The sequence below is a fragment of the Chlorocebus sabaeus genome, chromosome X, assembly GCF_047675955.1.
Source record: "Chlorocebus sabaeus isolate Y175 chromosome X, mChlSab1.0.hap1, whole genome shotgun sequence".
NCBI lineage: Eukaryota > Metazoa > Chordata > Mammalia > Primates > Cercopithecidae > Chlorocebus > Chlorocebus sabaeus.
This window is the reverse complement of record NC_132933.1, coordinates 24,316,046-24,388,134: the sequence shown is the minus strand read 5'-3', so window position 1 is coordinate 24,388,134 and position 72,089 is coordinate 24,316,046. Positions and strand designations below refer to the sequence as shown.

The 72,089-nt window shown below is 39.0% G+C and overlaps 1 long non-coding RNA gene across 1 annotated transcript; it reads right to left on the bottom strand.

The window, feature by feature from the left end:
• Positions 1–13,978: 13,978 nt before the first annotated feature.
• LOC119620946 (uncharacterized) lies at positions 13,979–63,227 on the bottom strand. Its single transcript, XR_012091835.1, has 4 exons — positions 63,118–63,227; positions 62,181–62,310; positions 36,557–36,703; positions 13,979–14,424 (listed from the first exon to the last, which is right to left on the bottom strand). It is a non-coding gene; the product is annotated as an uncharacterized lncRNA (long non-coding RNA).
• Positions 63,228–72,089: the final 8,862 nt, after the last annotated feature.

The window sequence follows — 72,089 nt, the reverse complement described above, 5'->3', positions numbered from 1 at the left end:
TTCAGAGTGTCAGTTGTAGTATCTCCCGTTTCATTTCTTAGGTTATTTGGGTTTTCTCTCTTCTTTTCTTGGTTAATCTTGCCAATGATCTATGAATTTTATCTTTTCAAAGAACCAGCTTTTTTAAAAAACTCATTTATCTTTTGTATTTTGTGAATGTGTGTGTGTGTGTGTGTTTCAATTTCATTTAGTTCTGCTCTGATCTTGGTTATTTCCTTTCTTCTGCTGGGTTTCGATTTGGTTTGTTCTTGTTTCTCTAGTTCGTTGAGATGTGACCTTAGAGTGTCAGTTTGTACTCTTTCAGTCTTTTTGATGTAGGTGTTCAGGGCTATGAACTTTCCTCTTAGGGCTATGAACTTTTCCTCTTAGGGCTATGAACTTTCCTCTGGGATACGTTTGCTGTATCCCAGAGGTTTTGATAGATTGTGTCATTATTGTCATTCAGTTCAAACAATTTTTAAATTTGCATCTTGATTCTATTTTTAACCCCAAAGCTCATTCAGGAGTGGGTTATTTAATTTCCATGTATTTGCATGGTTTTGAAGGTGACTTTTTGAGTTGATTTCCAGGTTTATTCCACTGTGGTCTGAGAGAGTGTTTTATATAATTTCAATTTTCTTAAATTTATTGATGCTCATTTTATGGCCTAAATTGGAGAAAGTTCCATGTGCTGTTGAATAGAATGTGTATTCTGTGGTTGCTGGATGAAATGTTCTGTATATATCTGTTAAGTCCATTTGTTCCAAGGTATAGTTTAAATCCATTTTTTCTTTGTTGACTTTCTGTCTTGATGACCTGTCTAGTCCTGTCAATGGAGTACTGAAGTCCCCCAGTATTACTGTGTTGCTGCCTATCTCGTTTCTTAGGTCTATTAGTAATTGTTTTATAAATTTGGGAGCTCCAGTGTTAGGTGCATATATGTTTAGAATTGTGATATTTTCCTGTCGGACAAGGCCTTTTACCATTATATAATGTCCCTCTTTGTCTCTTTTAACTGCTGTTGCTTTAAAGTTTGTTTTACCTGATGTAAGAATAGCTACCCCGGCTCACTTTTGCTGTCCATTTTCATGATATGTTTTTTCTACCTCTTTACTTTAAGTTTATGTGCATCCTTATGTGTTAGGTGAGTATCCTGAAGGCAGCAGATGGTTGGCTGGTGAGTTCTTATCCATTCCGCAGTTCTATATCTTTTAAGTGGAGCATTTAGGCCATTTACATTCAATGTTAGTATTGAAATGTGAGGTACCGTTGCATTCATCGTACTCTTTGTTGCCTGTGTACTGTGTACTTTACTGCTTTTGCTTTTTAACTTGTATTTTTGTTTTATAGGTCTTGTGCAATTTATGTTTTAAAGAGGTTCTGTTTTGATGTGTCTCCAGGATTTGTTTCAAGATTTGGAGCCCCTTTTAGCAGTTCTTGTAGTGGTGGCTTGGTAGTGGTAAATTCTCTCAGCATTTGTTTGTCTGAAAAAGACTGTTCTTCCTTCATATATTATGCTTGGTTTCGCTGGATACAAAATTCTTGGCTGATACTTGTTTTGTTTGAGGAGTTTGAAGATAGGGCCCCAATCTCTTCCACCTTGTAGGGTTTCTGTTGAGACATCTGCTGTTAACCTGATAGGTTTCCTTTATAGGTTACCTGGTGCTTCTGTCTCACAGCTCTTAAGATTCTTTTCCTTGTCTTAACTTTAGATAACCTGACAATCTGCCTAGGCAAAGATCCTTCTGCAATGAATATTCCAGGTGTTCTTTGTGCTTCTTGTATTTGGATATCTAGGTCTCTAGCAAGGCTGGAGAAGTTTTCCTGGATTATTCCCGCAAATATGTTTTCCAAGCTTTTAGAATTGTCTTCTTTCTCAGGAACACCAATTATTCTTATGTTTAGTCATTTAACATAATTCTGCACTTTTTGGAGGTCGTCCTCCTTCTCCTCCCCCTCCTCTTCCTCCTCCTCCTCCTCCTTCTTCTTCTTCAGAGTGCAGTGGCACAATCTTAGCTCACTGCAACCTCTGCCTCCTGGGTTCAAGCAATTCTCCCGCCTCAGCCTCCTGAGTAGCTAGGAGTATAGGTGCATGCCACCACACCTGGCTAATTTTTTGTATTTTTAGTAGAGATGGAGTTTCACCTTGTTAGCCAGGATGGTCTCAATCTTCTGACCTCACAATTCACCTGCCTTAGCCTCCCAAAGTGCTGGGATTAGAGGCGTGAGCCACCGTGCCCAGACTGTTTATATTTTCTTGCTCTTTTTCCTTTGTCTTTGTTGGATTGGGTTAATTCAAAGACCTCGTCCTCTAGCTCTGAATTTCTTTATTCCACTTGCTTAATTCTATTGCTGAGACTTTCCATGGCATTTCACACTTCTAAAAGTGTATCCAAAAATTTCTGAATTTTTTATTTTTTATTTTTCTTTAAGCTATCTATTTCCTGGAATATTTCTGCCTTCACTTCCTGTGTCATTTTTTGGATTTTCTTGCACTGGGCTTTGCCTTTCTCTGACCCCTCCCTGATTAGCTTAATAATTAACCTCCTGAATTCTTTTTCAGGTAAATCAGGGATTTCTTCTTGGTTTGGATCCATTGCTGGTGAACTAGTGTGAATTTTTGGGGGTGTTGGAGTGTTGTTTTGTCACATTATCAGGGTTGGTTTTCTAGTTCCTTCTTATTTGGGTAGGCTTTGTCAGAGGGAACGTCTAGGGCTGAAGGCTGTTGTTCAGATTCTTTTGTCCCATGTGGTGTTCCCTTGATGTTGTACTCTCCCCCTTTTCCTATGGATGTGGCTTCCTTTGACCTGAACTGCAGTGATTGTTGTCTCTCTCTGCATCTAGTCACTCAGCCAGTCTACCCAGCTCTTGGCTGGTACTGGGGATTGTCTGCACAGAGTCCTTTAACACAAACCATCTATGGGTCTCTCAGCCGTGGATACCAGTACCTGTTCTGGTGGAGGTGGCCGGTGGGGGCAGGAGGAGGTGTGGGGGAGGGGAGTGAAATGGACTCCCTGAGGGCTCTTAGCTTTGGTAGTTTAATGCTCTATTTTTGTGCGGGTTGGCCTCCTGCTGGGAGGTGGTGCATTCCAGAGAGCATAGCTATGGTAGAATGGGAAGGAACTGGCAGTGTGTGGGGCCCTAGAACTCCCAAGATTATACGCCCTTTATCTTCTACCACCAGGGTGGGTAGAGAAGGACCATCATGTAGGGGCGGGGCTAGGCAGGTTTGAGCCCAGACTCTCCTTGCATGGGTCTTGCTGGGGCTGCTGTGGTGATGGAGGTGAGATTCCCAGGTCACTGGATTTGTGTACCTAGGAGGATTATGGCTGCCTCTGCTGAGTCATGCAGATTGTTGCAGAAGTGGGGGAAAACCAGCAGTCACAGACCTCACCCAGCTCCCATGCAAACCAAAAGGCCAGTCCCACTCCCACTGTGTCCCCCTTCCCCCTGCCACCAACAGCCCCCTTCTCACCCCGTTCAAATTGTTACAAAGTTCAGCTAGAGATTTGCTTCTCCTTGTGTAGTTTTAACCCCTGCTCCTCTCCCGTTGGGTCCCTGTAGTGCCAGGGAGGAATGGCCTGCTAGGGAACCCAGCGAGCTCCCAGGGCCTTTCTGCTGCTCCCTCTACCCCTGTATTTCACTCAGCTCTCTAAATTGACTCAGTTCCAGGTAAAGTCAGAAACTTCTCCCACAAACAGACCTTCAGCTATTCCAGTGAGAGTGTGTATTCAGAAGAGGAGGGTCTCCCTTTCCCACTTCTGTGGTTGGGGCACTCACAGTTTTGGCGGGGGGTCTCCCGGGTCCTGCAGAAGCAGTCTGCTTCCTCTATTTTACCTTTATTTTAAAATTCCTTCCATAGATAGATAGTTTATTTGAAAAACAATGGTCAATATGAGAACATTGCAGATCCTGGAAGCCATAGATAGAGGTTCCTAATGGAAGTACCTTTGGTTACGAGTCTGTTTTTTATGGTCTTTCAAGTTCAGTCTCTCACATGCACATCCCACAGTAGCCAGAATTAACCTGTCTCCTAAACATAACAAGAAGGACAAATGAAAGGAATAAAGACAAAGAATAAGATACTGTAGACTATTGCTAGTCAGTGTGTTTCTCGTCTGGAAGCTTGTTAATAAATGCAGAATCTCAGATCCCACCTAGAACAACTGAATCAGAACCTTCACTTTAACAAGATTTGCTGGTGATCTTTGTGCACATTGTAAGTTTGAGAAGTACTATTCTATAAATACATTAGAATAAAAAAGTGGGATGCAGCCATAAAAAAGAATGAGTTCATGTCCTTTGCAGGGATATGGACAAAGCTGGAAACCATCATTCTCAGCAAACTAATACAAGAACAGAAAACCAAACACCGTATGTTCTCACTCATAAGTGGGAGTTGAATAATGAAAACACATGGACACAGGGAGGGCAACATCACACACTGGGGCCTGACGGGAGGTGGGGGGCAGGGGGAGGGATAGCATTAGGACAAATACATAATGATGCAGGGCTTAAAACCTAGATGATGGAGCCAGGTGCAGTGGCTCACGCCTGTAATCCCACAACTTTGGGAGGCCGAGGTGGGTGGATCACGAGGTCAAGAGATTGAGACCATCCTGGCCAACATGGTGACACCCTGTCTCTACTAAAAATACAAAAATTAACTGGGCGTGGTGGCACGTACCTGTAGTCCCAGCTACTAGGGAAGCTGAGGCAGGAGAATCACTTGAACCCAGGAGGTGGAGGTTGCAGTGAGCCGAGATCGTACATGATGGGTTGACAGAGTGAAGCAAACCACCATGGCACATGTATACCTATGTAACAAACGTCCACGTTCTGCACATGTATCCCAGAACTTAAAGTAAAATTGTTTAAAAAATGGGAATAGAGAATTTTTAAGTATACTTATTTCCTCATCAGAATTGAAGGAATCAAAACTGGTAATTAGAACAGAAGAGACATCAGCTGATAAATGAATTCAAGAAATTTTTTTAGAAGTCAGAAAGTAGATGAAGGAATAGTCACTGATTTAACAAAGTGAAGAAGCTCAAGACCTAAAATGTGAACAAAGGGAGATTATAATTAAAAGATGCCTGAAAAGCAAAACCAGTCCACAGAACCCAGGACATGTTCTCATTATTCAACTCCCACTTATGAGTGAGAACATACGGTGTTTGGTTTTCTGTTCTTGTATTAGTTCGCTGAGAATGATGGTTTCCAGCTTTGTCCATATCCCTGCAAAGGACATGAACTCATTCTTTTTTATGGCTGCATCTCATTTTTTTATTCTAATGTATTTATAGAATAGTACTTCTCAAACTTTAATGTGCACAAAGATCACCAGCAAATCTTGTTAAAGTGAAGGTTCTGATTCAGTTGTTCTAGGTGGGATCTGAGATTCTGCATTTATTAACAAGCTTCCAGACAAGAAACACACTGACTAGCAATAGTCTACAGTATCTTATTCTTTGTCTTTATTTCTTTCATTTGTTCTTCTTGTTATGTTTAGGAGGCAGGTTAAGTCTTTTTGGCAGAGAGTAGGGATGGAGTCTTGGGGTAAGAAAAATGGGGGATTTATTAAATATTTTTACATGAAATAATCAGATTTAATTACCATACACACAGATACTACTCCCCATACTGACAGAACATTGTCAGCCAGAAACTACCTCATAAGCCAGAAGCCACTGGGTATTTATTGGCTGGAGAAACTAAACTGGGAGTCTTCAAAATCAGCAACAGCAAGCAAGATGACAGGTGAAGGTGAATTGCAAAGCAGAACATAAGATGATCTATTGAAATTCTGCATGTGGAACAGTCAGAAACCCATGCACATCTCTCCTCTCCACCATGGGCAGAAAGCCTTACAATTTGATTACTATCCCAGGGCAAAAAATTGAAATAGCCTTTTCTGGAAAAAAAAAGCTTGAAAAAAAAAAAAAAAAAAGCCTCCAAGAGTGACATTTTGGGTCCCCAGTGAATCATCTAAACACTCAATAGTGAACTTCTCCAGGTTGCATACCATGTGCGTGCCCAGAAATCTCCCAATCTCAGCATTTTATGCATCAAATATACATATGGACACCTAACCAATAATGACCAGATCACTAAGGAAAGCTCTCAATATAGGAGAAAAAGAAACTAAAGAGAAAGAAGAAAACAATTCAGGGAGTGGGAAAAAAAGTGGCAAAATATAGGAAAGCACTGCATCCATAAAATAGACATTAAATGTTATTTTTAAAAGCAGGAAAAAGTTTTTAAAAACCTTGGAAATTAGAAATTAATGCAATGTAATATAACTCATTTTATTATATAAAATTAAAATAATAAATATAACTTTAATATATTAAATAGAAAGTGAGAAAATAAAGCAAAAGAAAATTCTCAAAAAGTAGAATAATAATTATAAGCAGAGAAAAAACAGAAAAAAGAATATTAGTCAAATAGAATCCATCCAGGAGGTCTAATAATCAATTAATTAATTACAGCTTCTGAAATAGAAGAAAAAGTGAAGGAGACAAAATTATCAATAAATACAATAAGAGAATTACCCAGATTTGAATGACATGAGTCTAACATGAATCTACAGATTAACAGTGCTCAAAAAGGGTCCAACATAATGAAGGATAAAAGGCCCTATACCAAGGGACAGCACTGAAATATCAGAACATCTTTTTTAAAAGAGGGAAGATTCCAAAAACTTCCATAAAGGAAGAGGAGGGGTATTACACTGAAAAGAAAATAAGAATCAAAATGACATGGGACTTTTTTCTTCCAAACTTTTTGTTTTGAAAATTTTAAACTCACAGAATAGTCGAAAGACTAGCAAATGGAATATCAATATATCTATCATCCACCTAGATTCACCAATTGCTAGCATTCTGCTACATTTGCTTAATTTCAATAGATAACTAGGTAAGTATATTAGGCCACTGTTGCATTGTTATAAAAAAAAAAAAAAAAAAAAAAAAAAAAACTTGAGACTGGGCAATTTATAAAAAGAGGTTTAATCGGCTCATGGTCCTGGAGGCTGTATGGGAAGCATGGCACTGGCATCTGCTTGGCTTCTGGGAAGGTCCCAAGGAGCTTTTATTCATGGCAGAAGGCAAAGTGGGAACAGGTATTTCACATGGTGAAAGCAGGAACAAGAGAGCAAAAGTGTGGGGGCAGGGGTTAGGGGGTAGACGCTAGACACAAACAACGAGACCTCATGAAAACCCACTCAGTATTGCAAAAGCAGCACCAAGCCATGAGGAATTAAATCCCATGACCCAAACACCTACTACCATACCCCAACTCCAACACTGGATATTAAAATTTGACATGAGATTTGAGTGGGGACACATATTCAAACTATATCAGTAGGTATGTGGCTATAAGCTATTCTTATAATAAGCAGGAAGACTAAAAGATGAACAAATAAAAAATAATGACTCCAACAAATTTCAAGACATATTCAGTATAATAAATACTCAGTATATTCAGTATAATAAATACTCAGACATATTCAGTATAATAAATAAAGAGAGACCACAGAAAGTTTAAAAGCAGGGAAAGAAGTTAAAGATCTAGAATTTTTATTAGTCTTCTTTTGCTTGTTTGTTTTTTATGCAAACAGTGCTAAGTTGTTATCAGCTTACCATAATGAGTTACAAAATAGCACTTAAAATATCATGATAACCAAACAGCAAAACACATACAATGAATACAAAAAAATAAAGAGCAAGAAATCAAATCATACCACCAGAGAAAATCACCTTCACCAAAAGAAAGACAGGAAGATAGGAAAGAAGGAAGTAACAAAAACAACCAGAAAACAAATAACAAAATGGAAGGAGTAAGTCCTTACTTATCAATAATAACACTGAATGTAAATGGACTAAACTCTCTAATCAAAAGACATAGAGTAGCTGAATAAATGAAGATCCAGGACCCACTGACCTCTTGCCTACAAGAAACACACTTCACTTATAAAGATACACATATACTGAAAATAAAGAGATAGAAAAAGATATTCCATGTCAATGGAAATCAAAAAAAATAGCAGGAGTAGCAATACTTACATCAGACAAAACAGGTTTCAAGACAAAAACTAGATGAAGAGACAAAGAAAGTCATTACACAATGACAAAAGTGTCAATTCAGCAAGAAGATATAGCAATTGTAAATAATATGCACCCAACACTGGGTCACCCAGATATGAAAAGGAAATATTATTAGAGCTAAAGAGAGATAGAGACCCCAATATAATAATAGCTGGAGACATCAACACCCCATTTTCAGGTTGACCAGATCTTCCAGATAGAAAATCCACAAAGAAACATCAGGCTTAATCTGTACTATTGATTAAATGGACCTAACAAATATGTAAAGAACATCTTATCCAATAGCTGCATAAGACACATTGTTTTCCTCAGCACATGGATCATTTTCAAAGAACAAGTCTTAAAACATTTAAAAAATTGAAATATTGTCAGGTGTCTTCTCTGGCCAAAATAGAATAAAACTAGAAATCAATAACAGGAGGAATTGTGAAAACACAAATAAATAGAAAATAAACAATATGCTCCTGAATGACCACTGGATCACTGAAGAAATTATGAAGAAAACTGAAAAAATTCTTGAAACAAATGATAATAGAAACACAACATGCCAAAACCTATTACATACAACATAGCAGTACTAAGAGAGAAGTTTGCAGCTATAAGTGCCTACATTGAAAAAGACAAAAAACTCTAAATAAGCAACCTAACAATGCATCTTAAAGAAATAGAAAAGCGAGAGAAAACTAAGCTCAAAATAGTAGGAGGAAAGAAATAATAAATATAAGAGCAGAAACAAATGCAACTGAATGAATAAAACAGTAAAATATCAATGAAACAAAAAGTTGGTTTTCTGAAAAGTTACACAAACAAACGTTTAGGCAGATTAAGAAAAAAAGAGAGAAGATCCAAATAAATAAAATTAAAGATGAAAAAAAGAGGAATTACAACTGATATTGCAGAAATTCAAAGGATCATTAGTGGCTAGTATAAACAACTATAAGCCAACAAATTGAAAAATTTAGAAGAAATGGACAAATTGCTAGAAACAACCTACCAATATTGACTCAGGAAGAAATCTAAAACCTGAAAAAATGAATACCAAGTAACAAAATTGAAGTCAAAAAATGTTTTCCCAGTAAAGAAAAGCTCGGGATTCAATAGCTTCACTGCTGAATTCTACCAAACATTTAAAGAAGAACTAATATCAATCCTACACTAACTGTGCATACACACACACGTGCTCAAAATAAAGGGATGGAGGAAGATCTACCAAGCAAATGGAAAACAAAAAAAAGCAGGGGTTGCAATCCTAGTCTCTGATAAAACAGACTTTAAACCAACAAAGATCAAAACAGACAAAGAAGGTCACTACATCATGGTAAAGGGATCAATTCAACAAGAAGAGCTAACTATCCCAAATATATATGTACCCAATATGGGAGCACCCAGATTCACAAAGCAAGTCCTTAGAGACCTAAAAAGAGACTTAGACTCCCTCACAATAATAATGGGAGACTTTAACACCCCACTGTCAACATTAGACAGATCAATGGGACAGAAAGTTAACAAGGATATCCAGGAATTGAACTCAGCGCTGCACCAAATGGACATCTACAGAACTCTCCACCCCAAATCAACAGAATATACATTCTTCTCAGCACCACATCACACTTATTCCAAAATTGACCACGTCGTTGGAAGTAAAACACTCCTTAGCAAATGTAAAAGAACAGAAATTATAACAAACTGTCTCTCAGATCACAGGGCAATCAAACTAGAACTCAGGATTAAGAAACTCACTCAAAACCACTCAACTACATGGAAACTGAACAACCTGCTCCTTAATGACTACTGGGTACATAACGAAAGGAAGGCAGAAATAAAGATGTTCTTTGAAACCAATGAGAACAAAGATACAACATACCAGAATCTCTGGGACACATTTAAAGCAGTGTGTAGAGGGAAATTTATAGCACTAAATGCCCACAAGGGAAAGCAGGAAAGATCTAAAATTGACACTCTAACACCACAATTAAAAGAACTAGAGAAGCAAGAGCAAACACATTCAAAAGCTAGCAGAAGGCAAGAAATAACTAAGATCAGAGCAGAACTGAAGGAGATAGAGACACAAAAAACCCTCCAAAAAATCAGTGAATCCAGGAGCTGGTTTTTTGAAAAGATCAACAAAATTGATAGACCACTAGCAAGACTAATAAAGAAGAAAAGACAGAAGAATCAAATACACAAAATAAAAATTGATAAAGGGGATATCACCACTGATACCACAGAAATACAAACTACCATCAGACAATACTATAAACACCTCTATACAAATAAACTGGAAAATCTAGAAGAAATGGATAAATTCCTGGACACATACACCCTCCCAAGACTAAACCAGGAAGAAGTTGAATCCCTGAATAGATCAATAACAGGTTCTGAAATTGAGGCAATAATTAATAGTCTACCAACCAAAAAAAGTCCAGGACCAGACGAATTCACAGCCGAATTCTACCAGAGGTAAAAGGAGGAGCTGGTACCCTTCTTTCTGAAACTATTCCAATCATTAGAAAAAGAGGAAATCATCCCTATTTCATTTTATGAGGCCAACATCATCCTGATACCAAACCCTGGCAGACACACAACAAAAAAAGGGAATTTTAGACCAATATCCCTGATGAACATCGATGCAAAAATCCTCAGTAAAATACTAGCAAATTGAATCCAGCAGCACATCAAAAGCTTATCCACCATGATCAAGTTGGCTTCATCGCTGGAATGCAAGGCTGGTTCAACATATACAAATCAATAAACGTAATCCAGCATATAAACAGAACCAAAGACAAAAACCACATGATTATCTCAATAGACGCAGAAAAGTCCTTTGACAAAATTCAACAGCCCTTCATGCTAAAAACTCTCAATAAACTAGGTATTGATGGGATGTATCTCAAAATAGGAAGAGCTATTTATGACAGACCCACAGCCAATATCATACTGAATGTGCAAAAACTGGAAGCATTCCCTTTGAAAACTGGTACAAGACAGGGATGCCCTCTCTCACCACTCCTATTCAACATAGTGTTGGAAGTTCTGGCTAGGGCAATCAGGGAAGAGAAAGAAATAAAGGGTATTCAGTTAGGAAAAGAAGAAGTCAAATTGTCCCTGTTTGCAGATGACATGATTGTATATTTAGAAAACCCCATTGTCTCAACCCAAAATCTCCTTAAGCTGATAAGCAACTTCAGCAAAGTCTCAGGATACAAAATCAAGGTGCAAAAATCACAAGCATTACTATGCAACAATAACAGACAAACAGAGAGCCAAATCATGAGTGAACTCCCATTCGCAATTGCTTCAAAGAGAATAAAATACTAGGAATCCAACTTACAAGGGATGTAAAGGACCTCTTCAAGGAGAACTACAAACCACTGCTGAAGAAAATAAGAAAGGACACAAACAAATAGAAAAACATTCCATGCTCATGGATAGGGAGAAGAAATATTGTGAAAATGGCCATACTGCCCAAGGTAATTTATAGATTCAATGCCATCCCCATCAAGCTATCAATGACTTTCTTCACAGAATTGGAAAAAAACTACTTTCAAGTTCATATGGAACCAAAAAAGAACCTGCATTCCCAAGACAATCCTAAGCCAAAAGAACAAAGCTGGAGGCATCACACTACCTGACATGAAAATATACTACAAGGCTACAGTAACCAAAACAGCATGGTACTAGTACCAAAACACAGATATAGACCAATGGAACAGAATAGAGCCCCCGGAAATAATACCACACATCTACAATCATCTGATCTTTGAGAAACCTGACAGAAACATGAAACGGGGAAAGGATTCCCTATTTAATAAATGATGCTGGGAAAACTGGCTAGCCATATGTAGAAAGCTGAAACTGGATCCCTTCCTTACACCTTACACAAAAATTAATTCAAGATGGATTAAAGACTTAAATGTTAGACCTAAAACCATAAAATCCCTAAAAGAAAACATAGGCAATACCCTTCAGGACATAGGCATGGGCAAGGACTTCATGACTAAAACACCAAAAGCAATGGCAACAAAAACGAAAATTGACAAATGGGATCTAATTAAACTAAAGAGTTTCTGCACAGCAAAGGAAACTACCATCGGAGTGAACAGGCAACCTACACAGTGGGAGAAAGTTTTTGCAATCTACCCATCTGACAAAGGACTAATATCCAGAATCTACAAAGAGCTTAAACAAATTTACAAGAAAAAATCAAACAACCCCATCAAAAAGTGGGCAAAGGATATGAACAGATACTTTTCAAAAGAAGACATTCATACAGCCAACAGACACATGAAAAAATGCTCATCATCACTGGTCATCAGAGAAATGGAAATCAAAACCATAATGAGATACCATCTCACACCAGTTAGAATGGCGATCATTAAAAAGTCAGGAAACAACAGGTGCTGGAGAGGATGTGGAGAAATATGAACACTTTTATACTGTTGGTGGGACTGTAAGCTAGTTCAACCATTGTGGAAGACAGTGTGGTGATTCCTCAAGGATCTAGAACTAGAAATACCATTTGACCCAGTCATCCCATTACTGGGTATATACCAAAGGATTATAAATCATGCTGCTATAAAGACACATGCACACGTATGTTTATTGCAGCACTATCCACAACAGCAAAGACTTGGAATCAACCCAAATGTCCCTGAATGATAGACTGGATTAAAAAAATGTGGCACATATACACCATGGAATACTATGCAGTCATAAAAAAGGATGGGTTCATGTCCTTTGTAGGAACACGGATGAAGCTGGAAACCATCATTCTCAGCAAACAAAATTCTCAGCAAGGACAAAAAACCAGACACCACATGTTCTCACTCATAGGTGGGAATTGAACAATGAGAACACCTGGACACAGGAAGGGGAATATCACACACCAGGACCTGTCATGAGGTGAAGGGAGGGACGAGGGATAGCATTAGGAGATATATCTAATGTAAATGACAAGTCAATGGGTGCAGCACACCAACATGGCAATGTATACATATGTAACAAACCTGCACGTTGTGCGCATGTACCTTAGAAGTATAATAATAAAAAAAAAGAAAACTCCAAGGAGATATCATCTCACCCACATTAAAATTGCTTTTATCCAAAAGACAGGCAATAACAAATGCTGGTGAGAATGCGGAGAAAAGGGAACACCCATACACTGCTAGTGGGAATATAAATTAGTACAACCACCATGAAGAACAGTATGGAGGTTCCTCAGAAAACTAAAAATAGAGCTACCATATAAGCCAGCAATCCCACTGCTGGGTATATACCCAAAAGAGAGGAAATTAGTATATCAAAGAGATATCTGTACTCTCATGTTTATTGCAGCACTATTCTCAATAGCCAAGATTTCAAAGCAACTTAAGTGTCCATCAACAGAGAAATAAGGAAAATATGGTACATATACACAATGGAGTACTATTCAGCCATAAAAAAGAATGAGATCCTGTCATTTTCAACAACATGGATGAAACTAGAGTTATTATGTTAAGTGAAATAAGCCAGGCACAGAAAGACAAATATCACATGTTCTCACTTATTTGTGGGATTGAAAATTAAAACAATTGAAGTCGTCAAGATAGAGAGTAAAAGGATGGCTACCAAAGGCTAGGAAGGGTAATGGGGATGTGGGGCAGAAGTGGAGATGGTTAGTGGTACAAAAAAATAGAATGAATAAGACCTAGTATTTGCTAGCAGAACAGGGTGACTATAGTCAAAGTAACTTAACTGCACATTTTAAATAACTAAAAGTATAATTAAATTGTTTGTAACAAAAATGATAAGTGCTTGAGGGAATGAATACCCCATTTATTCTGTTGTAATTATTACACATTGCATGCCTATATCAAATATCTCATGTAACCCATAAATATATACACCTACTACATAAACATACCCACAACATTTTTTAAAATTTTAAAAAGAGAAGTCAATGAAGTTGAAAACAGAGAAACAATAAAGTCATTGAAACAAAGACCTAGTTCTTTTAAAAGATCAATAGAGTTGACACACCTCTAGAAAAACTGACAAGGTAAAAAAAGAAGACACAAATTATCTAACAGGCACAGTGGCTCATGCCAGTAATCTGAGCATTTTGGGAGGCCTGGGCAGGTGGATCACTTGAGCCCAGGAGTTTGACAGCCACTTGAACATGGCAAAACCCTGTCTCCACAGTAAGTACAAAAAATAGTTAACCAGGTATGGTGGCACCCACCTGTATCCCCAGCAACATGGGAGGCTGACGTGGGAGGATTGCTTGAGCCTGGGAAGTTGAGACTGCAGTGAGTCATGATTGCATCACTGTACTCCAGCCTGGGCGTTGAAGTGAGATCTTGTCTCAAAAAAAAAAAAAAAAAGACGAATTATCAATATAAGGAATAAAATGAGATTATCGCTATGGACCCCGCAGACATCAAAAGGGTAAAAAGGGAATAGTCCAAACATCTCTACATACATAAATTTGACAACATACATGATACGAACCAATTTCTCAAAAAAATATACTACCGCAATCTCACCCAATATAAAATATATCATTTCAATGGCATTATAACAAAATTAAATTCATAATTCTAAAACTTCACAAAAAGAAATCTTCAGGTCCAGATTGTTTCACGGGAGAATTATACCAAATATTTAAAGAAGAATTAACTCTAAGTCCACACAATATCTTCCAGACAATAGGAGTGAATACTTCTCAATTCCTTTTTTAAAGCTAATATTATCCTGATAAGAAAATCAGACAAAGACAGTACAGAAATGTACCAAACAATATCCCTCATGAATATAGATGCAAAAATCCCTAACAAAGTACTAGAAAAAAACAATTCAGCAACACATAAAAGTAATTAAACAACATGCTCAAGTAGGTTTTATACCATGGATGCTGAAGTGGTTTGAATGTCCCCATCAAAATTCATGTTGAAATTTAATTGCCACTGTGATGGTATTGGGAGGTGAGGCACAAAAGAGGTAAGTCATGAGGGCTTCACTCTCATAAATGCATTAATGTCATTATGACAATGAGATAGTTATATAGAAGTAAGCTCATAATAAATGAACAAGTTTAGCTCCTATTTTCTCTCTGTCTTGCATGCTCAATTCTGCCTTCCACTCTTCTACCATGGACTGACCCTCACCGGATGGCACACCATGTTCTTCTCAGCCTCCAGAATTGTAAGCCAAATAAATTTCTTTTTCTTTTTTATAAATTACTCAGTTTAAAGTATTCTGTTATAGCAGCAGAAAATAAATTAAGACAGAAAACTGGTACCAAGTAATGGAGCTATTGCTATTAAAAATGCCTGAAAATGTGGAAGCAGCTTTGGAACTGAATAATGGTTAGAGGCTAGAAGAATTTGGAGCAGCAGGCTAGAAAAAGTCTAAATTGGCATGAACAGAGCACTAAGTTTCTGGTGAGGGCTCCTAAGGGGAGAGCTACAGAGGAAGTCTAAATCGTCTTAGACATTATTTAAGTGGTCATGACTAGAATGCTGATAGAAATATGGACAACAAAGGCCATTCTGATGAGGTCACAGACTGATTTGAGAAACAAAATATTGGAAACTGAAGAAAAAGCCTTCCTTGTTATAAAGTAGCAAAGATCCTGGCTGAATTATGTCTGTGTCCTAGGACTTCATGAAATGCAGAACTTAAGAGCAATGAACTAGGATATCTAATGGAAGAAATATCTAAGCAGCAATGTATTCAGACTGTTGCATGGCTACTTTTAGCCACATACAGTGAGATGCGAAAGCCAAAGAATGACTTAAAGATGAAATTTATACTTAAAAAGATAAGCCAAACAGAAAGATAAGGAAAACTCACAGGCTGGCCATGTAAAGACTGAAAAAGCATACTCTGGAATATGAAGAATAGGCCAGGTGCAGTGGCCCACACCTGTTATCCCAGCACTTTGGGAGGCTAAAGCAGGTGGATTTCTTGAGCTCAGGAGTGTGAGACCAGCATGGGCAACACAGTAAAACCCTGTCTCCACAAAAAATTCACCAGGCATGGTGGCCTGCACCTGTGGTCCCAGCTACTCAGGAGGCTGAGGTGGGAGGATTGCTTAAGCCTGAGAGGCAGAGGTTGCAGTGAGCCAAGATTGCACCACTGTACTCCAGCCTGTGTGACAGAGCAAGACCCTGTCTAAAAAAATAAATAAATAAATAGTGCTAAGAATATAATACTAAGATTGTGACCAAACAATCATTTACGAAAGAGATTAGTATTGATAGAACAGAGCCAGGTGCTATTCATGAAAACAGTGGGAGAAAAAGACCCCAAAGGAATTTTAAAGGTTTTTGAGGCTGCCCCTCCCATCACAGGCCCAGAGCTATAGGAGGACAGAATGATTTCAGGGGACAGGTCCTGGGTGTCTTCCATGGGCTCACTGCCCAGAGCCTACTCAGGACTCTGCTCCCTGCATTCTGGTGCAGCACTCCTCAGCTGCTGCACTCATGATTCAATGGGTCCAGGTATGGCTTGAGCTGCTGCTCCAAAAGGTCTAAGTCATAAGCCTTGGCAGCTTATGACCACATGGTGTTAATTAACCACATGGTGTTAATTCTACAGATACACAGAATGCAAGATCTGTGGAAGAATGGCTTCCTCCACCTAGATTACAAAGGATGCCACAAAATGCCTGAAAGCCCAGGCAGAAACTGACTACAAAGGCAGAGCCACCATAGAGAACTTCCCACTAAGGCAATGCTTAGTGGAGCTGCAGGGGTAAGGCTTCCCTTAAGACTTCAGCACTATAGAGGTCCAAACATGCAATGCCAGCCTGGGAAAACTGCAGACATGAAACTTCTACCAATGAGAGCTGCTGGAGAGACTGGGTCCTGAAAAGCCATAGGGGCTGTATTGCCTGAGGCCTTCGGGGCCGAACTCCCACCTCAGTATATCCAGGAAGTGATACATGGAGTCAAAGCAGGTCATTATCCAGGTTTAACACTTAATGTTTCCGTGTTGGGTTTTGGACTTACTTAGGGCTTACTACTTCTTCTTCTTCTTCTTTTTTTTTTTTTTTTTTTTGCCTATTTCTCCCTTTTGGAATCAAAATGTCTATCCTATACCTGTCCCACATTGTCTTCTGGAAGTAGACAACTTGTTCTGATTTCACAGGTTCATAGCTGGAAGGAATTTGCCTCAGGATGAATCATACCTTGAGTCTCACCCATATCTGATTCAGATAAGACTTTGGACTTTTGATTTTTTGTGTCAGGTTTGAATCAGCCTAGCTGTGCTAAATCCAAAAATGGGGAAAGGTTTCAAAGAGGCTCAGTGGCCAATTAAATGCTTTCAAATTTATGGTTTATTGTGAGGCTTTCACACACCAATAATCATGCAAATATATTTCACACATAAAGGCAGTAATAAGAAAGAGGGAGAACAAACCATGGCGAGTAATTCAGAAGACCAGCACACTGACAGACCAACTGGGCAGCTCTGGATTTCCTTCAAAATGCTGACCAGTGGGGGAAGTCTCTGCTCTTCTAAGGCAGAGTTTTCAGCAGCCATTACCAAGAGGACTTGGAGTTCTCATGGGCAGAGTTTCTTTAGGCATCTTAGTCATGGTCAGTTTCTTTGTTTTTTATGGCCCTCCACAGGAGTATCCATGGTCATTATCTCAGCCTCACTTTCTTGTCAGGTCTGGAGTGCACCTGGTCACAGTAAGCGTTATCACCTCAGTTCATTATATATATATGTTTATCACTTTGAGGGGTTAGCAATTTCACTGTGGGCTGAGTCACTTTTTGTAAGCAACTCTATTTTGAGACATTTAGGAGAACAAAACATTATTATATATCAGGACATTTGAGTTGATGCTGAAAAAAGTTAAGACTTTTGGAACTATTGGGATAAAATGAATGTACTTTACTTGTGAGAAGAATATGAATTTGGAGGGCCAGGAGAGAATACTATGGTTTCAATGTGTCCCCCATAAGTTCATGTATTGGAAACTTAATTGCCACTGTAACAACATTAAGAGGTGGGGTCTTTAAAAGGTCATGGATTAATGCTGTTATCACAGGAGTGGGTTAGTTATCATAGGAACAGGCTCCTGGTTAAAAAAATAAATTTATCCCCCATCTTTTCTCTCTGTCTTTCCTGTGTGCTTCCTCATCATATGATATCTTCCACCATGAGATTACCCTCACTAGATGCCAACACCATGCTCTTGGACTTGCCAGCCTCCAGAACCATGAGTGAAATAAATCTCTTTTCTTTGTAAATTACCTAGCCGATAGTATTCTATTGTATCAACAAACAATGGATAAAGACAGATGCAAAGCCAGTACAATATTACAAAAATCAATTAATGTAATTTACCATATTAAAAGATTAAAGAAGAAATATTATATGAACATATTGATCAATGCAGGAAAAGTGTTTGAAAAAATTAATACCAATTCACTATAAACATTCTCAGAAAAATATAGAGAGGAACTTTCTCAACTTGATATAGAACATCTACATAAAGCCTAAAGTTAACATCATACTTCATGATGAAAGACTGGATAGTTTCCCCCTAAGATTAAGAACAAGGCAAGGATGTCCATTTCACCACTCTTACTCAACATAATGTTAGAAGATCTAGCCAGTTCAATAAAGAAAGTAAAGAACATAAAAGGCATACAGATGGAGAATAAATAAAACTACCCAGGTTTGAAGATGCCCACATAGAATATCCAAAGGAATCTATAAAAACCTCCAAAACAAGTAAATGAATTCAGCAAGGTTGGAGGACAGAAGATAATAATTAAAAAATTAATTGTATTTCTATATAACAGTAATGAAATGTGGGCACTGAAGTTCAAAATACAGTACCATTTAAATTACTTTTAAAATCCAATACTTAAGTGCAAATCTAACAAAACACATGCGGAACTTATACATTGAAAACTACATAATGCTAATGAAAGAAATAAAAAATAATCTAAATAAATGGAGATACATAACATGTTCTGGATTGGGAACTCAGCACAGTAAGGATGAGAATTCTCCCCAAGTTGATAAACAGATTTAATGTAATTTCTATCAACATCCCAGCAAGACTTTTGTAGATATAGACAATATTATTCTATCCGGTCCTTTACAGAAAAAGTTTGTGCATCCCTTCTCTACTGCAAGACAAGTAGGAGTCTAGTTGCTGCTCAGAAGTTTCTTTTTCTGTTCCTAGGCCCCTCTTTCACACAAACCCCAACTCAGTATATTTTATGTCCAGTACCATAAGATCTCCTCCCTCAGTCACAGAGAAAATTGAGGTCATCAAATAAGAATGTTTCAACTACATTTCCAATGTTTCATCCTTGCTTTTATGTATTTGCTCTTGTACATACTTCATTCTTTCTGGAATGTAAGTTCCATCCAGGCAGGGATTTTTGTCCTGGTTTCTCAAACTGCTACATCTTCAGTACCTAGAACAGTATCTGGCAGGGTACAGAGGCTCCATAAACCCTTGTTAAATGAATTATCTTCAATTTCCATAGAAAAGGTGCCATTTCTTCTATCTCGAGGCTAATCCTTCCACCTATTCTCTGGATCTCTTCTATTGCCACCTTTCCAGGGACCTCAACTCTTGAACAGATCCTTCTCATTCTTACATCTTCAACTTCATCCTTTCTCTTTAGAATACAAGTATGCTCATGTCTCTCTCAGTGTATATGCATAGATAAATAGCCAGCTGCCACCCAACTGCTCACCTCACATTCATAACCAAATTTCTTGAAAGACTTTTCTATACTCACAGTCTCCACTTCTTCTCCTCCATTAAATCCTCAGCCCACTACAGTTTGGCTTTAGCCCCCCACTACACCATTGAAATGGTTTCATTTCAAGCTAGCAATCTCTCCATGGTACAAATTCCTATAGAAAGTTCACAATCTTAATCTAAGTCTGTAGCATTCAACACAGTTAACCATTCCCTGCCTGAAAGTTTTCTTCTCCTCTTGCTTCCTGGACACCATACTCTGTTTTTCTTTCCATCTCCCTCTCCTTTTTCTTCTCTATCTCCCTTCTCTCATTCTTCTCCCTCCCCAAACCGGAGCGGAGTATCTGCTTGTTTTTTGTGTTACTCCTAGGGACCTTTGTCCTTGCTCTTTTTCTGTACTCTACATATTCCCCCTGCATAAAAGCTACATCTACTCTATATGCATACATACGTCTCAAGGATGGAAAACTGGCTGCTTGAAGATTCATATGGCCTGCAGCTGGGTTTTGTTTGGCTGGCTTACAAGATTTTTTTTTCTTTTCCCTGGTGCTACCTCCAACATTTATTTCTAACTTGAATGTCTGTGGGTAGGGCTTGTGCTCATCTCTTCCTTTTGTCTTAGGCCCGTATCAGCCCCCCAAAAATTATTAATTTATGTCACCTGTCTGGATCCTGTAGACATTCAGATTTTTAACTCCTAATACTGATGACTTCCAAGACTATACTAGTAGCAAAAACTACATTCCTGCACCCCAAATAATATATCCAATCTTCATTTGGATATCTGACAGGCACCTCACACTCAACATAGGTAAAACTGAGCTCAGGACTTCCCCATCAAGTCTTATCCTTCTGTGTTTCCCCTCTCAATGAATGGCACTTCCTGACACCAAAGTTCAATCCTGAGATTCACACTCACTCTCCATTAACCACTTCATCACTTACACGCAATTGATTACCAAATTGTGTAAATTCTACCCCCTAAATATCTCTCAAATGTATGCCTTCTTCCCTACTACTATATTTTTCACTCAAGGTCTTGTCATTTCTACCTGAATTATTGCAATAGCCTCTCCCTTTTTGACCCCTATAGCATTGACTCTCTACAACTCAGTTCACACCCTAGGTTCAAGCCCAGCAAGACCAGGAACTCTCTGATTCTCTACACCTCAGTGATTTGACATGTTCTCTCTGCTTGAAACACCTTCTTATCATCTTCATCTCAGAAAAGCCTATGCTGTCCTTTATGTTTCAACTCAGACATTTCCATCTCTAGAAGGTGTGCCTTTCCTAATACCTCACATCCTGTAAGAGAGGGGCCCTCATACCTCTCAACCGTCTCCTCACTAAACTCATTTCCCTATGGGCAGGAAAGATGTTCACGACTGTATTACACATGCTGGGTACACAATAGTCCATCAATAATTTTTAAATAAATGATTCTCTAAGTAAAGTCTATCTTCATTGGACTGGTGCCCAATTGTCTTTGCAATCCAGCTGCAACTTCCACTGTCATCTGATACGGTGTGCATCTGTGTCCCCACCCAAATCTCGTGTCGAAATGTGATCCCCAATGCTGGAGGTGGGGTCTGGTGGGAGGTGATTGAATCATGGGAGCAGCTGCTACCTGTTTCACACTATCTCCCTAGTGCTGTTCTCATGATGGAGTTCTCATGAGATCTGGTTGTTTAAAAGTGTGTGACATCTCCCCCTTCTTGCTCTCTTCCTCTTGCTCTTGCTACATAAAAAGTGCCTGCTTCCCCCTTCACCTTCTGCCATTATTGTAAGTTTCCTGATCTTTCCAGAAGTCGAGCAAATGCTGCCATGCTTCCTGCACAGCCTGCAGAACTGTGAGCCAATTAAACCTCTTTTCTTTATAAATTACCCCATCTCAGGTATTTTCATGGCAATGCAGGAATTAAACAATACATCATCCATATCTCTCACTAGACCCCTACATGAATCTAATGCTCCAAACAATAGCAAGAATATCATATTATAGCTTTTGACTGAGAAGAAAGTCTGCAAAACTTAACGATTGTATTCACAAATTTAAATAAATTGCCAGTGACTGTTGAATAAGGGAACAAACTACTCTACTTCATTCCCTGAAGACCCTGTGCTGGTTTCCCACCTGTATAATTGATCATGGGCTCCTCAATCCCTCCTCCTATAATAAATCTATTCCTTATCCACCAAATTAAATACTATTTTCTTGAAACCTTACCTGCTCTACTTAGCCAAAAATAGAAATGATTGCTCCTTCCTCTGAGCTCCTCCACCTTAGATTCTCTGATAACTATCTAATTTTGCCTTATATTGTATTTTTTGTATGCATAGATTCTATCCCCTTCCTGACTGTAATCACCTTCAGAGCAGACAACATGTCTTTTTTGACCCTTTGATGCCCCCATAGCATCTGGAATTTAGCAAGTACGCAATGCATATTTTAAGTGACTATCAAATAAGATCAGATTAGGAGTATTTCAACTAATTAAAAATGCATTTAGTATTTGATTATTATCCCTAAAGCCAACTGCTTTGTGAATTTAAATAAATAAAGCTCATCCACAGTAATAATTAATTACCAATTATCATGTTAGTGTTTCCCATTCACAAATATTAACTTAGGGATAAAAGGGTTTTCTAAGTTACTGAGAGGAGTAGACATTTTGGTTTCCATTCTAAAACCAAAGCTACAGAATCCATTTCCATGTGGTCTGCTTGGAGAGTGAAGTGATTGCTTCAGGTTTCAGCTGAAACTATATTGGCAACTCAGGGGTATCTTTTTAAAACCCTCAGTAGGTCCCTTGGAGCCTTCCTGAGATAAAGAGCTGTAATTTAATTTGCTATTGCATAACCCAGTCACGAAAGGCACAAAGGAGCCCACGTTTTCATTCTCTTCATAGTAGACATTTAATTATATGATAATTACTTACAGCTTGCTGCTCGGCTTCTACTTTTATGAAATGTAAATTACACTTCACTCAAAAGTGTAAGATGTGCATTTAAAATACTTCACTAAATGAATTTAAATAATTTTCTGACATTTTTTCCCAGGCTAAGAATTTAGGGAGGCGATATACCTTTAAACGATACTTTGATTTAGACACTAGGAAAGTTGAGTTCTTAATGAATATCTGAAAGAGAGAAAAGCTTCCAAGAAAAAAAATGAATAGTGTGTTCTAAGCAAGTTCAAAGGCTTCAGTAAAGCCAAAGCCTCATCTCTCAGAGTAAGTCTACCACTTTTTCAACTGTATAGATTCATTAATGGAGTTTTACTGGTAAGGCTAAGGAAAAAACAAAGTGATGGCAATGATAAAGGTGATGCTATTTGAATGACTACATTTGGAAATGAATGCTAAATGCATTTTATTTGTCTTTTATTGCATCATTTTGCCCTAACATTAAAATTGACTCCTAACGGAGGTCAAGTGATCAGGAAAATCATTATTATTTCCACTGCTGCATTATGCATTGAAGTAGAAAACACAGTCTGGGGAACCCAAAGCCACAGATGACTCAAAGGAACCATGAAGCATTCTCCTTAAACCTTGCATTTTGCATTCAGAGGCTTTGCCATCATTCTTGCCAACTCAAACCATACAAGTAGTCAGGATTACTCTCCATGGTATTTGCCTCTGGTGGTTCATTGAATGTCTTCACCAAAAAATTCCAAAGAAACTAGGAAGTGAACAAGAGCCAGAAAGGTAGGTAACTTACATTTTCATATGGGAAACAAATATATAAAACTTTAAGCAAAATTATTTTTCACAATTTGATCAGGAAATCATGAGGAATTCAGGGTCAACTACCACTGATAATCATAAAAGACCTTATACTTGTCAAGGATTTTATTATTTTCAAAACATTTTCAAACACAAATTCATAGCATGTTAGAGCTAGAAGGAACATTAAAATTCATCCAGTGTCACTCTCTCTTTTAATGTATTTATTCTATCTATTGTTATAAGCTTTTATTGAAATATACAAAAAATATAAATCTTAATTATACAGATTAATTTTTATAAAGTAAGCACACCCCCATTACCATCACCTAGATCAAGACTCAGAGCATTATCAGCATCCCAAAAGTCTCTCTCGTGTTTCTCTTGGTCTTCTACCATTATTCTAATTTCTATCACCATAGATTAATTTTCCCTGTGCTTGAACTTGATATAAATGTATTCTCTTTTATTTCTGGCTTCTTATTCAATCTTGTATGTGTGAGATTCACCCATTGTGCTTGGTGTTGTAGTATTTTTTTCTTATTAATTGCTGTGTGATATTCCATTGTATGAATATACCACAATTTATCCATTCTAATGTTGATGAACATCTAGATTATTTTTAGTTTTGTGCCATTACAAATAATACTGCTGTGAACATTTTGCACATGTCTTTTGGTGCAAATGTGTGCATTTCTGTTGGGTATATGCATAGTAATGGATTTATTAGGTCATTGGGTACACATATATTCAACTTTAATTGATACTGCCAGTTTTCCAAAGTCGTTGTACCAATTTACACTCCAGTCAATAGCATATGAGAGTTCCACTAGCTCCACTCTTTGACAATACTTGCTGTTGTTGGTCTTTTTAATGATAACTATCCTGATAAACGTGTAGTGGTAACTCATTGTGGTTTTAATTTGCATTTCCCCAATGACTAATGATGCTTGCTAAACAAGTCAGTATACTATTTGGTGAAATACCTGATCAAGTCCTTAATTTTTAATTAGGTTATCTGTCATTTTTTATTTATCCATGGGAGTTATTTATATATATTCTAGACACAAGTCCTTTGCAAGTTATGTATATTATAAATATTTTCTCCCACTCTAATTTGCCTTTTATCTTAATGAAGTTTTAGATGAATATAATTACTGTATTTCAATAAAGACTGAGAGAGGGCTCAAATTACCAACGTGAGGAATGAAATATCAAGAATTAAAAAGGAGGCATCACTACAGATATTATGTGTTAAAAAGATAAGAGGAAGATAATATAAACAACTTTATGCCAACTCTTTTGCTATGATAGTGCATGCACTATCTATTTTCATTGTACAAGCTATCAACACCATACAAATTTAAAGAATGAAAAATTAGAAAATCATTTCTCTGTTGTTACTTCTCAAATATGGAAAGATATCACTTCATTTATTCAACATTTGTTTACGACATCTAAATGTCAGATATTTTATGAAGGGATAGGGACATAACAATGAACAGAAAAGAACAGTCCTTATTCTCATGGAGTTTACAAACCCATGGGAAAAAAACAAACATTAACAATCACCCTAATAACTCATTACCATTATGGCAAGTGCTACATAGAATAGCTACAGGGTGCTATACATGTGTATAAAAGGGACTATTTAGAGTAGAGGAGCAAGCAAAACTAATCTGAAAGAACTACATATAAGCTGAGACTTGAAGTATAGTTATAAGTTTGCTAGGTATAGGGGGTGGAGGAGAAGGGAGGATGAGAAAGGGAAAATTCAGAAAGAATGAGCACCCCTCCCCATAACACACACACATACATGCATACATGCACACAGCCTACCTGGTACAATATGACCCAAAGATTCGACTGCTCCAGATCAAAGTTAAGAGGATGCTGAGTTCTAAAGCCAAGGCAAGAGGAAACAAAGCTATATTACTGTTCTACAATGGAAGTGACTCTGAGGTTTGGAAAACAGAGATATTGAAGTACCTAGAGCTTCAAGACAGTATTCTCAAAACAGACAGGGTTACTGGAGTTTTACAGATTCTACAAGTAGTGTATATAGACACCCTGTTCCTTGACAGTGCCCAGGGAGGTGACAGGACATCGGAGAAAAATGGCAACGTGATATCCAAGACTAGACCCAAACCAGTTCAGGACTCCCAGCCTGGACAGAATCCCCTGTACCTCAGTTTGGTCCAGAAGCAGCAGAGCTGCTAGCCTTGAAGAGATCATACAGGCTTGGACAATGAGTATGTCAGTGATGACCAGTGTGAAAACTGAAGACCTGAGGATTCCCTGTGATGGTCCAAGATGCTTAGTACTTAACGTGGACATGGAGGCCTCAACAATGACTGAGATTAAATGTTCTATGAAATCTGGGTGGAGGGTATGGTATCTGAGCAGATTGATATTTAGAGAATAAAAGAAATATTTATTTCACTCCATATTTTGGGGTAAAATGCATGCCAACTACAAGATTTAATATTGGGAGAAAGTAGTAGAATCTACTCTGGGAGAAAGTAGAGTCTCAAAGCAGTTTGGGCTGAGCTATAAGTATCTTTGATAGGACTACCTTTGTCATGAGTGGGGATGGAGCAGTTAAAGGTACAGGGCCAGGGCAGACAAATGCTCACTGAATGAAAGAATGAATGGTCCTCGCACTTTCAAGAACCCATTCCAATCTTCAGGAAGTCAGTATTTCTATCAGACCTCCTCTCCCACAAGAGGGACCCATAGAAAGTTTGGCTGTCTTACCTTAATCTATTGCTTCCCAGAAACAGAAGTAAGCTGCCCCAGTGGCCACCAAGGTTGTAGGGGCAAAAATTGTGCTTCATGCTTAACTGAGAAAGAAGCAATTCCTTGAGTTATGTGTCATTAGTGAATCCTAATGTCATTAGGTACAAGAATCAGAATTTGCATAGAAATCATTGCAGGGAATTGTTTCTTCCCCATACCAGTATTGATTTCCCAGCACCATTAGCTGCTTAATGCTACTGCTGTTAATTGATTACTCCAGGGGAGTCCCTCAATAGCAAGCTTCTTCAATTGAGATGCAAGGATATTCGTTGAATGTGATTCAACAACCCCAATTGACTCTGGAGACCTCTGCCTATCTATAGCATAATCACAGCAGCCTCACACAGTTTAATAAATAACATGGTCCTTCCAAATGCAATACTCACGCTATAACTTAGTTAAAAATATAAACTTGTCTGGTTCTGTTTATCTGCTAAAAATCAATGATCAAGTCATACATTTGTAAATACGTGTACAGTTGGGAGTCTGAGAGTTATTTTAAAACTTCTTCTTGTTTTGATCTCTGAGTATGTATGAAGACTCTGAAATGCCTGAGTTAACTCTCCCACCTTGGTAAGTAGTTGAGTGGCTATAGCTAGACTCTACTTTGCCTAACTAGGTATATCACAGTATTTGGAACACCACTGTCACTACCAAGCACTAGAAAAGTTGAGAAGTGTTGGGTTAAAAGCATACTGAGGCGAAGACAGCTCAGGAGCACTTCAATGATTTACCCAATTCCCCAGCAGGAGCTTTTTGTTTGTTTGTTTTTGAGACAGGGCCTTGCTCTGTTGCCCAGGCTGGAGTGCAGTGGTAGTGGTAGTGGTATGATCTTAGCTCATTGCCCCTCAACCTCCCAGGCTCAAGAGATCCTCTCCCACCTCAGACTCCCAAATAGCTGGGACTATGAGTGTGTGCCACCACACCCAGCTAATTTTGTTTATTTTTTGTAGAGACAAGGTCTCACTGTGCTGCCAAGGCTGGTCTCAAACTCTTATGCTCAAGCGATCTTCTTGCCTTGGCCTCTCAAAGTGGTGGGATTACAGGCCGAAGCCACCACACCTGATCAGCTTTGTTTTCTGATTCACTTTTCTCCTCAATGTTGTCCTCAGGAAAAAGGATCTTGTTCATCAATTCAATCCAATTGACCAAATATAGTGTGCCTTGGTAGAATTGATAGAAATGTCGGCCAGGCACAGTGGCTCACACCTGTAATCCCAGCACTTTAGGAGGCCAAGGCAGGTGGATCACGAGGTCAGGAGTTCGAAACCAGCCTGACCAACATGGTAAAACCCAGTCTCTACTAAAAATATAAAAATTAGCCGGGCATGGTGGCATGCACCTGTAATCCCAGCTACTCAGGGGGCTGAGGCAGGAGAATCGCTTGAACCAAGAGCAGAGGTTGCAGTGAGCCGAGATCATGCCATTGCACTTCAGTCTGGGTAACAGAGCAAGACTCCATCTAAAAAAACAAAAACAAAAAGAAGAAAGAAATGTCAACTCACAAATTCAGATACACAAGAATGTTTTTTCTAATATCTCAATCTATTTTGAGCCCCCATTCCTCCAAATAGTATAAACCTTAACTCCAGTCAAGCACTCCCCACAATCTCTGGGACTGTGGCTAAGACAAGCAGAAAGTGTTTGATCTTCAGTTGCCTGCTGTTGTTCACCCTGGAATCCACTGAAAGGTGCATTGTCATGTGTGGCCTTGGTTTTCTCTTTGCATGTGTTCTAGGGATATTCAAATTCCACCCAGGCATCAGTTACAGATGCTCAGATCACTGCTGTGCTTCCTTAACCTTGAGATAAAGTTCTCTCAGGTCTCAAGATGTCCTTGTGGGTATTTAGAAAACACTCGGTTTTTCCAATACCTCCCCAGAGTCTAGGGAATTGTGAGGTGGTCTCAAGGCCTGTCTTCTGACATATAATATGTGCAGTCGACACTACTGCTCTGGTGTCAGGCTAGGTTCAGGGGAACTGCTCAAAAACCTCTATGTGGGGGAGAGGCAAGGAACAGTCTTATCTGCTCTCAGATTTCTCTACTCACATGCCCCATTGAGGGTTGTATTATTAATATTTTTTCAATTTGGGTCTTGGTCCACAACATCATGTTACAGCACCTCTGTTAAAGGACTCACTAAGGACTCACTCTTTTGTTCTAATTCTCACTTTTCTCATATCTGATAGAATCTTCATCTAGTTTGGGGAAGAGGAAAACAGGCTTTAACTTATCCCGTATCCTTTCAAATCTAGTGTGTATGTCATGAAGTGCATCTTCTGGGTTCTTTAGGACTTGGGCCTTTGAAGCTCGAAAGCTCCAGTTCCTGAAAATCGAAATAGGCTTTTAAAACTCAAAGGCTACGAATTTACTTTTTTTTGGTCTTCTGCTTTTCTATTATAACAGCCTTTCTCTTAGGTGATGAATGTGTTTGCTGACTATTGAAAGGGCTAGGTATAAGCACACACACAGACACACAAACACACACAGGATAATTTATTAAAACATTATCCCAACATCTTACTATATATTAAGGCCATGGTAGAAACTAGAAGAGGCAAAAGAAAAGACACAGTCCATGTGCTAAAGAGAATATAGTTTCATTATGGAGACTATGACTTATATATCTGAGACACTCAAAAAATGCATCACATATAATCCAAGCATAGCTTAAGTGATACACTAAATGCTGCAAAGAAGCCAAATAAGAGGGCTATCAATATGAACCATAGGGGTCAGAGACAATCTTTTCATAGAAAAGATTGACCTGAAAGGAGGAGTTTGAAAGAAGGTAATAAATAATTTCATTTTGAAAACTTTTCTCCAGGCAAGTGTCATGTCCCTTATATTAGGCTTTCTATGGTATTTTCACTGTCCCTCTGTGGTTTTGATAAAAAAAAAAAAAGAAACCCTACTCATGTCTTTCAAAACCTAATGTACCCAAGAGCTCAATTCACTTATTCAACACATACTTATTAAAGACCTATCATATACTGAGCCCCATACTAGGTAGCATTGGGGCTATTTGCATAGACCGAGAACAACATGGATCTTTTACCAAGTGGAAACCATATGATGGGAAATGTCATGTACAGCAGTGGTTCTCACACTTGATTGGGCCTCAGAATCACCTGGAGGACCTGTTAAAACACAAAGTGCTGGGCCTCACCTGCAGGGTTTCTGATTCAGTAAGTCTGAGGCAGTACCTGAGAATTTGCATTTCTAATGAGTTCCCAAATGAACTGACACTGCTGGACTGGCAAAAACCATTGATATAATGGTTAAGAACCCACAGGATTTATAGTCAGCCAGACCTGGGTTTGAATCCCACCTCTGGCACTTATTAGACATGCAACCCTGAGTACATTATTTAGCTGATTAGAGCTTTGGGCTTTTTAATCTGTAACTTGATACAACAAGATTCAGCAAAGTTTTTTTAGATATACTGTGTGTCTAGGTACAAGGAAAATAGCAATGAATAAATAGACATAAACCTGTGAGGGTGACAACCACTAAGCACAACCACCTAAAGTACTGCATGATTAGCATTGTGATCAGAACTGTGAAGAAGAAGGGCAGGGAGGGGGCTATGAGAAGTGAAAACAAGGAAACCTTATCCAGACTGAATGGTCAAAGAAGACATTACTGAAGCTGGCTGATGTCTGAACCGTAAGCAGGAGGACCCGTGCTCATTAGGAGGGGTGGTGAGGTAGGGCTGCTAGTGTTTGGAACTGTTTGATGGGCAAAGGATGGCGTGGCTGATGGTAATGTGTGGGGCTTTTGAGTGTGGCTAATCAGCACTGGTAGAGAGATGGGCCAAAGCGGAGCATGGGTTATAGAAGGGGTGGATGAGGTTGGTGGTGATGGATGGAGCTAGAGGGTGTGGTGATATGCATGACAGTGGGGAATAGTGATGAAATGATCAGGATATTGGAGAGGTAACGCCGATGAAAGTGGTGCACAGGAGGTGGTGAGCTCGCTGGTCACGGTAGGCAAGGTTAGTGGGTGTGACTTGTAAGTGTAAATGATGATGGTCAGTAGAAGCATTATAAAGAATAAGGGGTCATTTCTTTAGACAAATCAGAGAAGACCTTCCTGATGTTGTGACATTTAAATTGAGACTGGAAGAATGAAAAAAGGGGTAACATACACTCTGAGCAGAAGGAATTACAATGTGCAACAGCTCTGAGAGACAGTAGAGACCTGAGGATTTCACAGAAAACCAGTGCAGCTAGAGTGCCAAGAGTGAAAGGAGAAATGGTGGGAGATGAGGCTAAAAAGGCAGGCGAGAGCCAAACCATGCAGAACCTTCTAGAGATTAATAACGCATCTGGTCTTTATCCTAAGAGCAATTAAAACAATGCGATCAGCTTAGAGTGTTGAAAAGCTCACTCTGGCTATATTGTGAATAATAGACTGGAAGAGGCCACTAATCAGGAAGAGTTTGAAGAAAATAATTCAGCAACACAGCACTGAGTCATATTTTTCTACTGACACAGAAAATATATACCTTCATAATCGGAGCCCTTCCATGTCTTTCATCCCCAGTGTCTAATTCCTTGCCTGGTATCCTAGTACTGGAACTAGATTTCCTACACACAAAAAATCTGTTTCCTAGCCTGAATCTGGAACTGAATCCCTAATACCCACTTCCATCATTCCTTGATAATTCACCAGCTGCTAATCTGAATGAACTTTGGCAATTGCCAACTACTTAGATGGCCATTGGTCAACTGCCTCACTCCTGCTTGGCCAATAGCCAGGTTCTTGGTTCAGTTTGTCACCGGGGATACTTATTCTCACATTTTACCTGCTCTTATCCCTCTTAGGTCTGATATGATTCTGAACCTACTTTTGGAGTCAAACCACCATGTACTCAACCCTGTAATAATCAAATCATTAAACCTTGGAATTAAATCTTTGTGTTAGTCCATTTTTATGTTACTATAAAGGAATACCTGAGACTGGGTAATTTATAAAAAAAAGAAGTTTAATTGGCTCACAGTTCTGTGGGATGTACAAGCGTGGCATCAACATCTGCTTGGCTTCTGGTGAGGGCCTCAGGAAGCTTACAATCATGGTGGAAAGTAAAGCAGGAGCAGGCAAGGTATGTCACATGGTGAGAGCAGGAGAGAGAGAGAGAGGGGGGAAGTCCCAGACTCTTTTAAACAATCAGATCTCATGCAAACTAACTGAGCAAGAACTCACTTATCACCAAGTGGATGGTGCTAAGCTGTTCATGAGGGAGCTTCCCCCATGATTCAATCACCTCCCATCAGGCCCCACCTCCAACATTGGAAATTACGTTTCAAAATGAGATTTCGAGGTGACAAACATCCAAACCACATCATACTTGTCCCAGCCACAGGCTTCTCCTGACCAAGGAAAACTTCCTGAATTCCCAGGTCTTGTCTATTCACACTGTGGCCTGTTCCACCACCACCCAAGCCCTGGTTCTAACAGCAGGTATTGTCAAAGGGCTAGAACATCATTTAATAACAAACATGGCCTGGGAATTGAGAACATATCATGTCTTGCTATTTGAGAATTTGATGTGGATTATTTGACATTCTTGGGCTCTTGTGATTGTGCAACTTAGACCTGGAAAACAAGTCATAGGTGCTCCTTTACAGTACCTGAGCTCACTTGTCCAGTTCCTAAGAAGCCAGCACTCATATTTGGATGGATTTGCCTCAGGCATCCTGATATCATAATAAGTGAATCTGTTATATATCCTAGGCTACAGATCCTTTCTTGGATGGTATTGACTGTATTGACTCTGAGGCAAGGGACTTAAGAAACAGAAAATCTCTCCTTTCTGGGTTGCTCGAAGATCATATTACTCATGTAGATCTGACATGCATCTATAAAGGCCCAACTGATCAGATCCATGCTTCTCATTTTCATCAAACTACAAGTGGATATGGGGCTTGTGGAGCTGCTAATGGGTTCAAAGACCCTCACTTTTCTGGACTTTTGTTGCAGTGCTCTGGGAGTGAGATCAGAGGTATGGAAAAGCAAGTGATGGAGTATATTCATTGCAGACACAGAGAGCAGGTTTTGGGATTGAAGATCCTTCATCTGTAAATCTGCTCTTTCTTATTATAAAGGCCAAAATACCCTGGAAAGTGTGCAGTGTAGAGGATAATTGTCTCTCAGGGTCATCTCATAAAGAATCTGAGAGGTCTCCTAATCAGGGTCTAATGGTGGCTTTGGTGCCAGGGGCTGGGTGGCAATGGTTTACAGATTAGGGCAAAGAATTCTTGGAAGGAGGAAACTCAAGGCTGTAAGAAAGAAGAGAAATGTGCCTGGCAGGCAGCCCAAAGAGCTGAAGTTAGAGGAGACCAGGAGTCCAAAATAGACAGTAGAAGTTGGCGGATATTGGAATACCAAAAGGAGACCAAATACTACAAGGGTAGACCAAAGAGAAGTCAGTCTCAAGTCAGAGAGTTTGTAAGTCTAGACAAGTGCAAAAAGTTCTTTCTTTAAGCTCACCAGGAGCTTTATGGAACAGGCTTGAAGGTGGATTAGTGACATAGGTGATGCTCACATCCGAAGTACTGAGTTTTTCACTGGATGAAAACTCAAGAAGTGTGATAAATGGGATTTTGTTTTCAGGCTCTGTCCCTTGTGGCATCCTCTCATCCCAGGTATCACTTGCTGGATGCAGCCACACAGATCCCACCCATCAATTTCATGCCCCAAGGCCCAGAAATCCCTGCATCTTGTGTCCTCTTCCGTGCTCTCTGCTAGCCAGTCAGAAAAAGGCATAACAGGCTGAATGTTGCCTAACACATTTCCCTTTGCATTTCAGTGGAAGTTTTAAAAGCTTCCACAATTGTTAAAAACAATTGTGTCCTTCATTGATATCATCCAAAGCAATACTTCTAATTTGGGACATTTCTGGCTCTACAGCATATCTGGGAGTATTTGGGAGAGAGTTGGCTTAAAACAACACAAATGTATTCTCTTATGGTTCTGGAGGTCAGTAGACTGAAATGGGTCTCACTGGGTTAAAGTTGTGGTGCAGGCAGGGCTAGTTCCTTCTAGAGGCTCAGAAGGGAAAATCCATTTACTTGTCTCTTTCAGCTTCCAGTGGCCGCCTGTATTCCTTGGCTTTTGGCCCCTTCCTCCACCTTCCACATCATCACTCTAATCTCTGCTTCTGTCATCATATCTGCTCCTCTGCCTCTGACTCTTTCCTCATCTCTCTCATTAGGACCCTTGTGATTACATCGAGCCTACCTGGATAATCTGGGATAATCCTTCTGTATCAAGATTCTTATCTTATTTGCATAGGCAAAGTTTATTTTGCATGTAAAGTAACATATTCACAGTCCATGGATTAGAACATGTACGTATTTGGGACACCATTATCCACCCTACCACATGAAACATTTCGAATTGTATCATGGTTCTGACATTTTCTATTCCTGCACTCAATTTGTAGATTATAGATTTTTAAAAGATGTTAAATAGCTAAGTGCTATCTTTGCCCAATGATCATCATCTTTCAAAGGCAGTCAGGGGCAGGAAGTAAGAGAAGCAGGGAGCAAGTTTTGGGCAAGAAGTAAGAGAAGCAGGGAGCAAGTTTTAAAAGTTCTGCAATGGGACATCTGGAATTGGCCTCTTACCCAATTAACTCCACTGCCAATTAGGACAAGGCTCTGCCTTGTGGTTTCATTTAAAGCCTCATTTAATGACAATTCATTTCAGTCAGTGGTTCTGCTTCTTTTCCAATACAATTTGCTCTTGAGCTCAAATGGTGCTCTCAGCCTGGTTGGAGATTGAAGGCCAGCTTCCTTCAACTCTGGCTTTGATCGAAGAAATGGGAAGTGGACATTTGGAAAATTTATCTGAGAAGGTAGGGAAATTAAAACTGAAGGGAATCCAATTGTTCTTCAGAAATGTCTAAAGAAATTAGAGCAGTGGTGACTCAAAATGACATCCTACTTAGCTTACAAGCTCCCACTTGTTCCACACTCTGTGGGCCAGGAGACAGCCTGAGTCTCTGTGCCCAGAGAATCTTCATAAGCCTCAGAAGCTGAGGGCAAGGACATGATAGTAAGAGAGACACTATCCAGGGCCATCACTTGCCAAAGTTTATGTTCTAGGAAGAAATTTACGTAATAACTACCAATAATTGTATAGTTATTATATGCTAAGCACTGTGTTTAAGCACACTACAAGTGTTTTGTCATTTAACCTAACCTTCATAACATCAATGTAAGGTAATTTATATTGCCCTTTTTTACAGGTTAGTAAACCGAAGCACAGAGAGAGATTGAGTGACTTTCCCAACATCAAACAACAGAGGTAAAATTTGAGCAGTCAGTAGTCCCAAGCCCTCACACTTATCCACTATGCTATACTGCTCCACGTGGAACCCTGACTGGGAAATTCTGTGTTAGATATATGGATGTTTATGGTGCCAAATAGGTCTTACTAAAGCAAGTAAACAAGTGACTAAGGTCATACTTGCTTACTAAGACTATCGTCTTCAAGGATTTCAAGGATTTCCTTTCTGCATTAGGGGAAGTGCACACAGGACACTTCCACCAGATATTCATGAATTATAATATCTGGGTAAAGATTGAGATCCAAGGCCAAAGATAACATAGCATGCATGTTACCATGCAGGAGTAAACCCCTTTCTGGAGACTGTGTCTAGGGTATTAATTTCAGCAAACATCTTACATAGAACAACCCCCAATTTTCATATGCATTTTTTGAAAGCCCTCTACATCTTATGAATTGAAAGAACCATAGATCTCTCATCCTCCAATCAAAAGCTTCCAGAGATCATCTTTTTCCAACCACCCAGACTTGTTCAGAGGTATGAAGACATCAAGAGCCTTGGAAGGGGAGAAAGAGGAAGAGGAGGAAGAAAAGGAGGGAGTAGAGGAAGCAGAGGAGGAGGGAGAAGAGAAAGGAGTGGAGAAAGTAGTGGAGGAGGAAGGAGGAGGCATGTAAGTACCTTCCTGAGAAGATTTGGAGAAGGTTCTAATTTGGAAGATTGATCATAGGAGCCAGCTAAAGTTGTGCAAGGCATCACCTTGATAGAGGCAAGACACTGTCAAGCCTTGCTCATTAGGGGCTGCTCCTGTGCCTCAAGCCAGCACCCCTTGCCTCCATTATATATTGTCTCAACTCTTGCAGGTTTGGGTCATTCATTCAGACCTTTATATTAAGAACAAACTATGTGCCCAGCACTACACTAGACACTGTGAGGGATACAAAGATATACAGGACAGAATCCTGCTCAAGATAATACATCTATCTTGCTATTTGTAGTCCCCAGTAAGTACAAGAACCATAGAAAACTACAGAAACAAAAGATGAAAATTGTTTCAGTGATCAAGTTCTCTTAACTCTGGATCATTTTCCCTTTTTCCTATTATTTCCCTGTTCCCTCTACTCCACAATTCCTCTATTCCTGATCTCATTCTTTGGACAGATACTGTCCTTCCTCTCCCCTCCTCAAGTTACAGGCCATTTTTATTTTTCAATATCTTCCTGCTGTTTCGTGAAGATTGACCCTAACTTCCCCTAATACCTGATACCTTCAACTATTCATAGGCATTCACTATCCCAATCCTGACACATACACCAACAACAGCAATAGAAACAGTGCAGCCTGCAGTTTGAATTATGAGACCATGTTAATCAAAGAACTGGCAACCACTTGGTGGCAGCATACTCAAATTCAAATAAGAGGAAATATTTTTAAGTGAGAAGGAACAGCCTGAATTAACAAAACTAAAGTTAGAAAATGCCAGATTAGCAAAGCTAAAGTTAGAAAATGATAACCATGCCACATCTGTAAAATAGTATCAGTTGCACTCAGGAAGACTGAATTGAGAGTGTGTTGCAGTCCTGACAACAAGAAAGGAAAGGAAAGGAAAGGAAAGGGAAAGGGAAAAGGAAAGGAAAAAGGAAAAAGGAAAAGGAAAGGGAAAAGGAAAAAAAAAGGACACGAAAAATGTTATGGAGCTAAGGAGTGCATCTTCAAGGCTATAGCCATAAGAAAGAGCCCTAAGTTTTAATGTTTTAGCACTAAAAACAGACAACCCTTGTGTCTCCATATTCCCTCAAAGAAAACTGGATTGAGACTAATCAAATAATCCAGACCATTGGAAACAATGATAGACCAAATGAAAATGCATATATAGACATTTTTGTTTCTGGTATAATGGGCCATTAACAATAGGATACTTACAAGAAAACAAGAAGCAAGTGTGTGCCATTGGGAAATGCACTCAGGGATTCATATCCTCTTCTGGAATTGGTATCAAATGCCAAATAAGCTCCCACTGATGCTGTAGGCAGTAGGCTGGTGTAGATAACCTCCTGGGGCTATTGATTTCTACAAAAACAGAGACTATATTCTAGTTCTTCAGCCGCCAAAACATGATAATTATTAGCAGCCCAGCACAACCAACTGCCCTGATATCTTGGGAAATGTGGGACTAAGAATAGCTTTGTAATTGGCCCCTTATTTAATGATGTCCAACAGATTAAGGAATGTATATGCTTTGCATTCTAGAAGCCTGAAAAACAGTTTCTTCCTCTCTCATTAGAGCTTTCCTATTTCTAGGAGAGTAAGTCTATTGTTTTCATCTATAAGAAGACATCCAAGGCAAGTTCAATGATAAAAAGCATGGAGTATTTTAGCTCAGCTGGTATGCATATAACCAAAGTAAATCAAAAATATATATTGAGCCCGTACTATGTACCCATGCTTGTGCCAGCTGCTACAGGGTAGAGAGAAAAAATATTGGCATGGTGCCTCTCTTGCATGCTTATGATCTAGTTGGGAGATAAAATTAACATGTAAAACAATTCAACAAAAGACTAATGTGTTTTGAGTTGGATTGTTCAGAGGCTAGGTGCTACAGTGGTAAGAAAAGAGGGAAGTGACTGTGGACTAGGGTTGTTAAGAACCTTGAAGGGTGTGAGATTTTACTCTACTTTCAAACTAGCAAGTTGGCCTACTACAGTTTCACGGATACCAGTAGAAAATACAAGACTCCTAGATTAGAGATGAAAGAAAATTTATCACTCACAGCAATAGCAGTGGCCAGAACATCATCATTTTTGCATTGGTTTTGGAGTGCAAATTCCAACAAGGCAATGTGAAGAGGATCAAATGTCATCTGCACATGAAGTGGATTGCATTACAGGAGAGGCACCCTGAACTTAGAGAACTTGAGCTTATAGAATCATTTATAATAGGCAATAAGCATGCCTTCCCTTTGTTCCATAGACACCATCTCTATATTGCCAAGCTTTTCCCTATATAAACATTCTAAAGAAAATAGTCCAGAAAAATGAGCAGTCATTGTCTTGCTTGTAAGACATTCAGAAACACAACTCAATTGTCAGACAAGGTTTTGTGGAGCCATGGTTTTGGTACGGAGTGCATATCACAGCACAAATGGCTCATGCAAATCCATCTCCATTACAAAGCACATGTCCTAAAGATGGGAGATGTCTTAAGATGACCGAGAAAATACAAAACAGTTCAGAGCTTCAAGGGCCTTTGTCTAACCTACTCATCTTACAGAAATGGAAATTGAGTCCTAAAGAAGTCAAGCAATCATAGCATTATTGTAGTATACAACTGGCGCATTTCTTATGTCTGACTAGACAGTTATATTCTATGCCCACTGAGCACTATCCTACTTTTCATAGCAGGATGCTGCTTGGGAACCTCATTAGAAACCAGATTACTACCTGAAGCAAGTTTACACTAATGTATTGACCTCTACAACACTCATTAAATGAACTGTAAATCCAATACACCAAAGTCATTTTCTACTGAATCAAATAAGGCTACAGTCAAAAGAATTACCATTGTGATATACTTAATGCCCGGCATTTTCAGGGAGTCTTAGGCTGGATCATTGCAGATAAAGACAGAAAATTGTAGAGTCATAAAATAATGCTGACTAAATAAGTCACACTGCAAGCAAGCATCCTAATTCGGAACTGGGAGTTTAAAGGCAATAATCGACTCAAATTGATTAGTTGGTGGAGCCATCTAAGGATTCACAGTTCTTTGTTTACTAATCTGTCTGTACTTCACTTTCTCCCAGATTCAAAAGTGCTGTAAATAACACTCCTTACTTTGTCTAAGAATACCTTTGGTCCTTTTCAGTTTGCGTAGCAGCTGAAATGTGGGAACAAGTGAGAGGGAAATGTAACCACTATCAAAAGTACTAAAACAGAACACAAAGTATAGATAGACCTTCTTGCATCTGTGGGGAATCTAGATAAGGATAATAATCCCCAAGCAAGAAAGTTCATTGGATTTAAATAGATTTTCTAGTTGGTTTTCATTAAATCTGGCCCAGAAAGTCAAGAGCAAATGTTGAACAAATAGAAAATCTGCTTGTGAGTTTCTGATTTTGTATGCAAATCCATTTGCGCCACAGGATGAGAAAATATAACTATTTTCAAAACTAGGTGTGTACTGAAACATTAAAGCCAAATATGGAATAAAGTTAAGTGTGTCTCTCAACCCCAATCATCATCCCCCACCTTCTAGGGTTGCAATGTCCTAAGGTTGACTAAAAAGTCATTGCCACTTGTTGCTGGCTTGGGAAGAAATAGTTTGTACTTGCCTTGTGAACTACCTTAGCAGAAGACTAGTTGAGATCAAGGGAGATGATGATCACATTGCACCAGACAGCCCACACCCAAAGTATCTGTATGCAGTTGTGAGCACAATATGTAACAAGTAACCTTAAAAATTGTAGTGTGTCCAGAAAGGAGCAACCGATATGATTAGAGGACTTGGAGTTTTGGCCTTTGAAGACTAGTTGAGAAACCTAAGCATGGTTAGCCAGGAGAAGACTTAGTGGGAAAACATTAGTACTGTTTTCAAATCTTCAGAAGGCTATTTTTCCTTTTTTTCAGGTTTTGAGGTATTATTGGCAAATAAAATTTGTATAAATTTAAGATGTACAACATGATATTTTGACATACATATACATTATGAAATAATTACTACAATCAAACTAATTAGCATATCTATCACCTCACATAGTTACCATTTCTTGTGTGTGATGAGAACACTTAAAATCCACTCCCTTAACAAATTTCAAGTATATAATACCTTATTATCTATAGTCACCATGCTGTACATTAGGTCTCCAGAACTTCTTCTTATAACTGTGAGTTTGTACTCTTTAACCGGTATCTCCCCTTTTCCCCGACTCCACTGGTAACTACACTTCTCTCCGTTACTATGAATTTGACTTTTTAAAAAAGATTCCACATAATAAGTAAGATCATGTAGTGGTTGTCTTTCTGCATCTGACTTATTTCACTCAGCATAATGTGGGAGTGTTACTATTTGTAATAAATTACTTAATCTGCGTGGTTCCAGAGAACAAAGATGGAACAATTGGCATGGTTGAGAACTAAAAAAAAAAAGAAAGAAAGAAAGTAAAATAAATAACTTTCAAATCTTTGCAGCTGTCTAAAAATGGAGTGGGAACAAAGTAGGGCAAGATGAATCTTCTCAGCAGAAGATTTTGTTTACAATGTTACCCCTCCCATAGGACTCAGTACACTCCCAGAGTCTGGACGTCAGGACCTTGAACCAGCATGCTTCCACTAGACACCAGACCCCTCAACCATCTGGCTGTGAAGCCTCTGACTTTTTTGACCCATTAGATGAAGAGCAACCCATCTCTAAGCAGAAGAGTCAGCATCCTACAAATAAAACTTCTTTTTTTTTTCTTAGAAACTTCATTGTTGCGGGAAGTCAGGGACCCCGAATGGAGGGATCAGCTGGAGCCACAGCAGAGGAATTGTGAAGATTTCATGGACTTTTATCACTTTCCTAATAATACTCTTATAATTTCTTATGCCTGTCTTACTTTAATCTCTTAATCCTGTTATCTTTGTAAGCTGAGGATGTACGTCACCTAAGGACTACTGTGATGATTGTGTTAACTGTACAAATTGATTGTAAAACATGTGTGTTTGAAAAATATGAAATCAGTGCATCTTGAAAAAGAACAGAATAACAGCAATTTTAGGGAACAAGGGAAGACAACCATAAGGTCTGACTGCCTGCAGGGTTGGGCAAAAAGAGCCATATTTTTCTTCTTGCAGAGAGCCTATAAACGGATGTGCAAGTAGGAGGGATTTCGCTAAATTCTTTTCCTAGCAGGAATATTAATATTAAGACCCTAGGAAAATAATTGCATTCCTCAGGGGAGGTCTATAAACAGCTTCTCTGGGAGTGTCTGTCCTACGCAGTTGAGATAAGGACTGAAATACGCCCTGGTCTCCTGCAGTACCCTCAGGCTTATTAGGGTGGGGAGAAAATCCCACCCTGGTAAATTTTAGGTCAGACTGGTTCTCTGCTCTCGAACCCTGTTTTCTGTCATTTAAGATGTTTATCAAGACAACACATGCACAGCTGAACATAGACCCTTATCAGAAGTTCTGTTTTGCCTTTTGTCCCGTTTCCTCAGAAGCATGTAATCTTTGTTCTCCTTTTTGCCCTTTGAAGCATGTGATCTTGTGACCTACTCCCTGTTCTTGCACTCCCTCCCCTTTTGAAACCCTTAACAAAACTTGCTGGTTTTGCAGCTCAGGTGGGCATCACAGTCCTACCGATATGTGACGTCACCCCCAGTGGCCCAGCTGTAAAATTCCTCTCTTTGTGCTCTTTCTCTTTATTTCTCAAACTGGCCGACACTTATGGAAAATAGAAAGAACCTACACTGAAATACTGGGGGCAGGTTTCCCCAGTACTTCATATCATAGGATCATAGGACACTGGAGGAAAGGAACTCCTCAAATCATCTAAGACTCCAATTAAGTCCATAGTTTAGACCCCATAAACTGAGGATGCTCAAGAGGGATGCAGAAGAAACACTTGTGGACAATTTGATGTATTACCCCATCAACTGTGATCATCTTGACTTTAATTCTGTACACTCACGAATCCCTTCAAAAATAGAATTTTAACTTTTTTTGTGCCTGTCTGACAGTGTCAGTGGTTTTACTCTTTGCTTTCTTTAGCATATTCTATCAGCTCACTGGAGAGCCAACCTAGGTTGTGACCAAAATCACAGCATCAAATTTTTATGCTCTACAAGCAAGAGTCTCTGACACATGTAGCATAAATAATGCTTCCCATAGCTCCTGTTGAGCTGGGACTCTTCTGAATTATCTCTCATGTCCTTCTTTCAGCTCTTGGTCCATGCAGTATGTTGCAAGCTTCCCCCAGCCCCATTACAAAGGGCCCCATTGCAGGTGTAGTAGCTCTAAACCTACTGTTTACACCACAGGAAACCAAAGAAGTAGATCTCTCTGTCTTGTTACATTTTTCACCCACTTAAGTATGTTGAGTCATTCCATATTGGCTCAGAACCCACTGCACAGTAAAGAGGAGAAACTGGGACATGTTATGGCCTCTTCTACCTCTCTGAATTTTTCTCACAGTGCAGACCTCAGAGGGAAGAGCTTTTCTCCTTACACTTTTGTCTCTCCAAGCCTGGATTCTGACATGCTAAAAAAGAAGATTTGGGAATTTAGAAAAATCTTCTTCTAATAATGTGTAGCTTTCAAAATATTTTCCTGGTATAGAATTCTATTTTAAATGTCAAAAGCTAAAAGTTAATGTTTTCTTTTGCTGTTGTTGTTTTTTTAGAGACAGACTTGGGCTCTGTCACCCAAGTTGGAGTGCAGTGGCACAATCTCAGCTCACTGCAACCTCCACCTCCCAGGTTCAAGAGATTCTCATGCCTCAGCCTCTTTAGTAGCTGGTATTACAGGCATGTGCCACCATACCTGGCTATTTTTTTTTTCTATTTTTAGTAGAAATGGGATTTCACTGTGTTGGCAAGGCTGGTCTCAAGCTCCTGACCTCAAGTGATCTGCCCACCTCAGCCTCCCAAAGTGTTTTCTTTCATTTCTTATTCTCCATCTGATTTCCTTAGAAGTAAATGGATGTCTTAAGCTAAGAAAAAAATGTACCCCAAAACGCAAATGGAAAATCACATTTATGTTTTTTCAAATAATTTCTTATATTACATGTATTATCATTTATTCAGTACTAGTCATGCTATATGCATTTTTATTTTTATGTATATGAATTTTATATATACTATAACACTGTAAAAGTCAGAATTATTTCAAAAGCACTTGAGAGAAACCCAACTCAAACTATTTACGCAAAAACAAAAGTGGGGTTAGGGACTCATAAATTGGAAAGTGCAACAGGTAACCTGCTTTAGATACACAGGAGGATTCAAGAGCATACTTCTCTCCCCTCAACTCCCTTCTGTGTATTGGGTTCATTCTGTAGACAGATTCTTTCCATGTGCAAGGGAAGATAACTGCCCATACCTTCAGGTTTACATGCTTCCAGTTTAGAAAGCCAAACAGAAAAACAGCTTATATTCTCCCCAGCACCCAAAAGTCAATCCAGAGAAGGCACCTCATTGGCCATGCTTAGATCTGGTGCCAACCCCTGGACCAATCACTGTTGCCAAGGGATAGATATTATAAAAGGCCCATTCTAGATTATATGATTATCACTATAGCCAAGGTTGAGGGGCATCATAATTAACAACCCCACTAGGATCACATGGAACGAGGGAAGGACAGTCCCTCAAAGGACACAGAGGGCTGGACATACCAAAACATCAGATTTCAACTTTACAAACATCACCTCAGACCTTAAAATTCTTTAACTTATTCTCATTTAATTCAAGTAAGCTAAATAATTTTCCCAAAATCACATAGCTGTATAAAAGAACAGGAATCTAAAGCCAGTCTTGACTGATTCACAATGCCCTTGTTCTTTCCACTATATCTTACTTTTTTAATGCCATCCCATCCTTGAGTGGTATCCAGTGCCTTCTGCTTCCATTCTTTAACCCCAGTCAAAACATGCTCTGAAATGAGTTGACAAACTCATTCATACTCAGTTGTCTGACACTGAATGACTGAGATTCAGGTATTCCTCCGAGGGAAAATTATAATTTAGCATGTATCAACTTTAGGGAGAAGAATGACTTGACAATTAAGGAGATTAAGAGTCAGACAGATATGAATTACCTTACCTCCATCACTTGCTAGGTATGTGATCTTGGGAAAGTTATCACTTTGAGATTCAGGCTACTCATCTATAAAATGGAGATAATAATTCATAGGAAAACAGAGATGTTGTGAAGATTAACTGAGTTTGTTCTGTTAAAATGTCCAGCCCAGAACCTTTCATACAGCTGGTGTTAAATAAATATTCATTTTTCTGCTATTCAAAAAAAATCCAAGTTTTGTTATTAACCTATAGATGAGGCAAGTTCAAGGAGGGCCAAGGGCCCTTCTTCTTCCTCTGAAATCATATCATATAAATGCCTTATATGTGTATAGCTTTAGCACCTTAATTTTTTTCAAGTATCTTAGCTCTCTTGATCATTTTAACAATTCATCAGGCAGGCAAGGCAGGTTTTGTTAAGCCCTATTTCACTGATTAGAAAACACAGGTTCTAGGAAAGTTGAGTCACGTTGCTAAATATTACTCAGTTAATATCTAACATAACTGGAGCCAGAACTGAGAGTTTTTGTCTTCTAATCCAGAACTGTCTTCTGGTGGATAAGATCATGTCTCTTAGTAGTCATGGTGAGACACAGAGCCATTTCTTTTCTATTTCCCCACATGGAATTTTTTTCTCCTCCTCCCACTTTACTCTCCACTAGGTTACCAATGGCTCACCCAGATTAGAGCCAAGAGAAGAACAGGTAATGAACAAGATAAGTCTTACTTGACTGGTGTATTAGGGTTCTCCGGAGAAACAAAACCAGTAGGATATATATTTTTTCTATTATGTACATATATTACATATATATTATAATATGTACATATAATATTATATATCCAATATACCTGTTATAAGGAATTGACTCACCTAATCATGGAGGATGACAAGTCTCAAAATCTGCAGAATACCCAGGAGAGTGGATGATGGATTTCCAGTCTGAAGGCCAGTAGGCCCAAGACAAGGAAAAGCTGATGTTTCAGTTCAAGTCTGAAGATAGGAAAAAATTAATGTCCCCATTTGAAGGCAATCAGGCAGGACGAATTCCCTCTTACTCACAGGAGGGTTAGTATTTTTATTTTATTCAGGTGTTCAACTGATTGGATGGGACTCACCCACATTAGGGAAGGCCATCTGTTTTATTCCATCTAGGGATTCCAATATTAATCTCATCCAAAACACTCTCACAGACACACCTAGAATAATGTATGCCCAAATGTATGGGCCCAGTCAAATTGACACATAAAATTAACCATCACAACTGGTAAAACATGATAGCTGGTCTTGGTGCATTATGGATGTGATGAATTCTTCATCTCATGGGGAAATACACAGGTTCCTCAGAGATAACTGCTGAGGCCTTTCAACTTGTTTTTGCATGATGCATTTTCTCTGGCTGTCAACTTACAGTTTCTACCCTCAGTTCCTGGACATTGGACTATTCCAGCCCACAGACTCTACACTAGGACCTACCATGAACCCAGTAAGTTCAATTATGCTTGGGCAAAATTCAAAATGGCACCAAGCAGTCACCTTCACACGTGTTTCAAATTTGGTCACAGACAATACACATTCTTGCCCTCTTGTCAGTGAGAAGGAATTTACTCCATATGTAGCTTTTCCTCTCTCTAATCTTCCACTCTAGATCAACACAACCAGTTTCTCTTACCAGAATGTATGCATCCCCCACAAACTCCAGGTTCACATGCCAAGCTCTCTTAGTGGTTTTATTAAAGCACCCTTTCATACTTGGCTTAAGGTGAATGATAGCGCCTTCTCTCTTTCTCCATTTTAGTAGTATAAGAAGTTGCATAGAACACCAATTTTTGCCACAAAAAAATTGCTCTCTCGGGCTCCTTCAGTCTCAATACATTAATATCTTCCAGGTGTGTGTTTGGATATGCATCACAAAATCAGTTTCCTACCACCCTCTTTGGTTAAGATGACAAATTTTATGTTATGTATTTTTTATGACAATAAAAAAAAATTAAACACAGAGAACATAGAAACCCTGGGAGCCACTGCCATCCCAATGAATTTAAATTTAGTCTGGGGCTATTTGTTCTGGTTTTTGTCACAGGTTCCATGAAGAAATTTTTTTACATATAAAAGTATAATAAAAAAACTCACTTCAGTGAAACAAAACAAAAGGGCATCTCCTTTCATTTCATAGTTGGTAACAGTGCTTTTTGTTGTTGTTGAAGTGATATATTTCCCAAAGCAGGGTGATTCTGTCTTAAATGTCACCCCATTAGGAACTCACTTCCTCTGCAATCCTTTGCTTCTAGTGCTTCTCAGCTGAGTGCAGTGCCCTCAGGTCTAGTGAGTGTCTGCTCCATTGATTTTTCCCCTACCAGAAGGTCCACCTGAGGGATGGGCATGTGACTGATTTATTGCTGTATTACCAGTATTCAGCACAGCCTTGCTCACAGGGCAAGGAGCTCAGGCAATGTTTGTTAACTGATCATTATAGGAAGAGAAAGCTGTGTGTTTAATTTACTCAATGACAATTAGGGGATGGTTCCCTGTCCTCCAGGAACTCAGTGTCTACTTGGGAATGTTTTCTGTCCCTCATTATAAGATCCTGGAGATCAGGGCCTGTGTTTTAGTCATCCCTGTATCCTCATCATCTAGCACAATTCTTGGCACACAGAGTTCTCAAACTGTCCCACCTAACTACTCCTAATGGCAGAGGAGAGTAGATACGTATCCGTAAAGGGATATGGGAGACCTCATTTGAAGTGCCCTTTGCAAGCAGAAACTTTTTTTTTCTAAGCGTTTTGTGTGATTATATTATTAAATTTTACAGCAACATTATTAGATAGGTGCAATTATTATTCCCATTTTATAGGTAGAAAAACTGAGATACAGATGTTAAAGGACTTGCTCATTCTCCCACAGCTAGATATGCTGCAAACCTAGAATTCAAACTCAAATCAAAATCCAGACTACAAAAATAAATCCCCAAAAGCAATACCGATTTCAAAATTCTGGTATGTAGTAGGTGCACAATAAATGTTTGTTGAATTAATGAATGGTTCTGAAAATTTTTTTTTCATTTTTTATTATATTTTAAGTTCTAGGGTACATGTGCACAACATGCAGGTTTGTTACATATGTATACACGTGACATGTTGGTGTGCTGCACCCATTTACTCGTCATTTACATTAGGTATATCTCCTAATGCTATACCTCCCCCCTCCACCCACCTCACAACAGGCCCCAGTGTGTGATATTCCCCACCCTGTGTCCAAGTATTCTCATTGTTCAATTCCCACCTATGAGTGAGAACATGCAGTGTTTGGTTTCCTGTCCTTGCAATACTTTGCTCAGAATTATGGTTTCCAGCTTCATCCATGTCCCTACAAAGGACATGAACCCATCCTATTTTATGGCTGCATAGTATTCCACAGTGCATATGTGCCACATTTTCTTAATCCAGTCTGTCATTGATGGACATTTGGGTTGGTTCCAAATCTTTGCTATTGTGAATTGTGCTGCAATAAACATATGTGTGCATGTGTCTTTATAGCAGCAAGATTTATAATCCTTTGGGTATATACCTAGTAATAGCATGGCTGTGTCAAATGGTATTTCTAGTTCTAGATCCTTGAGGAATCGCCACACTGCCTTCCACAATGGTTGAACTAGTTTACAGTCCCCAAAACAGTGCAAAAGTGTTCCTATTTCTCCACATCCTCTCAAGCACCTGTTGTTTCCTGACTTTTTAATGATCAACTTCAAAGAAGTTTCTGCTTGAAAACTGACACGAGCTGAAACTTACTTGAAGTCTTGTGTTCTATCTTAAAACTTCATGCAAGTATTATATTCCACAACACAGCCATCTTTGCTATTAAAAAATGTTTTAGATCACTTAACACTGAATAAAAATCTGCTCCAGAAAGATGCCCATGCAACACTAATCCAAACATTCAGCTAAGCAGGTAGGATGTTCTAGATTCAACTTATCAAGTCCACTGTAAGGCTTGATAACAGTTTTCATGAAGGACCTGGCTTTTCCTGAGGCTAACTGGCACAATTAGGAATGAAGATAAATTGTGCTTCGATTTTTGTCTAAAATGACTTAAAATCATTCTGCCCCAGATGTGAAGAGTGATAAGCTAGGCTGCACACCAGAAACAGGGAAACATAATTTTTCATAGGGGAGGAGTGTAAGGAACTGGGAATGATGTGGTAAGGGCTGGCCTGCCTGGGAACATTTTGTTTTGCATCAGATTTGGGTAAGTCCAGTTTTTGATCACTGGCTTAATCCAAAAGTATCTGCTCTGACAATGGTGGGCCTGCGTGTGTTCGCAGTAACACATTTGGACTAAGGGTGAGGGGACTTGTAAAATGAGAAAATAATTTAAACTGACCTAAAAACAAAGAGGTATGTATGGGATGGAATTATTTGAAATCATTGTTCCACAGGGGAGCAGGGAGAACAGTTGGGGTGAATTGAAAGATAAACTAAAGAAAAATTAAATTGTTTTCAGGAGGCTAATGCCAACTATTCCAAGGCCATTTTTTATTGTTCTCTATTTTACAGCCTTTATTCTGGTCCTTCCTGAGTTCCCAATCCAGGTTATAGTTGGAATCCTAACCCCAAGAGCCATGTCACAAAATGAGTAAATAGTTGGCCACAAATGGGACAGCTAAAATAACATGAAAGATGCATAATAGACCAGAGCTTCTCAACTTTAATATGCCTATGAGTCACTTGGGAATCTTTTTAAAATGCATGTTCTCATTAAGTAGGTCTGGAGTGGGACCTGAGATTGTGCATCTAACAGGTGATCACCATGCCTGATAATCTAGACCTCTTTCCACTAATGCCCACCTCCTGGGTTCACTCTTTCAACTTTGATAGTCCCTATGCAGACTCCTGAGATTTCAGAGGAAAAGTGCAATTTGAATTTAAGGCAATCAATATTTGCTTCATTTTATCATTATATTAAGTGCTCTTTTCTGAGCACTGTGGACCACAAATAATTCTGTCTCCCTAGGCCAAACAGAAATACATCCAGACCCAAAGAAATCAGGCTATAGGCAATAAAGAAAAGAATAACTGGGGTAGAAAAGTTATCTCCAAGTTACTGATGCTCCATGACCCAACATACTAATATAGATCTAACACAATTATGGAGGACAAAAAGAACAAAATTTATCTTACTATTTTGCAAGTACTCCATTAGGAATGTTGACAGAAGTAGCTCAGTTATTACAACTAAGGGAGGTAAGTGGAAAGACTCTAAGCATGCTTCCTGGCACATAGTAACTGCTCAATAAATAATAACCTCTCAGTAAATCTTAAAACTGCCAATGGCAGTTTTCAGAAAGGCAAAGACTGGTTTTGAAAAAAGCAGAGATACATAATCAGAACCAGAAACGCTTAGAAATACAGAGAAAGACTGTAACAGAGTTCTCCAGAGAAACAGAACCACACACACACACATACACACACACACACACTATATATATACATATATGTGTGTGCGTATGTGTGTGTATATATGTATATATATACACGTATATTTATGTATGTGTATATATGTATATATATACACGTATATTTATGTATGTGTATACACACACACACACACACACGCGCGCACACACATACACATAGGAGAGAAAGAGAGATTTTAAGGAATTGGATCACATGATTGTGGGGGCTGGCAAATCCAAAATCTGTAGGGCAGGCTGAGAGGTTGGAAAGTCAGGCAGAAGTTGCTGCTTTAGTCTTGAGGCAGAATTTCTTCAGGAAACTTCAGTTTTTGATCTTAGAGCCTTCAACTGATTAGATGAATTCCACTCACATTATTGAGCATAGTTTTCTTTTACTTAAAGTTAGCTGATTGTAAATAATAACCACATCAACTAAGTACTTTCACAGTAGCACTTAGATTAGTGGTCAATTAAATAACTGAATACTACAGTCTAGGCAAATTGACACATAAAGTTATCCATTAGAGAGATCATTCTAGATTATTGGTTCTCAATATTGACTTCACATTAGAATCACTTGAGGGTTTTTTAAAATACTAAAGCCAGGCCTCAGTCTCAAGAGGTTCCAAAATGGTTAATAGCTCCCCAGCTAATTCTAATGTGCAGTGCACACATGGTGAAGAACCACTGATACAGAGACCAACATACCTCATTTTACACATAAACTGAAGCCAAGAGAAAATAGGAGATTTTGACCAGCATTCTTTAATAATAAAGGCTAGATCTGGGTTTCCTAATTCTTAACTCAATATGTTACTAACATCTACCTCTGCTTGAATAGATGAATTTCTGAAGGTATTCCATAATACAATATCTGGAAATTTTTTTAATACTTTGGTGCTGAGGTGGTAAAGAGTAGGGTGGTATCAACAAAACAAGAGTCATCATGAGGTGATGATTGTCGGAGGCAGGTAATGAGTACATGGGGGTTCTGGTACTATTTCCTTTACTTTCGTATATGTTAACAATTGTCATTAATACTGCCTATAAAATCAAAAACAAAAACAGGTAATTCCATGCCTCTGCCAAACTGCATCAGGCTATCAACTATATCTGGCTTTCACTGAGTTTGAAGAAACCCTTCCCTACTTTTCAACTCTAGCTGGAAACGTGAGAATGGTCTGTCAGTTCTAGACATTTCCCTAAAACTGTAATGAGTTATGATTCTGGGGCTGTAAACACCCCTAAAATAAAAAAAAAAGCAAAAAGTTATTTTAATATACTCTATAAACAAGTTGCTAACAAATAGAAAGTTGCCTATTAAACAGCCACAAGTTTTGGTAAGCCAACTGTATAACACAGGCTTAACCTTGGTGAGGTTGCAGAGCACACGAGACTGAATTGCCCAATATTAAGCATGGAAAGATTATAATGCTGTTGTTGAATAGAGTATGCTATAGATGTCACTTAGGTCAAGTTGGTTGATGGCACTGTTCAAGTTTCCTTAACGTTTTATAATTCTTTTTCTTGTTGCTCTATCCATTATTAAACATGGAATATTGGCATCTCCAAAACTTACTGAATTGTCTATTTCTCACTTTAATTCTGTCCATTTTTGCTTGACGTATTTTGACACTCTGTTGTTAGATCCACATATAATTGGTATTTTATAGATTGACTTTTATTATTATAACCTGCCCCTCTTTATCTCTAGTAATATTTTTGTTTTAAATTCTATTTGTGTGAGATTAGTAAAACCACTCCAGCTTTCTTAGGATTGTTGTTTGCATGGTATTACATTTTCCACATTTTTACTTTTAGTGCATTTGTATATTTGAATCTAAAGTATATCTCTTATGAACAGCAAATAGTTGAATCTTGTTTTCAAAAATCCAATTTAACAATTTCTGTCTTTTGGTTGAAGTTTTGATCATTTTACAATTATTGTAATTACTGTTTTTGTTTTTGTTTTGTTTTGTTTTTTGAGGCAGGGACTCACTCTGTCACCCAGGGTGGAGTGCAGTGGCACAATCTTGCTCATTTCAACCTCTGCCTGCTGGGATCAAACAATCCTCTCACCTCAGCCTCCCAAGCAGCTGGGACTATAGGCACATGCCACCACCCGGATAATTTTGTGTTGTTTTTTTATATAGAGACAGGGTTTCACTATGTCACCCAGGCTGGTCTTGAACTCTGGGACTCAAGTGATCTGCCCACCTCAGCCTCCCAAAGTGCTGGGACTACAAGCATCAGTCACTGTACCCGGCCTGTAATTACAATTAAAGTAGGATGTATGTCTACCATACTGCTATTTTTCTATATGGATATATTTGTTCCTCTGTTTTACTTTACTGCCTTCTTCTGTCTTAAGTGATTATTTTCTACTATACCATTTTAATTCCTTTAATGATTTTTGATAATATTTTTACTTTTCCCAGTGGTTATTCTAGGGTCGACAATATACATTTTAACATTTCAAAATCTACGTGTATATTTATACTAACTTAATTCAGTAAAATACAGATATTTGCTCCAACATAGCTCCCTTCTTTCCTCCTCCTTTGTGCCATTGTTAATGTACATATTACATCTGTATATGTTATAAACACAACAATACAGCATAAGAATTGTTTTATACAATCTTTATCTTTTAAATGAGTTAAGAAAATGAAAGAGAGAAATATAGGGTCTTTTATTAGCCTACATATTCACCATTTTTCTAATTTTTATTTCTCGCTGTGGACTTGAGTTTACTACCTAGTGTCATTTTCTTGCTCCAATATAGATCTATACCCTCTCCCCTCCTTTGTGCTATTATTATCATATATGTTACATCTTTATGTATTATAATCCCAATACAATTTTATAACTAATATTTTATGCAATTATCTTGCCAAGAAAAAATAAGATTAGATATAGATAGTTAAAACTTGAACAGCACAAGGGTTAGGAGCACTGACCCCACACGCTGTTGAAAATCCATGTATAACTCGACTCCTCAAAAACTTAACTACTAGTAGCCTACTATTGACCAGAAGCTTTACTGATAACATAAACAGTTAATTAGGACACATACATCTGACCAAGCAGGTGAAAGATCTCTACAAAGAGAAATATAAAACATGGGTGAAAACAATAATAGATAACATAAACGAATGGAAAAATAGTCCACACTCATGGAATGGAAGAATCAATATTGTTACAATGGCCATACTGCCCAAAGCAATCTACAGATTCAATGTTATTTCCATCAAACTACCAATGTCATTCTTCACAGAATTAGAAAAAACTATTCCAAAATTCATATAGAACCAAAAAAGAGCTCCAACAGCTAAAGCAATCCTAAGCAAAAAGAACAAACCTACAGGCATCACATTACCTGACTTCAAACTATACTACAAAGCTACAGTGACCAAAACAGCATGGTACTGATACAAGAACAGATGCATAGAACAATAGAACAGAACAGAGAACCCATAAATAAAGCCACACAACTACAACCAACCGATCTTTTACAAAGTCAATGAAAATTAGCAATGGGGGAAAAATACCCTATTCAATAAATAGTGTCAAGATAATTGGCTAACTATATGCATACGAATGAAACTAGACCCCTACCTATCATCAAATACAAATAATAACTTAAGATGGATTAAAGACTTGAGGGAGAGGTGGAGCAACATGACAAATAGAAAGCTCCACCAATCATCTCCCAAACAAGGATACCAAGTTAACAACTACCTACACAGAAAAAATAAAAAATTAAAAAAACACCTTCAGAAGAACCAAGAATCAGGTGAGCACTCACAGTATCTGGTTTTATATCACTGAAAGAGGCACTGAGGAGATAGAAAAAAACAGTACTGAATCATTGGCGCCACTCATCCCCCACTCCTGGCAGCCATGATATGGTGTGGAAAGTATCTCTGGGAATTGGGGGATGGAGAACACAGCAATTGTGAAGCACTGAACTCAATGCTGTCCTGTTAGAGCAGAAAGGAAAACCAGACCTAACTCAGCTGAGGCCTGCCCACAGAGGGAGCGTTTAAACCAGCCCTAGCCAGAAGGGAATTGCAGATTCCAGTGGTCTGAACCCTGGTGCCAGCAAACCTTGCCACCAAGTGCCAAAGTGCTCTTAGTCTCTAAGTAAACTTGAAAGGCAGTCTAGGCCATAAAGATTGAAAGTAGTAGGAGAATCCTAGGGCTGAACTAGGGCCAGTGGATTGGGGAGGAATGTGACAAACTGAGACACCAGCTAGGGCAGCCAAGGTAGTGCTGGCATCATCCCTCCCCTAGCCTCAGGCTGCACAACTCACAGCTCCAAAGGAAACCCCTTCCTTCCACCTGAAGAGAGGAGAGGAATCCTGGGGAGGACTTGTCTTTCATCTTGAATACCAGCTCAGTCACAACAGGATAGGCACCAGTCAGAGAAGTGAGGCCCCTAATCTAGGCCCTAGCTCCCAGATGACATTTCTAGACACACCCTGGGCAGGAATGGAAGCTGCTGCCTGAAGAAAAGGACCTAGTCCTGCCTGCATTCATCACCCACTAACTGAAGAGTCCTTGGGCCCTGAATAACCAGCAGTGATACCAAGTGATATTGTCGGGCTCTGTGACCCCACCCAAATCTCATATGGAATTTTAATCAGAATTGTAATCCCCACGTGTTGGGGGAAGGACCCTGTGGGAGATGATTAGATTATGGGGGCAGTTCCCCCATGCTGTTCTAGTGGTGAGTAAGTACTCACGAGATCTGATAGTTTTATAAAGGGCTTTTTCCCCCTTTGCTCAGCACTTCTTCCTGCCACCATGTGAAGGAAGACATGTTTGCTTCCCCTTCCACCATGATTGTAAGTTTCCTAAAGCTTCCTCACCCTGAAGAACTGTGAGTCAATTAAACTTCTTTACTTTATAAATTACCTAGTATTGGGTATGTCCTCATAGCAGCATGAGGACAGACTAATTCAGTAAATTGGTACCAGAAGTAGTGGAGCACTGCTGTGAAGAGACCCAAAAAATGTGAAAACAACTTTAGAACTAGGTAACAGGCAGAGGTTGGAACAGTTTCAAAGACAGGACAATGTGGGAAAGTTTGAAACTTCTTAGAAACTTGTTGAATGGTTTCAACCAAAATGCTGATAGTGATATGGACAATGAAGTCCAGGCTGAGGTGGTCTCAGATGGAGATGAGTAACTTGGTAACTGGAGCAAAGGTGACTCTTGTTATGCTTTAGGAAAGATCCTGGTGGCATTTTGCCCCTGCCCTAGAGATTTGTGGAACTTTGAACTTGAGAGAGATGATTTGGGGTATCTGGAGGAAGAAATTTCTTATTGCCCATATCACTATCAGCATTTTGGTCAAAGCCATTCAACAAGTCTCTAGAGAGTTCCAAACTTTCCCACATTTTCCTGTCTTCTTCTGAGCCCTCCAAACTGTTCCAACTTCTGCCTGTTACCCATTTCCAAAGTCACTTCCACATTTTCAGGTATTTTTTCAGCAGCATGCCACCCTACTGGTACCAATTGTATTAATCCTCTTTCATATCTGAGACTGGGAAGAAAAAAAGGTTTAACGAACTTACAGTTCCACATGGTTGGGAAGGCCTCACAATCATGGTGGAAGGTGAAAGGCATATCTCACATGGTGGCAGACAAGAGAAGAGAGCTTGTGCAGGGAAACTCCCACTTTTAAAACCATCAGATCTCATGGGGCTTATTCACTATCATGAAAACAGCACGGGAAAGACCTGCCCCCTTGATTCAACCACCTCCCACTAGGTCCCTCCCAGAACACATGAGAATTCAAGATGAGATCTGGGTGGGGACACAGCCAATCCACATCAGATAACAACACCCAAGTCTTTTCAAATATGCATAAAGCCTTCCCAAGAAGGATGGCTACAAAGAAATCTAGCCACTGAAGACTACAATAAATACCTAGCCCTTCAATGCCCAAACACTGAAGAACATCCACTAGCATCAACACCATCCAAGAAAACATGACCTCACCAAATGAACTAAATAAGGCACCAGAGACTAATACTGGAAAAATGGAGATATGTGACCTTTCAGAGAGAGAATTCAAAATAGCTGCTTTTAGGAAGCTCAAAGAAAACACAAAGAAAAAAATGCAGAATTCTATTAGATAAATTTAACAAAGAAACTGAAATAATTTAAAAGAATCAAGCAGAAGTTCTGGAGCTAAAAAATGCAACTGACATTCTGAAGAATGCACCAGAGTCCTTCAATAGCAGAAGCAGAAGAATTAGTGAGCTTGAAGATAGCCTATTTGAAAATACACAGTCAGAGAAGACAAAAGAAAAACAGAATTTAAAAAACAAAGCATTACTGCGGGATCTAGAAAATAGCCTCAAAAGGGTAAGTCTAACAGTAGTTATTGGCCTTAAAGAGAAGGTAGAGAAATAGATGGAGGTAAAAAGTTTATTCAAAAGGATTATAACAGAGAACTTCCCAACTTAGAGAAAGATATCAATATACAAGTAGAAAAAGGTTATAGAACACCAAGCAGATTTAACACAAAGAAGACTACCTCCAGGCACTTAAGAATCAAACTCCCAAAAGTCAAGGATTAAAAAAGGATCCTAAAAGCAGCAAGAGAAAAGAAACAAAAGACATACAATGGAGTTCCAATACATCTGGTAGCAGACTTTTCAGTGGAAATCTTATAGGCCAGGAGAGAGTGGCATGACATATTTAAAGTGCTGAATGAAAAAAAAAAAAAAAAACATACCCTAGAAAAGTATATCTGGTGAAAATACCCTTTTAAACATGAGGGAAAATAAAGACTTTCCCAGACAAACAAAAGCTGAGGGATTTCATCAACACTAGACCTGTCCTACAAGAAATGCTAAAGAGAGTATTTCAATCAGAAAGAAAAGAGCCAAGCATGATGGCTTATGCCTGTAGTCCCACTACTTTAAGAGGACAAGGCAGGTGGATCACTGGAGGCCAGGAGTTCGAGACCAGCCTGGCCAACATAGCAAAACCCCCTCTCTACTAAAAATAAAAAATATATACAAAAATTTGCTAGGCATAGTGGCACATGCCAGGTACTCCAGAGACTGAGGCAAGAGAATCACTTGAACCCAGGAAGCAGAGGTTGCAATGAGCTGAGATCGTGCCACTGCACTCCAGCCTAGACAACAGAGTGAGACCCCATCTCAAAAAAAAAAGTGAAAACTGCCATATATTTTTGGCTGGGTGTGGTGGCTCATGCTTGTATTTCCAACACTTTGGGAGACTGAGGCAGGTGGATTACTTGAGGTCAGGAGTTCAAGACCAGCCTGGCCAACATGGTGAAACCCCATCTCTACAAAAATGGAAGGAAAAGGATATTAATGAGCAATAAACAATCACCTGAAGGAGCAAAACTTACCGGTTTACAACACTGTAACTGTGGTGTGTAAACTACTCTTATCTTAATTAGAAAGACTAAATGATGAACCAATAAAAATAATTACAACTTTTCAAGACATAGTACAATAAGATATAAATAGAAATAAAAAAAACCAGTTAAAATGCAGGGGAACAAAGTTATGGCAAGTTTTTGTTAGTTTTCCTTTTGCTTGTTTGTTTATGCAAATAGTGTTAGGTTGTTATCAGCTTAAAATAATGGGTTCTAAGATAGTATTTGCAAGTCTCCTGGTAACCTAAAACCCAAAAGCATACAATGTATACAAAAAAAATAAAAAGCAAGAAACCAAATCATATCACCAGAGAAACTCATCTTCACTAGAGGAAGAAAAGAATGAAAGAAAGAAGGAAGAGAAGACCACAAAATAATCATAAAACAAATAACAAAATGGCAGAAGTCAGTCCTTAGTTATCAATAATAACATTGAATCTAAAAGGACTAAACTCTCCAATCAAAAGAAATAGACTGGCCGAATGGATGAAACAACAAGATCTTTTGATCTGTTGCCTGCACGAAACATGCTTTACCTATAAAGACACACACAGACTGAAAATAAAAAGATGGAAAAAGATATTCCATGGCAACGGAAACCAAAAAAGAGCAGGAGTCACTATACTTAGAGCAGACAAAATAGATTTCAAGACAAAAACTATAAGAGACAAAGAAGGTCACCATATAATGATAAAACAGTCAATTAAGCAAGAGGATGTAACAATTTTAAATACATATGCACCCAACACAGAAGCAGTCAGATATATAAAGGAAATATTATTAGAGCTAAAGAAAGAGGCCCTAAAACAATAATAGTTGGAGACTTTAACACTCCACTTTCAGTATTGGGCAGATCTCCAAGACAGAAAACCAACAAAGAAACACCAGACTTAATCTGCACTATAGACCAAATGGATCTAATAGATATGTACAGAACATTTCAATCAAGAGCTATGGAATACACATTCTTTTCCTCAGCACATGGATCATTCTCAAGGAAAGACCACATGTCAGGTCACAAAAACACATCTTAAAACATTCAAAAAATTTGAAATAATATCAAATATCTACTCTGACTACATGGAATAAAACTAGAAAGCAATAACAAGAGGAAATTTGGAAACTATACATGGAAACACATGGAAATCAAACAGTATCTTCCTGAATGACCATTAGGTCAATAAAGAAATTAAGAAAGAAATTGAAAATTTTCTTGAAACAAATGATAATGAAAACACAATATACCAAAACCTATGGGATACAGCAAAAGCAGCACTAAGAGGAAAGTTTATAGTTATAACTGCCAACATCAAAAAAGAAAAACTTCAAATAAACAATCTAATAATGCATCTTGAAGAACTAGAAAAGCAAGAGGAAACAAAACCCAAAATTAGTAGAAGAAAAAATAATAATAAAGATCACAGCAGATATAAATGAAATTGAAATGCAAAAGCAATTTTAAAAATCAGTGAAACAAAAATTGGGGTTTTTAAATGTTTCTTTTTTTCTTTTATTTTTCTTCAACTTTTATTTTCAGTTCAGGGATACATGTGCAAGTTTGTTACATAAGTAAATGTGTGCCACAGTCGTTTGCTGCACAAATCATCCCATCACCTAGGTATTAAGCCCAGCATCCATCAGCTATTCTTCCTGATGCTCTCCCTCCCTCTGCCCCCATCAACAGGTGCTCAGTGTGTGTTGTTCCTCTCCATGTGTCCATGTGTTCTCAACATTCAGCTCCCACTTACAAGTGAAAACATGTGTTGCTTGGTTTTCTGTTCCTGGGTCCTGTCAGGGGGCAGGGAAGGGACAGCCTCAAGATAAACAGCTAATACATGTGGGGTTTAATACCTAGGTGATGGGTTGATAGATGCAGCAAACCACCATGGCACACATTTACCTATGTAACAAACCTGCACATCCGCACATGTATCCTGAATCTTAAAATTAAATTAAATTTTAAAAAATAAAGAGGTCTATTTCACATTCAGTTTTCACCATATTGCACTGTTGTTTACCTCTCACAAGCCTCAGACCATAGGATATGAGAAAAATTAGCCCTTATTAGGAGAACCACACTACTATTTAGGGAAGACCAGAGGATAGTATTGCAAAAGGGAAGGTAGATGGGGTATGAGGCTATTAGATACATAGTATGCTAGTATGCACTGGATAATAATTGTGGAAAGGATGAAGAGAGGAAGGAGAAGGAGAGTCAGAACCAAATGAAAATATAGAGTCACTGATTACATATTATATTTCAGTAAGAAAATGGTAATAAATGTCCTTTACGTGAGCAGCCTTATAAACTCTTATAAGGTGCTTAGAAGAGTGTCTGGCATAGAGTATTCACTATATATGTTTGTTAAATACGTAAATGTTCAGCTGGGAAACTTACTAGTTGGAGATTTATGTGTTTAATTTTGACCTAAGGTTTCTATGTCTTCATCGGGAAAAGGGAGGTGGCAGCTTATACACTGAAAAATTGTGGTTAAATTTATTTTCATATATTTATGGTGGGAGTGCAAATTGGAACCAGCCTTTTGAAAAACAATTTGTCTCTATGGATAAAAATCTTTACTTTTAAAATTGAAAAACTACAATTAAACCAATTTCTAAAACTTCCAAAGTAATCCAATACATTGTTGTAGTCAAGAGATGGGTATTTGTGCATTATTAAAGTCGTTGTGAAAAGATTTATACAGGCATACCTCATTTGATTGCAAATCACTTTATTGTGCTTCACAGATTTTACATTTTTTACAAATTGAAAGTTTGTGGGAACCCTGCATCAAGCAAGTCTATTAGTGCTGTTTTTCCAACAACATGTGCTCACTTCCTGTCTCTGTGCCACATCTTGGTAATTCTCACAATATTGTAAACGTTTTCATTATTATTATATCTGTTTTGGTGATGTGTGATAAGTGTTCTTTGATGCTACTATTATACTTGTTTTGGGGTGCCACAAACTGGGCCTATATAAGACAGCAAACTTAACCAACACATGTATGTGCTCTGACTGCTCCACCAACCAGCTATTCCTCCATCTCTCTCACTCTCCTTTGGCCTCCCTATTCCTTGAGACATAGTAGTATTGAATTTAGGCCAATTAATGATCCTACAATGTCCGCTAAGTGTTCAAGTGAAAGGAAGAGTCGCACTTTAAATCAAAAGCTAGAAATGATTAAGATTAGTGAGGAAGATATGTCAAAAGTTGAGACAGGCCAAAAGCTAGACCTCTTGAGCCAAACAGCTAGCCAAGTTGTGAATGCAAATGAAAAGCTCTTGAAGGAAATTAAAAGTACTACTCCAATAAAAACACAAATGATAAGTGAAACAGTCTTATTGCTGAGAAAGTTTTAGTGGTCTGAATAGAAGATCAAACCAGAAACAACATTCTCTAAACCAAAGCCTAGAGCAAGACCCTAACTCTTCAATTCTATCAAAGCTGAGAGAGGTGAGGAAGCTACAGAAGAAAAGTTTAAAGCTAGCAGAGTTTGGTTCACAAGGTTTAAAGAAAGAAGCTGTCTCCATAACATGAAAGTGCAAGGTGAAGCAGCATGTGCTGATGGAGAAGTTGTAGCAAGTTATCCAGAAGATCTAACTAAGATAATTGATGAGAGTGGCTACACCAAATAAAAGATTTTCAGTTAAGAAGAAATAGCCTGATATTGAAAGAAGATGCCATCTAGGACTTTCATGGCTAGAGAGGAAAAATTAATGCCCAGCTTCAAAACTTCAAGAATCTGGTTAACTCTTTAGGGTCTAATGCAACTCATGTCTTTACATTGAAGCCAATGCTCATGTACCATTCTTAAATCTTAGAGCCCTTAAGAATTATGCTAAATTACATGATCAAGAAATAACCATAGAAACAGTCACCCAGCAGCCCTCACTGCTGCTCTGTCTATGGAATACTCATTCTTTTACTCCTTTACTTTCTTAATAAATTTGCATTCTCTTTAAAAAGAAAGAAGGAGCTAAATCTACTTTGCCTGTGCTCTAGAAATGAAATAACAAAGCTGGATGATAGCATATCTGTTTACACCATGGCTTATGAACATTTTAAGCCCACTGTTGAGGCCTACTGCCAAGAAAAAAAGATTCCTTTCAAAATATTACTGCTCACTGACAATGCATCTGATCACCCAAAAGCACTGATGAAGACGTATAAGGAGATTAATGTTTTCATGCCTGCCAACATAACATCTACTCTGTAACCCATGGATCAAGGAGTAATTCTGACTTTTGAAGTCTTATTATTTAAGAAATACATTTCATAAGGCTATAGTTGCCATAGACAGTGATTTGTATGATAGATCTGGGCAAAGTAAATTGAAAACCTGGAAAGGATTCATTGTTCTAGATGCCATTAAGAACATTCATGATTCCATGGAAGGAGGTCAAAATGTCAACATTAACAGGAGTTTGGAAGAATTTGATTCCATCTCTCATGGATGACTTTGAGAGGTTCAAGACTTCAGTGGAGCAAGTCACTGCAGATGTGGTAGAAAAAGCAAGAGAACTAGAATTAGAAGTAGAGCCTGACGATGTGACTGCATTGCTGTAATCTCATGATAAACCTGAATGGATAAGGAGTTGCTTCTTATGGATGGGCAAAGAAATTGGTGTGGCATGTACTCCTGGTGAAGATACCATGAACATTGTTGAAATGACAGCAAGGGATTTAGAATACTACATAAAATTAGTTTATAAAGCAACAGCAGGGTTTGAGAGGACCAAATCTAATTTTGAAAGAAGTTCTACTAGGGGTAACATGTTACCAAACAGCATTGCAGGCTACAGAAAAATCTTTCATCAAAACAATAGTCAATTGATGTGGCAAACTTCATTATTCTTTTATTTTAAGAAATTGCCACAGCCACCCAAACCTTCAACAACCACCACCTTGATCAGTCAGCCACCATCCATGTTGAGGTAAAACCCTTCATCAACAAGAGCATTATGACTCACTGAAGGTGCAGATGATTGTTAGCATTTTTCTACAATAAAGTATTGTTAATTAAGGTATGTATGGCATTTAAGACATGATGCTATCACACACTTAACAGACTACAGTATAGTGTAAGCATAACTTTTATGCACTGCAGAACTTAAGAAAAATTGTGTGACTTGCTTTATTGCAGTATGTGCATTACTGTGGTGGTTTGGAACCAAACTTGCATTGTTTCCAAGGTATACCTTCAACAACAAAAAGACAAAACCAACAAAAGAGAAAATTTTAATTCAATTATGGTACATCCACTCAGAAGAATATTCCGCAATCATTAAAAATGATAGTAGGCCAGGCAGGGGGGCTCACGCCTGTAATCCCAGCACTTCGGGAGGCCGAGGCAGGCAGATCACAAGGTCAAGAGATCGAGACCATCCTGGCCAACATGGTGAAACCCTGTCTCTACTAAAAATACAAAAATTAGCTGGGCGTGGTGGCACATGCCTGTAGTCCCAGCTACTCGGAAGGCTGAGGCAGGAGAATTGCTTGAACCCAGGAGGCGGAGGTTGCAGTGAGCCGAGATTGCGCCACGGCACTCCAGTCTGGCGACAGAGCGAGACTCCATCTCAAAAACAAAAGAAGATAGTAAAGGTAATACTGAAACATGGATAAAATTCTTATGCTGTAACCAGATAGTAAACTATTAATATATGTATAGCATGATGTATCAATCAGGGCTCTCCAGATACATAGAACCTATAGAAGATATAGCTATATATTGATATATAGATATATATAGAAAGGAATACATATATATGATTTATGCATATGAAGAGTTATATATAAATAGAATATAAACATCCTATAGAAGTTTTATATTCATAAATCCTATAAATAAGAGAGAGAGATATAGATAAAGGCATTTATTATAATGTATTATCTCACATAATAGGAAGGCTGAGAAGTCCCATAATCTATCATCTGTAAGCTGGAGACCCAGGAAAGTCAGTGGTGTAATTTGAAGACCTGAGAGCCAGAGAGCTGATGGTGTAGATTCCAGTCCAAGTCTGAAGTTCTGAGAACGAGGAGCAGCAAGGGGAAGGGAAGGTTGATGTGGTAGCTGAAGCAGTCGGGAAGAATTAATTCAAGCTTCCTTCAACTTTTTGTTCTATTCAGGCCTTCAGCAGACTAGATGATACCCACTTACACTGGAAAGAGCCATCTGCTTTACATTTTCTTAAACCATACTTAATATTCAAATTAAAATCATAACAAAGTCATAATTCTGCCTAACATAATACAACTATCCTGCATACAACCAAAAATGCATTAGCCCCTTCCCCAGAAAAGGGGAAGAAGGTAAAGCACTTGAGTGAAGTTTACTCTTCCCCTTGATTTCCCTGAACTAAAATACTCTGATATAAAATTAACAGTACTTAAACGCTATGACATAGAGTTAATACATGTTACATTACATGATAAGGGAATAAGAGAGGAAAGGAAACAAAGACATTTGCTTAGGTAGTTGCATAGACACAAATGTATTCATAACAAACTAAGAAATATTTATGACAATTAGCCCTTGTTTTTGTAACTGGTCACATGGTCATAGCTGGCATTTATAATTACCTTCATCTACCATCCATTCCATATTTATTTTGCCTTCAGTAAGCACCTCAGTTGGTCGTGGTTCTTTACTTGATGGAATGACCCAAACCTTTATTCCTAAGGGGTCTGGGTCATTAGTAGTCTGGCCTGGATTGAACTGTTGTTGTTTCAAAAATTCAAATTGTTGAATTTTCTATTGACCTTAATGACAGGGCATGGTAATACCAAAAGATGCCTAAAGGATCTCCTGTATTCCAAACATACTCTTCCTTACCTCCATTGTAAAGTAGTAGTCCAATTCCTCCTTAATAGTCAGGATCAGTCACCCCAGCCAGCACCACAACTCTTCTTTGCCTGTAGATTCAGAGGAATGAGGAGCCTAAAGTGGCTGGGAAGCAGTCTTAACTTACAGTTCAATGGAATCACTGTTTTGTCTCCTAGTGAAAGGGGTCCCCTCATTGGAACTAAGACCTTCAACCAGCAGAGCATGAAGTCATAGGAACAGGAAACAAAGTTTTACTAGTAGATCACTAGGGGTAATTAGTAATAGTGTCACTCCCATTTTCACCCCTTTATTACTGAACCCTTGAATCCTGGCTATGGGAGAAACACCACCATATATTGGGTGCTGATTCAAAGCATGTACAGCTTTGTGGAGGACCTTATCCCAGTCCTGCAAGATATCACCACCTAGTTGCCAACGTAACTAAGCTTCAAAAGACCATTCCTCAGGTCTATCAAGCCAGGTGCTTCAGGATGGTGCAAAACATGGTAAGATTAGTGAATTCCATAAGCATGGGCCCATTGCCGCACTTTTTTGCTGTGAAGTGAGTTGCTTGATCAGAAGCAATGCTGTGTAAAATATAGGACAGTGGACAGAGCATTGTGTAAGTCCACAGATGGTAGTTTTGGCAGAAGCATGACACTCATGGAAGGCAAATCCATATCCAGAGTAAGTGACTATTTCAGTAAGAAGAAAAACTGCTTCTTCCATTATGGAAGCTGTCCAGTGTAAAGAATCTGTCATCAGGTACCTAGCTGATCACCTTGGGCAATGCTGCCATATCAGGGATTTAGTGTTCATCACAGCTGATGGCAGATTAGGCACACAGCCATGGCCATAGGCATGTCAGCCTTGGTGTGTAGCAATCCATGTTGCTAAGCCCATGTATAACTTCCATCCCTGCCTCCATAGCCACTTTGTTAATGATCCCACTGAGTGATGACATGGGTGGTTGGAGAAAGACGCTAACTGGTATTCACAGAATGGGTCACCCTCTCCATTTGATTATTAAAATTTTCCTCTGCTAGGGTCAGCTATTGTTGAACATTCATACAGGACACAAATATCTTCATTTAGTTTTTCATTCAGAGAGGACTACCCACAGACCTCTTCCCAAAATATCCTTGTCATCAATTTCCCAATTATGTTCCTTCCAAGTCCCCAACCATAGAGCCACATCATTGGCCACAGCCCAATAATCAATATATAATTACACATCTGGACAATTCCTTTCAGTCAAAGTGAACAACCATGTGCACCGCTCAAAGTTCTGCTCACTGGTAGGCTTTCCCTTCACCACTATCCTTCATTGATAACCCAAACAAGGGCATAGTGCTGCAGCTGTCTACTTTCAGGTGTTGCCTGCATATTATACAGAACCATCTGTACACTAGGCCTGAGTCTTCTCTTCCTCTGTTAACTAATTGTAGGTAACTGCCCATGAGGCCTTAAGTGCAGGCTAGGAGAGAGAAGGCAATGTAACAGGAGAGGGGACCATGGGCATTTAGACCACTTCTTCATGTACCTTACTGTTTATTAGGGGCCTGCTCAGGTCCAATCACATATATACCACATCTATTTGATAATAAGTGCTCTGCTGTGTGTGTCCAACTTTATGGCTCAGTGGGTCAGACAGCAACCAGTTTGTGATGAACACCTCAGGTCACATGGTAACTTGGTGGCCCATCATTAAGCATTTAGCCTCTAAGGCCCAGTAGCAGGTCAGGAGCTGTTTCTCAATAAGAGAGTAGTTATCTGTGGAGGGTGACAGGACTTTGCTCCAAAACCCTATGCCTGCATGGTGATTCACCTATAGAGATCTACCAAAGTCTCCAAACAGCATCCCTATCTGTCACTGACCCTTCAAGCACCATTAGATCCACTGGATCATATGGCCCAAACGGCAGGGCAGCTTACATAGCAGCCTGGACCTGTTGCGGAGCCTTCTCTTATTCTGGGTCCTACTCAAAACAAGTAGCTTTTGGGGTCACTGGGTAAATGGGCCAGAGTAACATACCCAAATAAGGAATATGTTGCCTCTAAAATTCAAAATGGTCTACAAGGCATTGTGCCTATTTTCTGGTTGCAGGAGGAGCCAAATGCAGTAACTTATCCTTCATTTTAGAAGGGATATCTTGACCCCACACCACTGAACCCCTAGAGATTTTACTAATGTAGAAGGCCCCTGAATTTTTGTCAGATTTATTTCCCACCTCCTGGCACAAAAGAAGTCTTACTGCTAAGCCTAAAGTAATTGCTACTTCTCACCCACTAGTTCCAATTAGCACAATATCATCAATGTGATGGACCAGTTTGATATCTTATGGAAGGGAAAAGCAATCAAGATCTCTGTGAACTAAATTACGACATAGGCAAAAATAACAGATGCTAGTTAAGGCGGTGGAGAAAAGGGAACACATACACACTGTTGGTGGTAATGTAAATTAGTTCAGCCACTGTACAAAGCAGTTTGGAGATTTCTCAAAGAACTTAGAACCACCATTCGACCCAGTAAATCCCTTTACAAGGTATATACCCAAAGGAAAATAAAGCATTCTACCAAAAAGACATATGCATGCATATGTTCATTGCAGCACTATTCACAAAAGCGAAGACATAGAATCAACCTGGATGCCCATCAATGGTGGATGCATAAAGAAAATGTGGCACATATACACCATGAAATACTACACAGCCATTAAAAAAATAAAATCCTTTCCTTTGCAGGAACATGGATGCAGCTGGAGGCCATTATCCTAAGTAAATTAATGTACAAACAGAAAAATACTGCATATTCTCACTTATAAGTGGGAGCTAAACATTTGGTACACATGGACACAAAAATGAGAACAATAGATACTAAGGATATAAGAGGTGGAAGCAGAAAAGGGGACAAAGGTTGGGTACTATGCTCACTATCTGGGTGATGGGTTCATTCACATTCATACCCCAAACCTCAGCATCACATAATATGCCCATGTAACAAACCTGCACATGTACCCCCGAATCTAAAAGAAACGTTGAAATTATTTGAAAAATAATAATTAATTAATTAAGTTTTGACATAGGACTGAAGAGATGATATGCCTGTGAGGTATAATAGTGAAGGTATATTGCTGGCCTTGCCAGCTGAAGGCACACAGTTTCTGGTGAGCCTTATGGGCAAGGATGGAAAAAAGAATTTTTCAGGTTGATAGTTGCATATCAAGTATCAGGGGATGTGTTAATTTGTTCAAGCAATGAAACCACATCTAGTAGAGCAACTGCAATTGGAGTCACCACCTGATCAAGCCTATGACAATCCACTGCCATTCTCCAAAATACACCTGCTTTCTGCATGGGCCAAATAAGCAAGGTGAATGTAGATGTGGTGGCAGCCACCAACCTTGAATCCTTTAAGTCCCTGATGGTGGCACTTATCTCAGCAATCCCTCCAGGACTGTAGTATTGCTTTTGTTTTACTAATTTCCTAGGTAGATACAGTTCAAGTGGCTTCATACTTGGCTGTTTCCACCATAGTAGTACCCAGTCTGTAAGCTCAGGGAACCGAAATGGAGATTTTTCCAGCTGCTGAGCATGTCTATTCCAATTACGCATTCCAGAACTGGGCAAATAAACACAAGACGAGTTCAGGGACCTACTGGACCTACTGTAAGATGGACATGAGCTAAAACTCCACTGATCACCTGACCTCCATAAGCCCCTATCTGACTGGTAGGCCACAGTGACATTTTGGGTCTCCTGGAATTGGTGTCAGTTCAGAACCAGTGTTCGGTAGTTCCTGGAAGATCTGATTATTTCCTTTTCCTCAATATACAGCTATTGTGGTAAAAGGCCATGGGTCACTTTGCGGAAGCTGGGAGAAAGATTAATAGTACAAATTTCTGATAGTGTACAAGGCCCTTCCTCAAACGGACCACACCTTTCCTTCATTCAAGTGGTTCTGGTTCTACAAACTGGCTCAAGTCTGGGAACTGATGAAGGAGCCATCACTCTCTGTTTTTATTATTAAAATTAGACTTTCGTTCAATTGACCCAGAACTATCCTGCTTATACAGATCAAGTAAGAATTTAGTACCATTCTTATCTATTTTGCTTCTAGAAAAACCATGATTAACTAACCAAAACCATTGGTCTGGGTGAGTCACGTTATTTTGCTGCTGTGACTCTGCTGTCCATTATGGTAGCCATGCTCACCTTTGGCAACTGAGTCCTGCTACTTGGCCCCTGCTACCTGGCACCCAATTATTCCTATTGCATTTAGGTTTCCAAATTCAGTAGCTACAGTTTTCACTGTAAGGTCTGGCCTACAAAGAAGAGTGATCACAGAGCTCTTTAAAGATGTCAGCACTCCCCTCATACATTTATTTCTCACAGTATTGGTGAAAGGTATGTCTTCTGGACCCTCCCAGTGTGGGTGAGTAGGTCTTAAATGATAAATTCACTCTCATATTTCAATCTCCCTAAGACTTTTAATTCCTTTCTGTACATTAAACCAAGGCAGATCTGGCATTTCCAGTTCTCTCACTGTGGGTCACCTTTTTGTCCATGTGTCAGCCAATCAAACAAATAAAATACTAAAGTCTTTTCAGACTCCATGAGCTTCAATATTAAATGCAGAATCTCTGCTTAGTGAGCCTGTAAATTTTGCCTGATCCAACTTTATGTTCCTTTCACCATTATCCCACATCCTTAGTATCCATTCCCACACAAGTTCCCCAGATTTCTACTTATATAAATTGGAAAATTCAAGTAGTTCTTTTGGAGTTTAGTCCACCTTTTCATGGGTCATACTTTGTACCTCATGTTTAGGGGCCTGTTATGACTTGACTGTAGTTATAAGTCTAGAAGCAAAGAGGGGTGGTGGGATAGTGGGTCCTGAAGAGAGTCAGCAGTGTCTTGGATGGCAAGTGCCTCAGGAGAGGCCATTCATTTCCTCAGGCAATGCAAGGTTACTCCCTTCAGATGGGCACGGAAAGGCCAACATTACTGGGGGTGGAGAGGTTGATATCACTGGGGGCAGGGATGCTCCTGCTACTAGGCATAGGGAGGTCACTTCTACTGGGGATAAGGAGACCACTTCCTTTGAGAATGGGGGAAGGGCTGCTCACACTGGTGGTGAGGAGACTTCTTCCCCTAACACAGAAGTTTCACCAAAATTTAAGGGTTAAATGTCCCCAGCTTCATCCGGGTCTTCCCATACACCTTCATTCCAACTTACAGAATCCCATTCTTCCCCAGCCAATGCCCTCACGTTAACAGTAGACACCCAGCAAGGCTAGGAACTCAGTGCAAGTTGAAATTCAGCAAGAGGCAGAATATGTTTGATTTTCAGCAATCTTATCCCTGTAGCTACAGGAGATAAGGGTCTTCTTTGGGGCACACATAAAAAGCCTTCAAGAGCTTTGAAGAGAGTAGTGGTTCTCCCAGCACGGAGTTTGACATCTGAGAACAGACAGACTGCCTCCTCAAGTGGGTCCCTGACCCCTGAGTAGCCTAACTGGGAGGCACCTCCCAGTAGGGGCCTACTGACACCTCATATGGCTGGATGCCCCTCTGAGACGAAGCTTCCAGAGGAAGGATTAGTCAGCAACATTTACTGTTCTGCAATATTTGCTGTTCTGCAACCTCCACTGGTAATACCCAGGCAAACAGGGTCTGGAGTGGACCTCCAGCAAACTCTAACAGACCTGAAGCTGAGGGTCCTGACTGTTAGAAGGAAAACTAACAAACAGAAAGGACAGTCACACCAAAATTCCATCTGTACATCACCATCATCAAAGACCAAAGGTAGATAAAACCACAAAGATGGGGAGAAACCAGAGCAGAAAAGCTGAAAATTCTAAAAACCAGGGTGCCTCTTCTCCTCCAAAGGAACACAGCTCCTCGCCAGCATCAGAACAAAGCTGGACGGAGAAGGACTTTCACAAGTTGAGAGAAGAAGGCTTCAGACGATCAGTAACAACAAACTTCTCCGAGCTAAAGGAGGATGTTTGAACCCATCGCAAAGAAACTAAAAATCTTGAAAAAAGATTAGATGAATGACTAACTAGAATAAATAGTGTAGAGAAGACCCTAAATGACCTGATGGAGCTGAAAACCATGGCACGAGAACTATGTGATGCATGCACAAGCTTCAGTAGCCAATTTGATCAAGTGGAAGAAATGGTATCAGTGATTGAAGATCAAATGAATGAAATTAAGCTAGAAGAGAAGTTTAGAGAAAAAAGAGTAAAAAGAAATGAACAAAGCCTCCAAGAAATATGGGACTATGAGAAAAGACCAAATCTACGTCTGATTGGTGTGCCTGAAAGCGATGGGGAGAATGAAATCAAGCTGGAAAATGCTCTTCAGGATATCATCCAGGAGAACTTCCCCAACCTAGCAAGGCAGGCCAACATTCAAATTCAGGAAATACAGAGAATGCCACGAAGATACTCCTCAAGAAGAGTAACTCCAAGACACATAATTGTCAGATTCACCAAAGTTGAAATGAAGGAAAAAATGTTAAGGGAAGCCAGAGAGAAAGGTCGGGTTACCCACAAAGGGAAGCCCATCAGACTAACAGCAGATTTCTCAGCAGAAACTCTACAAGCCAGAAGAGAGTGGGCGCCAATATTCAATATTCTTAAAGAAAAGAATTGCAACCCAGAATTTCATATCCAGCCAAACTAAGCTTCATAAGTGAAGGAGAAATAAAATCCTTTACAGACAAGCAAATGCTGAGAGATTTTGTCACCACCAGCCTGACTCAAAAGAGCTCCTGAAGGAAGCACCAAACGTGGAAAGGAACAACTGGTACCAGCCACTGCAAAAACATGCCAAATTGTAAAGACCATCAATGCTAGGAAGAAACTGCATCAACTAACAAGCAAAATAGCCAGCTAACATCATAATGACAGGATCAATTCACACATAACAATATTAACCTTAAATGTAAATGGGCTAAATGCCCCAATTAAAAGACATAGACTGGCAAATTGGATAAAGAGTCAAGAACCATCAGTGTGCTGTATTCAGGAGGCCCATCTCATGTGCAGAGACACACATAGGCTCAAAATAAAGGGATGAAGAAAGATCTACCAAGCAAATGGAAAACAAAAAAAAGCAGGGGTTGCAATCTTAGTCTCTGATAAAACAGACTTTAAACCAACAAAGATCAAAACAGACAAAGAAGGCCACTACAGAATGGTAAAGGGATCAACTCAACAAGAAGACCTAACTATCCTAAATATATAGATACCCAATACAGGAGCACCCAGATTCATAAAGCAAGTCCTTAGAGACCTAAAAAGAGACTTAGACTCCCTCACAATAATAATGAGAGAATTAACCACCACACTGTCAATGTTAGACAGATCAACAAGACAGAAAGTTAACAAGGATATCCAGGAATTGAACTCAGTTCTGCACCAAGCGGACCTAATAGATAACTACAGAATGTTCCACCCCAAATCAACGGAATATACATTCTTCTCAGCAACACATCACACTTATTCCAAAATTGACCACTTAGTTGAAGGTAAAGCACTCCTCAGTAAATGTAAAAGAACAGAAATTATAACAAACTGTCTCTCAGACCACAGGGCAATCAAACTAGAACTCAGGATTAAGAAACTCACTCAAAACCACTCAACTACATGGAAACTGAACAACCTGCTCCTTAATGACTACTGGGTACATAACAAAATGAAGGCAGAAATAAAGACGTTCCTTGAAACCAATGAGAACAAAGACACAACATACCAGAATCTCTGGGACACATTTAAAGCAGTGTGTAGATGGAAATTTACAGTATTATATGCCCACAAAAGAAAGCAGGAAAGATCTAAAATTGACACCCTAATATCACAATTAAAAGAACTAGAGAAGCAAGAGTAAACACACTCAAAAGCTAGCAGAAGGCAAGAAATAACTAAGATCAGAGCAGAACTGAAGGCCATAGACACACAAAAAACCCTTCTAAAAAGTCAATGAATCCAGGAGCTGGTTTTTTAAAAGATCGATAGACTGCTAGCAAGACTAACAAAGAAGAAAAGAGAGAAGAATCAAATAGATGCAATAAAAAATGATAAAGGGGATATCACCACCGATACCATAGAAATACAAACTACCATCAGACAATACTATAAACACCTCTATGCAAATAAACTAGAAAATCTAGAAGAAATTGATAAATTCCTGGACACATATACCCTCCCAAGACGAAACCAGGAAGAAGTGGAATCCCTGAATAGACCGATAACTGGCTCTGAAATTGAGGCAATAATTAATAGCCTACTAACCAAAAAAAGTCCAGGACCAGACGGATTCACAGCCGAATTCTACCAGAGGTACAAGGAGGAGCTGGTACCATTCCTTCTGAAACTATTCCAATCAATAGAAAAGGAGGGAATCCTTCCTAATTCATTTTATGAGGCCAACATCATCCTGATACCAAAGATTGGCAGACACAACAAAAAAAAGAGAATTTTAGACCAATATCCCTGATGAACATTGATGCAAAAATCCTCAGTAAAATACTGACAAACTGAATCCAGCAGCACATCAAAAAGCTTATCCATCACGATCAAGTTGGCTTCATCCCTGGGATGCAAGGCTGGTTCAACATACGCAAATCAATAGATGTAATCCATCATATAAACAGAACCAAAGACTAAAACCACATGATTATGTCAATAGATGCAGAAAAGGCCTTTGAGAAAATTCAACAGCCCTTCATTCTAAAAACTCTCGATAAACTAGGTATTGATGGGATGTATCTCAAAATAGTAAGAGCTATGTATGACAAACCCACAGCCAATACCATACTAAATGGGCAAAAACTGGAAGCATTCCCTTTGAAAACTGGCACAAGACAGGGATGCTCTCTCTCACCACTCCTATTCAACATAGGGTTGGAAATTCTGACCAGGGCAATAAGGCAGGAGAAAAAAATAAAGCGTATTCAGTTAGGAAAAGAG